This window comes from Dipodomys spectabilis, unplaced genomic scaffold (genome assembly GCF_019054845.1).
Source record: "Dipodomys spectabilis isolate Male_0828 unplaced genomic scaffold, ASM1905484v1 ptg000607l, whole genome shotgun sequence".
Classification (NCBI taxonomy): Eukaryota; Metazoa; Chordata; class Mammalia; order Rodentia; family Heteromyidae; genus Dipodomys; species Dipodomys spectabilis.
This window is the reverse complement of record NW_024871284.1, coordinates 81,774-153,862: the sequence shown is the minus strand read 5'-3', so window position 1 is coordinate 153,862 and position 72,089 is coordinate 81,774.

The following is a 72,089-nucleotide window of genomic DNA, read 5'->3' as shown; positions in this document are numbered from 1 at the left end:
TAGATATTTTTCATCGATAGTCATCAAGTAATGGTTCTATATTTCTCTTTCTTTGATGAGTCCATGCCTGGTTTTGGGATGAGGTTTATTATGGTTTCATAGAGTTTGGTACTGAACTTTCACTTTCAATTTCATTGAAAGGTTGGAGTATTCATGTGAGTTCTATTTTGAAGGCCTTGTAAATTCATCTGGTTCAGTGCTTTCCTTGGGTGGGAGGACTGTTATTGCTTTATCTCTTTCAATGCTTGTTATGAGTTTATTACGTTGGTTTAAGTCAACTTGTTGAGTTGGAGCACGTCCATATTAGGTAAAATTTGTTCATTTTTTCCAGATTCTCAAACTTATTAGCATAAAGTTATAAGAAGTATTTCCTTATAATGTCCTTAATCTTGCTTATTTCTGTGTTGATGTTTCCATTTTCATCTCTGAAATTGTTTATATGGATGTGTTCTCTTCTGTTTTTTATGAGATTTGCTAAGGGTCTGTGAATTTTGTTAATTTTGGTTATCTCACTCCATTTGGTACCTTTAGGTCCAATTTGTTCATGCTTTGATAGAAGTTCTAGTTGCAACATGACATTATTTACTTGATCTGTCTCTATTTTTTTGATGTACGCACTGAGAGGAAGATTTTGCCCCTCAACCCTTCTTTTGCTGTGTCCCACAGGTTTTTTTGTGATTTGTATTCATTTTCATTGAATTTTACAAACTTTTATTTTCTTCTATTTTTTTGGGGGGGGGTCCGGTCGTGGAGCCTGAACTCTGGACCAGAGCGCTGTCCCTCAGCTCTTTAGCTTAAGGCTAGTGCTCTACCACTTGAGCCACAGCACCACTTCCGGCTTTTTTGTTTTTGCTTATGTGGTGCTGAGGAATTGAACCCAGGGCCTTACATATGCAAGGCAAGCGCTCTACCACTGAGCCACTTTCCCAGCCCTTATTTTCTTCTTTAATTTCTCCTGTTACACAGGGGTTGCTGAGAAGTGCATGTTCAATTTCCATATATTTGATTAATTTCTATGGTGGGCTTTGTTATTGAGAACTGTCTTGATTCCACTATGGTCAGATAGCTTACAGTGGCCTATGTCCATCTAGGTTTACTTGCTTAAATTCTTTTTTTCTTTTTTTGTTTTTTTGTGAACATACTGTACAGAGGGGTTACAATTACATGGGCAAGATAATGAGTACATTTCTTATCAAGCATTGCAGCCTCCACTGTTTACCCTTCACATCCCTTACCAGCCTCCTCTCGTCCCCCAGGAAATTCTCCCCCCCAACCCCCGCTCCCTGCACCGAAGTTGTAAAGTTCGTTTTCGACATGACAACTTGTATTTCTCATTGCTTGCAACGGGTCCACTTATATCCTTAAGCGACTTGTTTTTCCCCATCTCCTCCACAAATTATACCGACATCAAATATAGTGAAATAAAGTGAATACTGTGGAGGAGGGACATACAAACCAACAAAGAAATAATCATAAATGCGTTAGAAACAAATGCATGAAAAAAACATTTAAATACATATCTAAGGGTTCATTTTCCTAACATCATATTATCTTACCTTTTCTGCTTGACTCATACATATACTAGATATTGCAAATAAGGGAAACCATGGGACCTATGTTTCTTTGGGCTTGGCTTACTTCACTTAATATAATTTTTTCCAAGCCTTTCCATTTCCTAACAAATGGGGAAATATCATTCTTTCTGATGGAGGCACAGAATTCCATGGTGTTTATATACCACATTTTCCTGATCCATTCATCTACTGAGGGGCATCTGGGTTGGTTCCATATCTTAGCTATGGTAAATAATGCTGCAATAAACATAGTTGTGCTGGTGGCTTTAGTGTGGTCTTGTTTGTGATCATTTGGGTAAATGCCCAAAAGTGGGATTGCTGGGTCATAGGACAGCTCTATGTGAAGTCTTTTGAGGAACCTCCATACTTCTTTCTAAAGTGGTTGAACAAGTTTACACTCCCACCAACAATGAAATAAGGTTCCCTTCTGTCCACATCCCCTCCATCATCTGTTGTTGTTACAGTTCTTGATTTTTGCCATTCTAACTGTAATGATGTGGTATCTCAATGTTATTTAGATTTGCATTTCTTTTATGCTAGGAAGGTTGAGTATTTCTTCATGGGTCTATTGGCCATCCTTCTTTCTTCTTCAGAGAAGTTTCTCTTTAAGTCTTTAGCCCACTTATTTATTGGGCAGTTGTTTCTTTGAGGATTTCTTGTTGGGAGATTTAGTTTTTTGAGTTCCAAATATATTTTAGTTATGAGACCCTTGTCTGTTGTATCGCTAGTGAAGTTCTTCTCCCAATCCGTAGGTTTTCTATTGATCTTGCTAGCTATGTCCTTTGCCATGCAGAAGCTCTGCAATTTCATGCAATCCCATTTGTCCAACCTTTCTTTGATTTGATGTGTTTCTGGGTCTCTATTCAGAAAATTTCGGCCGGAGCCAAGGAGACCTAGGGTTTTTCCTATTCCATCCTGTAATGTTTTCTACTTGCTTAAATTCTTTCTATGAATTATGATATGGTCTATTTTGGAGAAAGTTCCATGGGCTGCTTGATTGTTGTAGGATGCATAACACGATTGATACCAATGAATTCTGCTAGAGATATGGCATCATTGAATTCAGAGGGTTCTTTGTCAATTCTCTAGTTGGTAGATCTGTCCTTTGGTGTATTAACATCTCCTAGGTTTAGTTTATTCTGTAAGTCTGAGAGTATTTACCAAATATATTTGGGTGCATCAAGTTTTGGGGAGTATAAATCGATAACAATACTATCCTCTTCTTGAATTTTTCCCTGTATTAATATATAGTATTCTTCTTTGTATTTTTTTAATGTTAATTCTCAGAGTATTGCATCTATTTTTGGATGCACCTTCCATTTGAAAATTCTGTATCACTTTTAATAATTCATTTCTTTATTCTTCAAATTTCTGATCTTTGTCTTGCTTTAATTCTTGAATCATTGTATCTACAATATCTTGGATGTAGTATTTGTCTTCCATTTCTGTGTTGATTTCACTGGGGCTCTTTTCTGTGTGGCTGTTGGTATTTGGGTTTGGCTTTGTATCTTGGCTATTGATAAATTTTATAATTTTTTGCTTTGATTTTTGCATGAGGTTTCAGGGATTATTGTAGAACATTTGCAAACTTTGACTGCTTTGGTCAATACCTGGCTGAGTTGGCTTGGTTCTTGGTTGGTTCCTGGACCAACCTGGTTGTCTTTACCAGGTCTCAGTTCTGATGGGAGATAGGCCAACCTCCAAGTTCTAATCTGATGCACATAGGACTCTCACCTGTCTTCTGGAGATCACAGGCAGTTCCCATCTTCAACCAAGGACTAAGCAGCCTAGACTGCTCCTGCTCCCTGCTATAGGTGCTCTTGGCTCCAGTTGCTGGAGTCTGCTAGGAATTCCTGACTATACTCATGTGATGGTACCCTGCGCTGTCCAATCCACAGCCCACGATATATAGGTTTGGCTCTGGTGAGATTTGTGCTTCTGGTTCTACCTCCCTGGATACATAGATCTTTTACCATCATGGACATGGTTCCCAAGGGCTGTGTTTCCCTACTTTCCACCCTTTTTGAGGCATGTATTCAACTTCTCACTTCACTCAGGACAGGTGGGATATGGGGCTCAAGAACTCATTCCCAAAGCCTGGCCCTGGCTCCTGTCCTAAGACTATGACAGGCTATTTGGTTTCAGATGGGACCTGTGGTGCTGGATGTCCTCCTTGGTGTATGCAGTTTGGATTTCTTCTGCTGACTCTTGTTGCCCATGGGTGCTCTTCCTAGCTCGAGCCTTTAATCTCCTTCCCTAGGGCACACTTGGTCAAGCCTGGTGGGCTGGTTTTACTACACAGGCTAATGGGGAGCTAGCATGTTTCTCAAGTTTAATAGTGCCTGTAGTCCAGGTGGTAGGGGGAGGGATCCAGGTCAGACTTTGGGGGTTACCTCCAGCACTGGTCTCCCTTGGGAGAAAGGCTGTGTCTGTGGAGTGCTCACTTATCCTAGAGCAGGTAGGGAGCTCTTTAGTAGTGCTGTGGCACATCTGTTTCTGTGTGCTCTTGGAAACTGATTGCTACCATATTCTGAATTCCATTGAGATAATTGTGAACTGGGCCGCATGGTAGTGGTGGATCAGGGTCTTATTTTCACACCATCTGTGCCTGTTTATGCTGTTCATGTCAGGGCCATAGGCTTGTTTTGCGATGGCATGGGGCATTCTAGTCCTGGGGGTGTTGGGCTTTGGTGGGAAGGTGAGAAGGTCATCTGCTGGCAAGGAACGGGGTAGGGCCTTCATGAAGGTTCTGAACTCCAAGGTTTCTTTCTCTGCACTGTCTGGGTTAGCACTGGCATCTTGGGTGTCTTCTGCACTGGAATTCTGTGGATAGACCTCTGTATTTCTTGGGTTTCCTCCCAAAGCTGTGGGGACCGATGGTTTTGGTGGGATGGTGCAGGACTGCTCCACTCATGAGGTGTGTAGGAATGGTTTTGTGTAGGTTCCAAGCTCCAAGATTGCTCTGATTACAATCATCAGGCAACTCCGGACTGCACCATGCTAGAGCATGGCATGGAGTTGTGCCACCAGCAAGGGGTGGGGGAAGGGTCTTCATGCAGGTTCTGAGATCCAGTGATTCTATCTGTTTGTAATCTTGGGGTTAGAACTGAACCCGTGGGAGTCCTCTGTACTGGCATTCTTTGGACAGACCCCTGTTTTGGGGGTTTTCCCCCCCATGTCTGTCATGCTGGTTGGCCATAGTGGGATGATGCGGAGTTGCTCTGCCGATGAGGGGTGTGGGAAGGATCTTTGTTCAGGTTCCAAACTCCAAGGATTCTCTGTTTAAAATCACCAGGTCCAGTACTTTGGGAGTCCACTGCGCTGGCATTCTGCAGATGATCCACAGTGGCTTTGGGCTCACTGGCAGCACTGGGCTGGGATGGCCACAGTTTGTCATGGATTGCACCACCCTCAATGGGTGGCGGAAGGTCTTCATGCTTTTCTCTTCTGAAATATAACTCTTTTGTTTTTTATACCTTCTATTTTCTCTGAGTGTTAAACATTTTGCTGCGGTTGGTTTTTTGTGTAAACAGTTGGAACTTGAACTCTCTGGTTGGAGAGAGATGTGGTGATTCATGACTGTTCTGTTGCCATCTTGGCCCTCCTTCCATAATAATATTTTGTTGCCACAATTAGTTGGTGATGCAAAATTGGTGATGAGGTCACAGTAGATTTGTGAGGATTCAATGGGTTGATGATGTCACAAAGACGTGCCAAATCTCAATTATCATTAACTCAGAATAAATAGGATGTCTCTAAACACAAATGTGATGACATTCTAAAAGGTTTGTGAGGTTGCAATATGACACAATGGTCATGATGTCTGGAAGTGTGATTTCAAAGGAGTCATGATGTCACAGTTGATTTCTGATAAAATATGCCATACCTGAAATATTATGAGCTTGAAAAGAGATTACGATCTCACAAAAGGCCTAAGATATCATGATTAAAGCATGTCACAATGTTATGAGGACAGTTTTATGATGTTACACTGTGGTAGTGATATCACCATGGCAATGTGAAGTCCCAAATGGATTGTGATATCACAATGGTTATGAGGTCACAATGGGGTTCTGATAACACATATGCCACATTTGAAATAGAATGAAATCACACAATAGACATTCTCAGTGTATCTATGATATCACAATGACTATGTGATGTCATAATATTATGGTGCCATTGCTGTTTTATGATACTACAATGAGCTGATGGTCTCATGACAATGAGATGCCACAGTTGACATGATGTCACAAAGGGCTTGTGATATTACAATGGCATGTGTGGTTCAGTTGTCATTAGTTCACAATGAGGATATGGATAGGGATTGTGATGTCACAAAGCCACAAAGGTCATGTGTTTTTCAAAAGGTGCTAAGAGGTCATATGTTTGAGATGACACGTGATCATGATGTCACAACAGAAATCTGATGTCACAATGAGTTTGTGATCTTGCAGTGGTGTTGATGTTACAAATTTTTGGGATATCACTATGAGTTGTTATATCACAATGATATCTCCAATTTCAATTGCTACTACTTAACAATGAGGATATGAATTAACAGAGGGAGCTTGAAGTCCCAAGTCAATGAACTTCTTAAAATGATATGAAGCCACAGCATGCTGTGAAAATACGAGACAAGGGTATCACAATGGAAATGTTTAAGTAACAACATCATGTGATAATAATGTTTTAATATCACAACTAGTTTGTGATGCCATAATGATGAAGAAGTCATAATAGATTTGTGATATCACAATAAGTTGGTGGTGTCACAAGGGCATGCTGAAACATAAAAATCGTTAACTCACAATGAGTATATGAGTTCACAAAGAGACTGTAATGTCTACAGAGATAAGTGTTGTAACAAATGTAATAAAGTCCTAGCTGTTTTGTGATACAATATCACAATATGAAATCTGGCAGTGGGATGTCATAGAGGTCATAATATCACAGTTCATTTATGATATCATATGACATATCTGAAATGTTAAGAGGTCCAGAACAGATTATGAGCTCACAAAAGTCCTAAGATATCAAATGGCAGCATGTCACTAATGTTTTAAGGACAAGACAGCATTATGTCACAGTTGGTTTTTGATATCAGAATAGTAATGTGATATCACAAGGGGTTTGTGATGTCACAACAAGTTTGTAATATAGAAATTAAATGTTCACTTTCAATTTTACTAGTTCACAATGAGGATGTGAGTTCTCAGCAGAAGCTCCATGTTTCAAAGTTCATGAATATTCTAAATTATTTTGAGGTCATAATAGGTTTGTGAAAACACAATGTTACAGAGATATCGCAATGTCATTATGATTTTAAAATATCACATCATAGTAAGGTATTTAAGTTACAATTAGGTGGTGATGACATATTGATGATAAGGTCAAAATAAATTTCTGAGGTCAAATTAGGTTGGGTTTGTCACAATGGAATTACTGATATCAAAGCTCATTAATTCACAATATGTATATTAATTTACAGAGACCGAGATGTTTCCTTGGACATGTGTTGTCACAAATGCAATGAATTCCTAACAATGTGGTGATGTCACAATGTGACACAAGGTTCATATGACTGGCAGTGTGATGTCACAACGGTCATGATATCAGAGTGGATTTCTGCTATCACATGTCATATCTGAAATATTATGAGGTCAAAACAGATTATGAGTCACAAATAGACTTAGACATCACTTTGGCAGCATATAAGAACAATACAGACTTGTGATGTCACAGTGAGTTAGTGATATTGCAATGGCCATGTGATTTCACATAGTGATTGTAAGGTCACAATGGTTATGAGTCACATGGATTTCTGATGCCAACCCACATGCCAAATTTGATATAAAATGAAACCAATGCATAGGCATTTATAATGTGTGTATGATATCACAAAGACAATGTAAAAACCTAATGCTTTGATGTCGTACTTTGCTGATGTCCGATGAATGGATGATGTCACAAAGTCAATTTGATGTCACATGTGATGATGCCACAAAGTGTTTGTGATATTACAGTGGCATGTCTGGTCTCAATTGTCTTAGGTCACAATGAAGATAATGGTGCACAAAGAGACTGTGATGTCACGAAGGCCATGTGTTTTTTCAAAGGTGCTAAAAGATCTTAATAGGTTTGGGAATGACAATGTGATAGTGTTATAACAGCAATGTCATGGCACAGAATCACATCATAATCTTGTTTTGATGCCACAATTAATTGGTGATGCCATAATGGAGATGAGGTTACAATAGTTTTGTGATGTCAAAATGGGTTTTAATGTCACAATGGCATTCTAGATCTCAATTTTCATTTACTCACAATGACTATATGAATTCACAAAAGGACTCTGATATCTCCAAACTCATGTGGTGTCACAACTGTGATGATCTCCTAACAGGTTTGTGAAGTCACAATGTGACACATGTCATGATGTCTGGCAGTTTGATGACACAATTTTCATTATGTCAGTGTATTTCTGATATGACATATCATACCTGAAATATTATGAGGTCCAATACTGATGAGTTCACAAAGGACCTAAGATATCACAATGGCTACATGTCACAAAAGTTATGAGGACAGGTTTGTGATGTCGTGGGTTAGTAATGTCACCATGGCAATGTGATGTCACAAAGGGATTGTGACATCACAATGGTAATGAGGTCAAAATGGGCTTCTGGCATCAACACAAATGCCACAATGGCATTTGACATCAACTCCCATGACATATTTGATAGAATGAAATCACAGAATAGGCATGCACAATGTGTCTATATAGTTACAGTGTCAATGAGATGTCACAATCTTATGATGCAAATATAGTTTTGTGATGTCACAAATGAGTTGATGGTATCATGATGACAATGTGCTGTCATACTGCTGATGATGTCAAAAAGTGTGTGATGTTACAATGGCATGTCTGATCTCAATTGTCATGAAGTCACAATGAGAATATGGGAAACAAAGGGATTGTGATGTCAGAAAGGACATTTGTTTTTTGAAAGAAGCTAAAAGTTCATAATAGTTTGCTAATGTCTTAATGTGATCATGATATCGTAACTGCAATGTGATAACAATGGGTTTATGATAACACACAATAATGATGTATCTTTGGTTTTGTGATATCACAAAAATTTTGTAATATCACAATCATGTGTACAATTGCAATGGCTTCTAGTTCAAAATGAGGATAGGAGTTCAGAGAAGGAGTGTAAATCCCAAAGGCCATGACTTTTCTAAAATGTTTTTTTTTAATTTAATTTAATTTTATTTGTGAACATACTGTACAGAGGGGTTACAATTACATGAGCAGGATAATGCGTACATTTCTTACCAAGCATTGCAGCCTTCTCCTTTGGTTTACCCTTCACATCCCTTCCCAGCGTCCCCCCTCCCCGCCATTCTAAAATGTTTTAATGTGTAATAGGTTTGTGAAAAACCAGTGGGACAATGATATCACAGTGTCATCATAATGATATGATATCAGATTGCAATGACATCATAAACCTGTTAGCACTTCATAAAATTTGTGAAAACACATGCTTTTGCAGACATCTCAATCCCTTTGTTAACTGATATATTAATTTTGAGTTAATGAAAATTGCTATCCACTATGCCAATGTATTGTAACAAAACTGAATTAATGGGAGCTCAAGAGCATTGTGACATCACAAATGCATTCTGAGATAACAATGCAGTTGTGGCATCATAATAACATTGTGATATCTCAAACCAACTTTGTCCTTTGTCTCATTATTTCAAACATCATTTTATATGAGCATATGCACACACATATTGAGCCTTTTTGATACTCATTCACAGTTAACAAAAAGGGAAATAAAGTATTTTACTAAGAAAGAAATGTGAATCTAGGTAATCAGAGCTTAGAATCTGATATTTTATGTCATTATTATATGTCATTATTATATGTCATTATTATATAACAATTGTGTTAAAAGAAGGTGAAAGCAGCCATATTTTGAGGGGACATGTGGGGTTGAGATAGATGGAGATTGGCAAAAAGGGTAACAATCATCTAGATGACATATCAAATTGATGCCATTACATAAAAGTAAGACATTAAAAACAAAATTTTGAGATAAAACAGTGACACACTTAGAACAGCAAAATAAATAGTATTAACACTGTTTGAAAGAGTTTCAAATGTGTTTATTATGGGGAGTCCATTGGGGTGGTCATGTATTATCTAATAATTTGTGTGTACCTCAGGTTTAAAGTTTTTTATACCCCCAAAATACCTTTTTTGTATGCTTCAGATATACTGCCCACAGGGTAGATGAAAGTTAATTGATGATTAAATTACTTGATTGTCATTAATACTTAGAAAAATCACTACCATCATGAAGACTATGTCCATGGGTTTTACTAACAGAGTAAAGTGGGTGTGGAATTACGATTACTAGAATAAATAGATTTCATCAACCACATGGAATTTTAAATAATTTGCAAAATCTGCTGCCTGAATATACTTAGAATTTAAATAAGTCAATCTCACCACCAACAATGGTGAAAAGGGGGAAGAAACTAAGTAGATGGTGACTCGCTCTCCTAATTTCTTGGCCCACACAAAAGATTAAAATATAAAGATAAATATTTGAAAATCCTTTCAGCAAAAGCACTTACACTTTTTTGTTTATCTGCTCCTTAGAATTTGCCAAAAGTCTACCACATTTATACCACAAGGCAGCATGTACACTTGAAGAGGTTGATTCAAATTTTATTCCCATTTCTTATGTAAAGAACCCATCTGTTATGATGAATTTTTACATGTGCTTCCATCAAGTTGCACCCTATTAACTTCCAGGCCTATTGCATAACATAGTTAAGACAGCTAAGAACAAAAAGCCAGGTGACCTAATCATTTGTAAAGGATGGATTTTAGAAACAAGCTTGCCCCCTCACAGTATACATAGTTCAAACAGTGAATTTATTTGATAAATAACAGCTTGCAGATTTCCTCATTGTGATTTGCTATATATGTATATGCATATGTATATATACATATATAAAAGTGTAGATGTTACCACATATGACTACATAATTATATAGGTAAATGTGTAATAATTTATATAATGTATATGTGCATAATATTCTTATTGCTACAGATTTCTGATTAAAAATAAGAGTAATGAAATAATCATTTTAGTAAATTTGGCTTGATGCTAGCAAAATATTATTCTCAAATTGTAAAGCTGGTATTTATTTTATAGCTACAAAAAATAAGAATCTGTTATGTAGCAAATATTACATTTTAGTAGGAATTAGAGAGTGTCATATTCTGCACTTAAATTTTATTCTAAACCCTCTAAACTTAAATTCTCTTATTCTGGAAATTGTTTGAAGAGTATCATTCAGCTTCATCTTTAACCCATGTTTTTTCAAGGAAAATTAAAATACATATCTTGGCCAAATATACCAACAAAAAGTATGATTCTGCTTTATAGTATGTAGTTTCTGGATCTGTTAAGGACTGGAGTGGGTTATATTTCATATTTTCTCATGACTCAATCTTGGTTCTCTTATGTAAAGTGTTGCTTTTCTTCTATGACATGGAAGAGAAACATGAGTATCAAGCCCAAATTTCTCAAGTTGACACCAAGAATGATTTTTATGGGTCCTACAGGCAAATGATTTATTCACTTCTACCAGTAAGGTAAGATTTTGTAATTTAAACCATATAGCAAAATGTCACCTTTCTCAGATTAAACAAATGACAGGAACTTGCATATGCATTCTGAGCACAGTATGAATTACATATATGAGACCATGTGATCACATTTTCCTACAGAGGAGTGGTCAGACTGCTTATATATTCATTACTGGGGCACAAATGTGAATTCTAAACCAAAAATGACCCAGTGAACTGTTTAATTCATCCTTCCAATTTCTAAATGTCATTAAGATGTATTGACATTTCACATTTTCATAAAGGTGCAGGATAATTAAGTAGAAAGCTGTCAGTCCTAAATTTTACTTGTATTATTTTCATTTTCTCTATTTATTCAATTACACACAAACAAACATTCACACATGTGCACGTGTACATGAGTGTGCGCACACACACACACACACACACACACACGCACACACACACACAAGACCCTCATCTAAATTATTCACATCCATTTATTCCTTAGTAGTACAACCATTACATATTGACAGAGAAGCAGAACGGAAGCATTTCTATTAGTTAGATTAATAAATTAAAACCAGGTAGGTTAAGGAATGCTGTAAAAAGGTATATAGTTGTCTATATCAAGGGAAAAATGTCATATTTTGGGTGTATAATATTCTAGAAGCTTTGAAATACATAACAAAAGTGATTATATTATTGACAAGTAAAAATCTATACTTTTATTCATTAAGTATAGCTCTCTGTTTAACAAGTTCTAGATTAAATAGTTTTCATTTACTGGCACTTATTTCTGTATTTTAATTGATTATTTTACTGTGTTGAATATTAATTGAGTGGATTTTATCTCAACTTCTTATGAATTATAGAATAGAACCTAAGAAATTATAAATTCATATCAGTTTTTTAAAATTCATTTAATCACTCATGCATTCAGTAACAATTACTTATTAAATTCAAATCACGTCTACGTGTCAGTCCTAGTCCATCAACAGAAAACAAATTTTGACCTTAAAGAGTGTAGATGGGATATTTTGTCTGACATCATTTAAAAATATGTAGCATATATAAACCTCAAATTTTGTTTAAAGTTGTGTGGGTTTGAAAAACATATCAAAGGTCACTAGAATATATAGAAATTATTTTGCTACCCGAATCACAAGGTTTTCTCTTTGTTATAACTATCATAATATTGTCAATGCCTCCGAAATCTACAACTCTGATCTCATCTCCATTTCTTGCGTTTTCCCTTTTCTAAAACCCCTATGAAAATAGCTATTTTTAAATTCAATATGTTTGTTTTATGTATAAAATTATTCATACATATATGTGATTGTGGTTTCATACATAGGTTAATGGATTTGTAATTTCCTTTGTGTAATGACTGTCCACAATCATCTGTTGCTCAGTCAGTAACATTCCATAGTATAAGAGTTTTCATCCTGAACATTGGCTGAAGGAATATTTATATTTTTATATTTTAGCAAACATTAGGATTGTTCTAAACAGTCACAAATATATTTAAAAAAATTTTCTTATATCATTGTTTAAATTAGATTTCATAAGAATTTTTAAAATTGTTATTGTAAAGATAGTGTACAGAGGGTTTACAGTTACAGGAGTAAGGTAATGAGTACATGTGTTTTTGAGCATCGTTCCCACCTCTTTTGTTGTCCTGGACAGGGAACTTTAACTTTTATTTAATAATTTTTTATTGTGAAAGTACTGTACAGAGGGTTAAAATTACATGGGCAAGATAATAAGTACACTTCTTATCAAGCATTGTAGCCTCCTCCTTTGTTTCCCCTTCCCATCCCGTCCTCCCCCCATACCCCTCACCCAACCCTCCTCTCTCCCCCACTCCAAAGTTGTAAAGTTCGTTTTCGACATAATGACTTGTAGGTCTCATTGTTGCAATGGGTCCACCTACATCCCTATTTAAACGATTTGTTTTTTTCCCTTCCCCTCCACAAATTATACCAACATCAAATATAGTAAAAGCAGGGGCTATACCGTGGGGGAGGGACATAGAAATCAACAAAGAAATAATCTTATAAATGTGTTAGAAACTAGCATGAAATTAAAAAAAAAACATTTGAATACATTCTTAGGGTCCATTTCCCTAACATCAACTTATTTGACCTTTTCAGCTTGACTCAGACATATACTAGTTATTGCAAATAAGGGAAACAATGGGACCAATGTCTCTTTGGGCCTGATGCTATACAACATATTGCATTCTTACTAATAATAGGAGAGAACAGATAGTTTTCATATTTTAGACAACAATGAGAATCATTTCTCCCTAATATTTTAATGAGTTAATAATAAAACTTCTCATTTTAATTTGAATTCATACAATAAATAAAGAAAAATAATGAGGCTCATTTCATATATTCATATAACTGTTTGATGAATATACTAATCTTTGTCTATTATTATTATATTTTTAGATTGTTTAATGACCTATTTTTAACTTCCATAGTCATCACTGAGAATGTAGGTATAATTATTGAATAGCTCTCCTTCTTCTGTCCTTGCACTTGATCATTCACTAGAACCACATAGAGTACATCCCAAACTTCTTGGTACTAGGTCTCACCAAAGCATTACTCAATCAGAATCCCAAAAAGGTAGGGCACAGAAACTTTAGTATTTTTCTAAACAGAAATGAACATAAGGAGCACAGTTAAAAATCACAGCAATTATTAGTCTTTCTAAAATATTAATCTTTAAACATAATTACAATATTAAATTTTAGAGAATTTCAGAAGTTGAAAGGCATGTATAACAATAGACCTGGGAGTCAATCACTTGTGGCTCATGACTGTAATCCTAGCTATTCAGGAAGATGTCATCTGAAAGATTGAAGTTCAAAGCCAGCATGGCCTAGATAACTTCTGAGTCACTTATCTACAAGTAACAAACAATAATGCCTGAAGTAAATGTATGGTTCAAGTGAAAGAGCAATGCCTTTGAATAGATAAAGCTCAAGGATGCTGCCCAGATCCTGAGTTTAAACCCAGCGTTGGAACAAAACAAAAATAAAAGAACTAATATTTTGTGATTTTATGTGTTTCAGAATTTACTGATTACTTCTAATTATCAGCGTTATTTGGAATATGTCATTTTCAAAGCCCTCAATCCATAACTTTTTTCCAACATATTTGTACATTAAGACAGTGCATATATTTTCATCAATGCCATGCCCCTCTCACAGAATTCTTCTTATAAAATTCTAACCCAAATTATTCTAAATTTCTGTTGTTTTCTGGAGATGGTCTGTTTTTTTCTCTTACCTGCTTTCAAATCTAGTTTGTAAGATTTGAGTTGAGATAGGAAGATGAAATAAGTTTACATCTTGAAGTAAAGATATTGTCTTTATACCTTACCCAAACTGACTATGCACTGACCCATTTATTTATTTTTGCATATGTTCAGATTACTTGATAAATTTAATATATACTCTAGCGTGTTTTATTTTGGGTGGTAATTTTTAGTATTAGTTTCTGTTTGTTTGTTTTTTACTGGTTAATTAGAATTTGGAAAACCTTTCTGCTTGAGCTCGCTTGAAGTCAAAAATCCTCTAGTGTCAGCTTCCTGAACAGCTCAGACTGCAGGCAAAAGAAATTAGCATCAAGTTAAAAAGTAAATTTCTTAAAAGGAAATCTGCTAGAAGGTAGTGATTGACAGGGCCATGAGCTGCCGCACTTTAAAGGCATCTCACATAAGATTATACTTGTCATATAAGCCATGATGGTAATCATTATCATGGGATAATTTAAAAAAATAGCCAAAATTTACTTCCCATGTAAACATTACACGATCACTGCTGAACATATTGATTCTTAAGATTTAAGTAAATGTGTACACTAGGATGTTGGAAGGCATATAGTTAGTAAATATTTTCATCATTTGCTCATTATATAAAATTTTAAATGATAAATGACCCTTGAATATTAACTCAGTTTATACTGAGAAAATGAGTAGCTCATCTGACAGCTAAGCAGCTATAAAAGAATATTTTAGAAAGGAACATAAACTTCCCCAAAGAAAGACAATTTAAATGCCAAATTACTGAGGTTACACTTCATATGGTATATTAAAGCCAGGGTCCAACTAATAAAGACCATAGTAAATTTGTGCTGGGGATGGATTAGATATTAGAACGTTATCTGTGCAATATTCTTATTAGAAATGATGTGCCTGGGACTCATGGCCTATAAAAAATATCTCTCTTCCTGGATAAAAGCAGCCCTTGAAATGGACGTTATCTGGAGATAGGGACTTTTTTCTAAATATTTAGTACCAAGCAGTGTTACTTAATATTTTAGGTTTTCCCAGCCACTGGTTCTTAGATATTTAAAATCCAAATGCTGCTCAGTACAATTCACACCAATTTTATCCCAGTCGATGTGGCTATTTTGTTCCTGTATGCCTGAAGACAGTTTTAAGGTTGTCATATATTTTCAAGCTCTTTCTTGTCATTGCTTATATCACTACATATTTTTACTCCACACATAACACACGTTATATGCATGCTTTTTACTGGTCTATATTTGTCCATTTGTCTGTTAACTGTACTCATTTTAGTGTAATTTTCCCATCTTGAGTCTATGTAAAGATGTACAAGTGTATGTGATAGATACAGATATTCACCATTCAGGTAGTGGAATAATTTGAAATCTCATGTTATTACCAAGCTGGATATATCTGGCCAAGAAGATAGGAAAAAAACCTGCTGGGTTTTTCATACTTAGGATTTATTTAATGTACTGACTTTGAAAAGCAAAAAACAACAACAACAAAAAAGACGTGAATTTTTCATCCTCTTTTCCCTAACTTTTATATGCTTTTCACATCCATTAATCGGCACTTGTTTGGGGTTAAGCCCCAATATTCACACAATAAATCATAAAAACTAATATTCCTGATTATGTTCTCAACTGCGATTAGAAATTAGTTGATATGAGGTTATACTAGAGTTAGGTAGTCCTTAAACCTGATAATTAGTCTTTCTAAAAACAACAGCATCAATAAAAGGGCACTCAAAGAAGTGTACATATAATTATGTCCTATAAAGATTGAATTTATTCTGATTTAAGTCACGGGCCTAAATTGCGTGAGTAGATGATAACTGATTCTTTCTATCATCTTTAGAGACAACATGGCTCTGTCAGTCTTGTGATCTAAAAAGTATAGGCTTCAGAGCTATGACACAATACAGTTCTGTTGTTTCAGATATATATTCTATCTTAATCATACCTGCTTATAATATTGATGTTGGGACTTAAGACATCCAGCTTATAGCCTACTCTTTTGGAATTTCTTTTTTTTAAATTTTTTTTATTGTGAAAATACTGTACAGAGGGGTTACAATTACATAGGCAAGATAGTGAGTACATTTCTTATCAAGTATTGTAGCCTCCTCCTATGTTTACCTTTCCCATCCCTTCCCATCCTCCCTCCCTCCCACCTAATCCTCCCCCAACAAGTTGTAAAGTTCGTTTTCAACATGACAACTTGTACTTCTCATTGTTGAAACAGGTCCACCTGTATCCTTATTTAAACAACTTGTTTTTCCCCTTCCCCGCCACAAATTATACTGACATCAAATACAGTGAAAGTAGGGATTATACTGTGGGGGAGGGACATACAAAGCAACAAAGAAATAATCTTTTAATTGCGTTAGAAACTAATGTATGAAAGAAAAAAAAAACATTTAAAATACAACGAATAAATCATCTATCCAAAACTTAAAAAAAATCCATACTTAGAAGCCAACTACTAAAATTCCCTTCTTCCTAGTTATGAAACCATTGCTAGCTCACCCGTTTTTGTTAGATATTCTATCCCATATCACCTATCAGTAATATTCTTATTAACTGTGTAGTATATCATGAGTTTCCTATTCCTTTATCCACAACCTTCAAGATTTTTTCATATTTAAATCTTGAGAGAGTTATTTATGCTTCCTGCTTTATTTTCTTTAGCATGTATTGCAAAGCAGTGTGTGTCTTTTTAGCCTATATAAATTATTTTCCTATATTTGTTCCAGTGCTCCCTTCTATAATTCTACCTTAAATATATGATATTTAAATTCTACTCTCATAGGAAAGGGAAACAGAAACAGCTGGACAAAGAACGACCTAATGCAACAATGATACCCACTAGACACTATGACACTATCTTGGAATGAACTTTACAATTTGGCAGAGATGGGAGTGGGGAGGGGTGAGAAGGAAAAATAAATAGAGGGGGGTGACAGTATAAAAGAAATGTACTTATTACCTTTCTAATGTAACTGTAAGCCTCCTGTTCATCACCTTACATTCTTTTTATGAAATCCTACTTTCAATTTTTCTACTAATTTCAGTTGTTATATTTATGAACAATATAATTCCCAAATCTAGGTCTCCCTTATTCCTTTTATGTGTATAACTTCTCAAATAATTCACGGTATAATTCTTCGAATCTTTTCCTTATCATTTCCCATGACTTTACTTACTTCCTGTTTTGATCAAAGAAAAGATTGTGTAGAATATTGGCCTTAATCCAAGCAACTAAGTGTCTAAAATATTAATTAATATGAGCCCTGTTGATTTAGTATAACACAAGAGAATTATTGTTGTTCCCTTCTCCTAAGAACTGGAAAAGTAGGTCTATTTGCACACATCAGGTTCACTGATAAGAAATATTCCTTTGGGAGACACAGAATAGCTTCTCACTATTAAGGAATGTAAGACAGGTACCAGTTGGTCACACCTCAAGTTCTAGCTACTTTTGATGGTGAATATTGAGCACCATGTTTTAAATCCAGTTTGAACAGACAAATGAGAGATACAGAAAAAGGAAGAAGGAAAGAAAGAAAAAAAAAAGAATGGAAAAAGAAAGAAAGACTGAGTCAAATAGATAAAGATGGGGAAAGGGGAGAGAGGGAGGGAGGAAGGAAAGGAAGGCAGGAGGTGGAAAAGAAGGAAGGAAGAAAGGAAGGAATGAAGGAAAGAAGGAAGGAAAGATGGAAGAAAGGAAGGAAGGTAAATGTGTTTCAAGTGGAAGAATGACAACTCTGAGCAATAAAAAGCTAAACAAACATGAGTCCCAGGGTTCCAAACTCAGTATAGTCACCTAAAACATCCACAACAAAAAAGAATGTAAAAAATGCATAAAATTAATGAAAGATATAACATTGAACTATGATAAGTATCCATGTTGGAACAGTGTGCTGTACAATAATTCTCCTTTGTGTTAAATCCATGTCATCAAGTTTAGGTGTTGCTAGAACCTGAAAGTTACTACATTTGTGGGCTGCTTTCACATGAGTTTCAGACACATATTTTCAAACACATTTATAATTTGATCCACATATGCTACATGTTCCTCAAATGTAATTTCTCTAAAGCCAGATTCACTTTGTTCCAAAAACCTAATATTTTATCAGTTTGTGATTTGTGTTTTTTTTTTACTTCACTCTTTGTGGTGTGTCTGGGCCCCTGGTCTGATAGCTGGAATTCTACCCATTGAACTATACCTCCAACCTGAAATTTTGTTAGTTAAGTTGAAAAAAAATTTCACCGAATTGTTTTGTTCCCACTAGATTTGAACCAAGAACCTCCTACTCTCTGCCTCCTGAAGAGGTAGGTTTCCAGGCAAATTGCTTGCTATGTTTGCTGACTTGAAATTTCAGTCTATAATGTTTCAGATACAGACAGAAATATGGAGCCAGCTTTCTTAGGTTGCCACTAATTCCTGTGACTCGTACATGTAGTGTGTCAGATCTGCACTCAGAGTATTTTTGCTACCTTGCCAATTAATTTCCACAAGTTTCATCACATATATGCACTGCTGTCAAAATTCTACTTCTAAAAAAACTATTAGTTAATATTTCTATAAAGCTATTTTTATCAGACAACTTCACTCTGCTGCCTTATGGAATAAACTTCTATTCATTGATTAACTGATGGTTTGATGAATTGTTCTAGGGCTTAAATGTTGGTCCTCGGCACTGTATTTGAACTTTTCTGCTCAAGACTAGTGCTCTACCAATTGAGTTATAGCACCACGTCTGGCTCTTACTGTGATTTATTGCAAATAAGACTATCACAAATTTTCGATGCCTGGCTGGATTCCACCTGCAATCTTTAGATCTCAGCCTCCTGAATAGCTAAAAATGCAGGTTGGAGCCCTGGAACCTGGTTGTAAAAAACTATTAGTACTATAATATCAATGTTTTTATGTATCTATTTTCTTGCTTATGGTACATACAAAGTCACATTTTCTCTAGCTATGATTGTCTACCAAAAATTTCCTATATGCATACTTTATCTGAGGGAGAAACTTTCCAAGGCATTTTTTAGCACAGGTACACAAATTCTACTCTGTTCTTCAGACTTTTCGTTACTGTGAGAAATACTTATGAGAAACAGTTTTAAAAGAGAAAAAAATTATTTTGGCTTATAGCTTCAGAGTTACTGTTGTACTGTCAGTAAGTGCATGTATCTCCAGGATCTATGTGCAGTGAGGCAGGAAAACATGGCAGAAGGCTTGGGAGTTCAGAACTACACACGCATAGAACAGAAAGGAAGTAGAAAGAGGAGAAGAAAGAGAAAGAGGGAAATGGTGAGGGAGAAGGAAAGGAAGAGCAAGAGAGGCAGAAGTAAAGAGAGAGAAGAAGCTCCCTTAGAAAAAAATGCCGTGACATGTTTTCTTCACTTCTTTTCTTCATCTCCCAAATGTTCGATCAAATTATGAATCAATTTGTGAATTAGTATACTCATTAGGCCGGAACTTCATGATACAATTACTTTTCAATGACTGAATTCATTAGTAGGGATAGAGCCTTTGCTTCTTAATTAAAAGAAGAATCTTAGAAGGTTTTGTTTTCTGTTCATACACATAATAAAACACAATGCTGTAAGTGATTAGCAATAGTGAGTTACAGCAACCAGATTAAAGAAATACTGTAATACAAGTTGCATAAATTTGGTCTCTCTTTAAATTTATTATTGTTTACCAATTGTTCTATTATTTTATGAGTATATACATACACATTTATAAATATGTAATATTTATTGTTCAAATGTATAGTGTGCAAAATATATATCTGCATATGTGTGTGTATGTGTGTGAATTGCATAATTTCAAGGTTAAATGTTTGAATTTGTGGTCTTGTACTCTCTGTAACTTCAGACACATTAATTTAGATTAACTTTACAAAGGTTAACACTATTTGCTTGGGCTGTCAGGAATTATCATTCTCCCACATATACTTCTCACATAACTGAGATTAAAAGCTAGAAAAACATGTTTCGTAAAGAATCTTGTTAAGATTAAGCTTAAGCCTGAAAATAGGTCCTCATGATTTGCACATTCTGAATAGCAGGATTCAAAGTTGGTGTGAATGGGTTAATATACAAAAGTGTCTTTGAAGTAATGCAGTGAGGATGACAGACTTTTTTTTTTTTTGGTTTAACACATTAATGCATTGCTTTCAATCAGCTATGATTATGTCTTCCCTAAATTTGATGTATGTTTTATTTTAAATAACCACCTTTCCACTATACTTATAGTTTAATACTATGTAAAACTCTTGCAAGAAAGTTATTTTTCTTTCTCCAAATAAACGCATACAGAAGTCTCCTTCTTGTCATGGAATTTAGCAACTGTAGAATGTGCTTATTTTACATTTTTTCTATGTCAAGATGTTTCACCTTTTCATTTATAGCAATTACATTTTGTTTGATTACATTACCAGCATCATACTCAGTTTTGGATCATGATTAAGTATAGTAACAGTGATATGAACAAAGACATTGCAGATTACTGCACTGGAAAGATTGGTACTATGTGACTAACAGGTTGTTGTATATCTAGCATTAAAATTCTGGGCAAAAGAATGGTTCAGAGCTAGGGCAGGATGGAAAGACATGGGACAAAGTCTTGTTTTAGTTGGAATACTACAGATTTCTAACATTTTTTTTTATTTTGAGGATTTTCACTGTAGTTATTTTGGAATGTAGTTAACTGTAAGTAATAGAAACTGCAAAAATTAAGGTCCTGAATAAAGTACAAATTTTGGACCCTTTTACTAGTATTGTAGCCTCTAGATATGACACCATTTTACATATTTTACTGCTCATATTTGAAAGTACTAAGATTTTTTTATTAATACTCAGCTTAGATTGCACATGTATTATAAATAGATGCTTTGCATTTTTACTGTTTAGGTGATTGATTTTGCGTTTTTCCATTATCGTAATCAATTTTTAGCTCAAGTCCTATATCTTCAGTATTCACATAGAAAAGTTTGAATAAGATTTTCAGTCAGAAATCTGACATAAGTAGATACATAATGTTAATCATAATAATCACAATGGCTACCTATCAAGATGGGAGGGAATATATCATATGACAGAGCTGGAAAGAAAGCAGTAGTGGCAAAGGGTAGCTTTTAATTTTTTAAATAAATTTCTTACACAAATTTCTGTGTAAAATTCATCACAGTTTTGAAACAATGGGAACAATAACTTCTTTGTGTAACTAGTAACAATATTGGTGAAATAATGATAGATAATAACTGGCAGCCAACATCTAACATCTCTTCAACTCATTTACCATTTATTTAAACTGGGCAAAATGTCATGCCTTCATACTCTTAAGTGATGTAATTTAGGGCAGCCTTAAACCAAGAAAAATTTTAAAAAAATAGTTATCAACATGGGGACCTTCTTGTGAAAGTTATTTCATCTTTCTTTACTTTTTTTCCTTATATTTATTTTTAATTTTTTATTGTGAAAATACTGCACAGAAGGGTTACAATTACATGGGCAAGATAATGAGTACATTTCTTATCAAGCATTGTAGCCTCCTTCTTTGTTTCCCCTTCCCATCCCTTCCCACCCTCCCCCCTACTCCCACCCAATTCTACCCGCTACAAGCCCCCCCCCCACACACACACACACCAAAGTTGTAAAGTTCATTTTTCGACATAACGGCTTGTACATCTCATTGTTGCAATGGGTCCACCTGTATCGCTATTTAAACGATTTGTTTTTCCCCTTTATTGTAGCACTATATACTATAGCTAAGATATGAAACTAACCCAGATGCCCCTCAGTAGATGAATGGATCAAGAAAATGTGGTATATATACACAATGGAATTCTTTGCCTCCATCAGAAAGAATGACTTTGCCCCATTTGTTTGTAAATGGAAAGGTTTGGAAAAAATTATATTAAGTGTAGTAAGCCAGGTCCATAAAAACATAGGTCCTATGGTTTCCCTTATTTGCTATATCTAGTATATGTCTGAGTCAAGCAGAAAAGTTCAGATAAGGTGATGTTAGGGAAATGAACACTAAGATATGTGTTAAAAGGTTTTGTTTTTTTTTTCTTTTATGCAATTGTTTCTAACACATTTATAAGATTATTTCTTTGTTGCTTTATATGTCCCTCCCTCACAGTATAACCCCGCTTTCACTGTATTTGGTGTCTTTCTATTTTTTAATACACTTTTTTTTATTGTAAAAATACTGTGTAGAGTGCTTATCGTTACATGAGCATGCGAATGAATACATTTGTTATCAAGCATTGTTGCCTCCTCCTTTGTTTTTCCCCTACAATCCCTTCCTCCGATATTAATAACTACACTCACCACCCCTCGACTAAATTGTAAATTTTGTTTTTCTAAAGAGTGTCTTCTACGTCTCATTGTTACAAAGGGTCAGTCTGTATCCCTATATAAGCATTTTTCCCCTCCCAGAATTAGAGAAGTCACTGATATCAAATACAGTGAGAACAGGCGTTATACAGTGGGAGGGTGCGAGGGGGGCGCGGCGAGGGCGGTCTCTGGGACATACAAAGAAACAAAAAAACCTCGTTACATTATAAGTACGTGGGATATGGGAAATAATAACAAGAAAGAAAAAGCAAAAAACTTGTGTTCCTATCTTGGGGTTCATTTCCTTAACATTATCTCATATGGTCTTATATACATAGCTGTTGACCTTTTCTGGTTGTTCCAGACATATAGCAGTTTTTACAAATAAAGGCAACCATGAGACCCAGATTTTTTGGGTCTGGCTTACTTCAATTAATATAATTTTTCACAAGTCTTGATATTTCCTAACAAATGGGGCGATGTCATTCTTTCCGATGGAGGCATACATACATTAATACATATATGTCTATATAAATACATATATATGTATATATATACATATACATATATGTGTGTATATATATATATGTATATATATATACACACATATGTATGTATATCACATTTTCTTGATCCATTCATCTTCTGAGGGGCATCTGAGTTGGTTCCTTATCTTAGCTATGGTAAATCATGCTACAATAACCCTAATTGTTCTTGTCGCTCTTGTATGGTCTTTTTTGTGATCATTAGGGTAAATGCCCAAAAATGGGATTGCTGGGGTCATAGAGAGCTCTATGTGGAGTCTTTTAAGGAAGCTCCATACTGCTTTCCAATTTTTTTGAACAAGTTACACTCCCACCAACAATGCAGCAAGATTCCCTTCTTGGGAAACATTCCCATTCAGCATCTGTTGTTATTAGAGTTCTTGATTATAGCCCGTCTAGCTTGGGTGAGGCGGGATATCAATATTGTTTTTATTTGCATTTTTTATCTTCCTTAAGAAGGAGATACTTAAGGGTTTTGTTTCTACACATTCCCTTAGTACAACTCAAAGACATTTTGCATTCAAGTGACTACCTCCTTTCTCAATTTTTCCATATAAACTGCTTTTAACTTTTATAATACAATGTACAGACCCTACTTTTGCCAATTTAAGTTTCACATGATTGGTGTTTCTTTCGGGAGCACCATCATAGCCTTCTCTTGCTAACAGAAACTTCCTGTTTTAAGAACAACAAATCTACAGACTTGTAAGTGCCTAAGATTTTTTAATGTTTTTCACTGCTCAGAAACTTTTCATATGACCAGTCGCTAAGGGAAGATTAAGTATTTCATGGCTATTTTAATAAAAGTCATATTAGCTATTGACATTTTGAAAATTAAATTTTATATGAAATTCAGAGGCAGAATCTATAAAATAACAATAGTAAAAAAAACATTTTTTCTTTCCTTTTTTGAATATTTGTTTCCTAATACTGCATGTGTTTATGTTGTTAGCTGAGTATTTTGGTGGCACAATTTTTAATATTCTATTCCAGAGTAGAGTGGTATCCACTCGAATATAAGGCATGAGGCAATAGTTTAACTGTCATTTTCTAGAAAAATAATACAATTATCATATTTCTCACACTACTATCCTAAAGTAAAATTTATGACATATTTTATGCACTGAACATCTTTTAATTACAAACTTAATAAGAATTAAAATTGCATTTGGTGCTTTCTTGAGTTATTTATTGAACTTTCATAAAAACAATTATACATATCCAATTGCCATGGTTATTCACTCAATATGTCTGTTTGATCTTACTAATTCAAATATATTTAATTCACAAAGTAATAAATTCAGTTATATTTTCCTCATATAAAGAAAACATGATTCCCATGTGCAATTATGCCTGTATTGTACCTTCTGCAATACGAATGTATGCAAATAAGTTAAAATAGGCTTAATTTTTCACTTGAAAACTGTTTGTTAATTCGATATTAATGATAAGCTATCCAAGGACTATATGAAATGATAACAAAAAAATAATCGATATTGTTGATAGGCTTCAGACTTTTTCACATATATATATATATATATATATATGTACATATATATATATACATATATATAAACACACACATAGAAACACACACATATATATGTATAGAGAGAGAGAAAGACAGAGAGAGAGAGCTTTATTTAAAACCACAATAAATATGAAAGTAACTGTTGAATATTTTTAAAAATTTAATTTCTACTAAGTACGGGGAAAGCTTATAAAAGTGTCTAATGTATTCAGCTTTAGAGGCCTCATATGGGGTTACACTTACATGAGGAAGATAATACTTTATGCATTGAGCATTGTTAACTCCTCCTTTGTTTTCCCCCTGTCATCCCTCTGTCCCATGTCCACAAACTACCCACTGCCCTCCCTACCCCCTCCCTCTTGCCGCCACCAAAGTTGTAACCTTAGTATTCAATATAGTGTTTGGTAAATCTCATTGTTCAAATGGGTCAAACTCTATCATTATTTAAGCATTATTTTCCCTTCCTCTCCCTGAATTAGAGAAATGTATTTACAAGATGTAAGTCACCAACATCAAATACAGTGAAATTAGGGGGTATACCTTGGGGGAGGAACATATAAAGAAATAGTCATATGGTACGTTATAAATACGTTAGAAACAATAACAAGAAAGGAAAAAAAAAAAGATATTTGTGTCCCTATCTTAGGATTCATTTTGCTTACTAGCTTTTTTTTTTTTTTTTTTTTTTTTTTGTCAGTCGTTGGGCTTGAACTCTGGGCTTGTGCTCTGTCCCTCAGCTCTTCAGCTCAAAGCAAGCGCTCTACCACTTGAGCTACAGCGCCACTACCTACCATCATCTTATATGGTCATATGTTCTTCATTATAGCCATTCTAACTGGGATGAGATGGAATTTCAATGTTTTTTGTTCTTCTGTGTATTTGTGGTTGGTCATGGGGCTTGAACTCTGGGCTTGGGCGCTTTCCTTGTGCTCTTCAGCATAAGGCAAGTGCTCTATCTCTTGAGCCACAGTGCTACTTCCGGTATTCTAATGGTTTTTTGGAGATAAGAGTCTCACAGACTTTCCTGCCCAGGCTGGCTTTGAGCCACGAGATCCTCAGATCTCAGCCTCCCGTGTAGATAGGATTTTAAGGGTGAGCCACCAGTGTCCAGCTTCAATGTTTGTTTTGATTTGTATTTCTATTATGGCTAAAGAGGTTAAGCATTTCTTCATGTGTCTACTGGCCATTCTTCCTTACTCTTCAGAGTAGTTTCTCTTTAAGTCTTTGAACCACTTGTTTATCAGGCAGTTGTTTATTTGTCGATTTGTTGTTGGCGGATTTAATTTTTTAATTTCCAAGTACACTTTAGATATGAGACCCTTGTTCGTTGTATGGCTAGTGAAGTTCTTCTCCCAAACCCTGGGCTTTCTATTGATCTTGCTAGCTATGTTCTTTGCCACGCAGAAGCTCTGCAGCTTCATCCAATCCCATTTGTACAAACCTTCTTTGGTTTATTGTGTTTCGGGGTCTCTATTAAGAAAATTTCAGTCTGTGTCATGGGGACCTAGCATTTCTCCTATTTATTCTTGTAATGTTTTCAGGATATCTCCTTTGACTCCAAGGTTTTTGATTTTTGGCATTGATTCTGGTGCAGGGTGATATATAAGGATCTAACTTTAGTTTTCTACAAGTAATTAACAAATTTTGCCAACACCATTTAATGAAGAGGCTGTCATTCTTCCATTCTATTTTTTAACTCCTTTATCTAAGATTAAGTGGCTATAGGCCTGTGGGTTCATTTCTGGGCTTTCAATTCTATTCCATTGGTCCTTAGGTCAGTTGTAGTGCAAGTACCAAACTCTTTTTATCACTATAGGTTTGCAATAGAGTTTGAAATTTGGTATTGATATTCCTCCAGCATTATTCTTTCTTTTAAGGATTGTTTTTGCTATTTGGGGTCTTTTATTGTTCTGTATGCATTTTTGGATATCTTCATTTTCATTGAAGAATGAGGTTGGCATATTCATAGGTATCACATCGAATTTGTAGATATCCTTTGGAAGTATTTTTATGTTCACAATGTTGATCCTTCTAATCCAGGGGCATGGGAGGTTTTTCCATTTCCTAAGATGCTTCTAATCCAGGAGTATGGGATGTTTTTCCACTTCCTAAATTCTGCATAGATTTCCTTTTTCAGGTAATTTATGTTTTCATTGAAGAGCTCCTTCACTTATTTAGTTAACTCTAAGGTATTTTATTTTTTGTGGGGCTATTAAAAATGTAGGCTTTTCTTTGGTGATTTCAACTGCACTCTTCTCATTGTTTGTATACAGAAAAGCCATTGATTTTTAAGGGATAATTTTATACCTTGCTCCTTTACCAAAGGTTCAGATCAGCTTAAGTAACTTGGGAGTGGAGTCTGTGGGAATCTTAAAATACAAGTTCATATCATCTGCAAAAAGGGAGAGTTTTACTTCATCTTTCCCTATTTGGATGCCCTTTATATTTATTTTTTTTAATTTTAATTTTTATTTTTTGTGAACATACTCTACAGAGGGGTTACACGTACATGGGCAAGCTAAAGAGTACATTTCTAATCAAGCATTGCAGCCTCCTCATTTGTTTATCCTACACATCCCTTCCTAGCCTCCCCCTATCCCCCTACACAATCACCCCTCCCCCCACATCAAAGTGGAAAGTTCGTTTTTGACATGACAACTTGTACTTCTCATTGTTGCATCGGGTCCACCTGTATCCTTAAACGGTTTGTTTATCCCGCTCTCCTGCACAAATTATACTGACATCAAATATAGTGAAAGCAGGGGTTATACTGTGGGGGAGGGACATACAAAGCAACAAAGAAATAATCTTATAATTGCATTAGAAACAAGTGCATGAAAGAAAAAAAAAAACCTTTTAAAATACATATCTTAGTGTCCATTTTCCTAACATCACATTATCTGACCTTTCCTGCTTGACTCATACACATACTAGATATTGCAAATGAGGGAAACCATTGGACCTTTGTTTATTTGGGATTGGCTTACTTCACTTAATATAATTTTTTCCAAGCCATTCCATTTCCTAACAAATGGGTTACTGTCATTCTTTCTGATGCAGGCATAGAATTGCATTGTGTATATATACCACATTTCCTTGATCCATTCATCTACTGAGGGGCATCTGGGTTGGTTCCATATCTTACTATGGAACATAGTTGTGCTAGTTGCCCTTTATATTTACATCTTGCCTTTTCGCTGTAGCTAAGCAATCTCATAGTAAATTGAAGAGAAGTGGAGGTAGGTGACAACGTTGTCTTGTTCTTGAGTTTAGGGGAAATGGCTTTAGATTATCACCATTAAGTAAAATGCTGGCTATCAATTTGTCATATACAGACATTATTATATTAAGGAATGAGCCATGAATTCCTAATATTTCCAGACCCTTCATCATTAAGGGGTTTTTTATTTTGTCAAATGCTTTATCTGCATATATTGAGATAATCAAGTAGTTCTTATCCATGGTCTTTTTGATGTGATGAATTATATTAATTGATTTGCATAGATGGAACTAGCTTTGCATCACTAAAATAAATCATGTTTGATAGTGGTGTATGAAGTTGATTGGCCAAGATTTCATTGAGAAGTTTTGCATTGATGTTTGTCAAAGAAATGGCTGTATAATTCTCTTTATTTGATGAGTCCCTACCGGGTTTTGCAATGAGGGTTATGATGGCTTCATAGAAAGAGTAAGGTAGAGAACTTTCTCTTTTAATTTCATTGAATAGTTAGAGAAGTATTGGTGTGTGTTCTGCTTTGAAGGCCTTGTAGCATTCCACTGTAAATACATCCACCCCTGGACTTTTCTTAGATGGAATATCTCTTGGTTGCTGTTTTGATTTTGATGCTTGATATGGGTCTGTTAAGTTGGTTTAACTCAACTTGGTTTAGTTCTGGCATGTTGATATTTCCAAGGAAATCATGCATTTATTCCAGATTCTCAAACTTATTAGAATGAAGGTTTGAAAAGTATTCCATTATTTTCTGAATCAATGTTATTTCTGTGGTGACGTTTCCATTCTCCTCTATGAGGATATTTGACTGTTTTCTCTTCTTTTTCTGATTAGATTTGCTAAGGTCTGTCAATTTTCTTAATTTTATCAAACAAACAAATCTGTTTTGTGATTTTTTTCTTTTTTGCGGGAGTTCTAATTCATTCAATTTTGATTCAAATTTTATTGATTCCATCTATTGGTTTTTGGTTTAGCCTGCTTCTCTTTTAAAAGGAGCTTCAGAGGTCTCATGAACTTGGTAACAGCTCTCTCCAATTGATGTAGGACCTCAGAGCTATAAACTTGCCTCTGAGTACTACATTTGCTGTGTCCCAGAGTAGCTGTTAATTTGTGTGTTCATTTTTGTTGAGTATCATGAACATTTTAATTTCCTTTCTAATTTCTTCCTTGACCCACTGGTGGTTCAACAGTGTATTTTCAGCGTCCAAGTTTTACAAGATTTTCTTTGGTGGCTTTTGCTGCTGAGTTCTAATTTCTTTCCTGTGCACTGGGAGAATGCACCGCAAAAGTTCAATGATTCTGAATTTGACAAGTTTGCTTTATGACCTCCAATGTGCTCTATTTTGAAAAAAGTTCCATGTGCTTCTTAGACAAACATATTCTGATGCTGCTGAATGAAATATTCTGTAGATGTCTGTTAAATCTTGTTGACCTATGCAAATGTTTAGATATGAATTTTCTCTGTTGAGTTTTTGCACGATTGATATATCTAGTAGAGATGGTGGTGGTAAATTCCCCAACAATTAACGTCTTTGGATATGTGTGATATTTGAGGGAAAATAGGACTTCTTAGACAAATGTGGGTGCTTCGTTGTTTTATGAATAGTTATTTAGGAATGTAAGATCGTCCTGAAAGAGAGATCCCATAATTAGTATGTAGCAACTTTCTTTATCTCTTCTTACTAATTTTAATTTGAAATCTATTTCATCTGATATGAGGATTACAACTGTGTATGTTTATGGGGGCTGTTTGTTTGGTAGATTTTATGACAGCCTTTCAATTTCAGATTACTTTTGTTTTTTATTGGCAAAGTGTCACTCTTGAAGACAGCAGTTAAAAGATTCTTGCTTCTTAATTCAACTAGACAGTGTATGTCACTATATTGGTGTTAATTCCATTAATATTGAGAGTTAGGACTGAGAGATTTTTGGATGTTCCTGTCATGTTATCCACATCCTTGGTAGTGGTGACAAATGGGTTCTTCCTATGGTTCTTGGATTCTCAATAGGGTGGTGGTTTCTTGGCCTTTATTATGCTCCTGTTGGTTTTATACATGTAGGGCCTCTTTAAATAGCATTAGCAGGGCTAGAGTGGTTGAGATACATTGTTTCAATTTTTCATTGCTATAGAAGATTTTTAGTTGACATTCTGTTATGTAGGAAAGTTTAGGTTGGTACAGTAATCATGGTTGATAGTTATTTGTCTTTAGGGCATGGCATACATCATTCCAGGCTCTTCTTGCTTTGATTGTCTCTGCTGAGAAATCTTAGGTCACATTAACTGTTTTCCCTTTCTAAGTGATTGATCTTTTCTGTATGACCAGTCTTTTGGTGGAGTCTGTGTGGCTTGTAGTGTTTGGTTTACTTGTGTCTTGATTGGTTTTTAAACTAAGTGTGTTTGAGCAGGAAGACAACGCTGCTTTATCCAGGACTTCTTGATCCTCCTCCCAGGCTAGTTCAGTGGGATGGAGATCTGTATTGAGTAAGGCAAAAGAGGGAGATGGCTGTTTCATCTAGCTTGGTGCTGTTGTGATGGAGCTAGATGAGTAAGACAAAAGAGGGAGATGGCTGTTTCATCTATCTTGGTGGTGTTGTGATGGAGCTAGATTGTGGGTAGGGTTGAAGCTTATCAGCAATCAGGAGCTTTTCATTTAGGGGCTAGTTCCTGAGACTTGCAGAGCCCACCTTGGAGATCTTCTCAGGATTCATGTTTACTGAGTTTGAATTGATTGCTTTTACCCCTCCTGCTGCTGAGACAAGGCTGCAGTGGGGAGGGAAAGCCTCTGGCTCTGTTTACATAGTGAAGAAACTCACCCTTCTGGGGACAGAGCTTTCTCTGACTAGGAAGGGCAACTTCCCCCTGGGTGGAAGTGAGCATGTCAGGTGAGGTTCCTGTGACCTGTTTAAGTGCCCCTATTTTTTTCTTCCAAGGCCTGAGTTGGAGATCACTGCTCGGAGCAGGTCTTTGTCAGTATCAAATATGGTTGGGGAGGAGCTACCTTCCGACCACTGCTCTTAGAATATGAGGATGTCTTAGGGTTACTCACTGCAGTCTCTTGGTTTGTGAGCCATCCAGGGTCTGAGGTCAGCAGGGTGAATATTTCTGCTCCTTGTCAGTTCTTGGTGACAGTGAATAGTATCTGCATACATTGCATTTGGTACGTTTGTCCTGTGCTCTCTTTGTTGATATGGTAGCTCAGCTCTGGCTCCAGCCACCATCACCACAGCTGCTGATAGGTGCAAGTGCTCAGCTTTGTCTCCTTAAACAAGCTGCCTGAATTTTCCCTCTCAGGCCAAACTCTCTGCACTTTGATGGCATACTTGGTATGACTGTCTAGCCTAGACTGCTCATTGGCACACTAAAACTACTTTCTGTCGGAGAGCTTGTTTAGCCTCCAGCTTCTCTGTGATCTTCCTCCATTTTTCCTTATTTTTTTCCTTTTTTCTTCATTCTTGTTGAGAGTACCTAAGTTAGAAATACTCAGAACGAAGGGCCCAATGATATGTTGAATACAAAATTCCTGGGAGGTAAAAAATAAAAGGGTGCTGTAGTCTGATTCTCTTCCATGTTGCTCTTTCTCTGAAAAGCCCAGCTTTTGGAGCTTATCCATCATAGGGACATTACCCTTTGCCACATTCTCCAGGTAGTGCTGGGAGATGAGCTACAGAGACAGAACACCATGAACTTAGTGCTGTTTTGATGACCGATTTAGAATAAAATGAGGACAGAGGCACATCTGTAGACATATAGCAGGTAGAGAAGCACTGAAGAGATAATGGAATGTAACATGATAATAAGTTTTTCTGGTAGAGAAAAAGTTTGGATTCTGAGGTGGAAGCCCTGAGGTGACAACAAGCTTGGAAGAGTGAAAAGATCTTAATTCTATTTTGTTTGTGTGTGTGTCCAATCTTGGGGCCTGAACTCTGGGGCGGGGCACTGTCCCTCAGCTCTTCAGTTTAAGGCTAGCGCTCTACCACCTGAGCCATAGCACCACTTCTGGCTTTTTTATTTTCTGCTAATGTGGTGCTGAGAAATCAAACTCAGGGCCTCTTGCATGCAAGGCAAGCACTCTACCACTGAGCCACCTTCCCAGCCCAAAAGACTTAAATTCTTAAATTCTATTTCAAAATTCCCAATCTGGAAAAAATAGTAGAATACCTCAACTTCTGCTGCTAAGAGATAGAAAGGGAAATACAGGAGACATGGACATATACTGTAGTGCAGAGATCAGATTCGTCCCATATTCTCCCGAAGATATGACTTCAAAGAAGTTACTTAACTTTTTTGGTCTCAGCCTTAAAATGAAAAGAGTAGTGTAGAAGTTTCAGTGATTTTTTTTCTTAATCAACGTCTCACTTTCTCTTAGTGAGACTTTGGTGATGAAAAGAATATTTATTAGGCAGTAGCCATTGCCTTGTAAGAGAAACCTGATTGTGTTTATGAACATCTATAAAAGCCTCTTAGACATTTTATGTGAGTTATTTTTTCTCTCTCTCCTTTTTTATTGTTCTGTGTAACTTACAGTGGATGCTACCTAGTGAGGCCACAGACACTACAGAGGCCCTCGTTCTTTTAACTGATATTCATATTCTGATAATTTATTCATCCTGCGCAGTTTTATTCATGAATATAGTAAAATACATTTATCTACTTACAGATTCCCATTTTATATTCTTGAATATTTTCATGTACAGGTGTAAATACCCTGTTTTTTTCCAAATATTGGTCATTTTCATATTCCTGAGCTGGTGAACAAATGGATTGTTGAGTTTTAAACATGCCGAGCTTGTTGACATATGCTAAAAAGTGTAGAGTTTTGTCCACAGCATAATTGGAAACACAAATTTTAAATATTTCTGTACTAACTACTACTAAATATGGGAATGCAAGGTTTAGCATTTATTAAGTACATGCTGAAAATGGATATGAGATTGACCTATATAAAATCACTTATAACTGGGTCACACACTTCTCAAGACCACACTATGACATTTTTTACATTTCATTTGCAATAATTAATAACTAGATTTTGCATTTTACACTTATTACTGACATCACTTAATGAAAAGCCTACAGTCTGATGAAAAAAATGTAATAAAAGGTAATAAATGTTCAATTGCTATAGAAAGGCTGTTGGTTAGGGAAACTTTTCTCACTATGTTCAAACCTGATTTGACTAAAAATTTGTGAACAAATCATAGCACTTCAGAACACACAAAAGGAAGATCATACAGATTTTTAGTGTGCAAACTTTACAAGAAACACACCATTCAACCAGTAATAATATCAAATAATTCTATTGTATTTCATGGGTTTTTATTTTGAGATACTGAGATCCATTCAATTAATTGTTAATATGAAGATAATGAAATATGTACAGTATGTCTTTCCCTCCCAAGCATATATTAACAGGATAAAATGGATTGAGATTGAATTAGAGTATATCTTTACTTCTTCTTGCCTTTAGCAGATGCAGCCTGGTGCTGAGTTATGGTCTTACTGTTTGCTTTCAGACATTCACTTACTAATCTAGATACTTGATTAATACTGTAATTTTAGTTTTCATTTTGAAAATTTTCATTTTTTTTGGTTCTTGTTATAATTCTTCAAAAAATAAAAAGTTTCTAAAATAATATTTGCCTGTCAAAAGAAATGCACTTATCTTTAAAGAGAAGCCATGAATTCATTTAGAGAAATTGTGTTCTCTCATAATTCTTTATGACATTTTTTAGTTCCCTTTCCTCATTAGAGTTTATTATGCCTTTACTGTTTAGGAATGTATTCTCCTTGATTGACATGAAAGAAAATAGGACAAAATTTCATGGACTCAAGGGAAAGGCAATTTTAAAACCAATTACAGCTGCTGCGGGTAGCGTATTCCTATAATCTTAGCTATTCTGAAGGATTGGAATTCAAAGGAGTCTTCTGCAAGTAACCAGGAAAAGGTCAGCCAAGATCTGGCTCAAGTAGTAGAGCTGTATAGTTGAGAAAAAACTAAGTAAAATAACATTAGACCCTGAGTTCAAATGCTGGTACTGGCACAAATAAGCAAATAAATAAATGAATAAATAAATAATGTAGAATATGACTGAAATATTTTATTGAAAATGTTTACTGAGAATATTATAATGCTTATGATGCACATGTAACAATTCAATTAGTTGAATTCCGTGTGAAAATAATATAAAATTTGTTCTGAATAATAAATTTACTTAATAGATTGTACATTTGAGCAACTCCTGTTTGTTAAAATATAAAACACATTTTTAACACAAATGGAACACAAGTATTTAGCTTAGTATTCAAAACACTTGGGACTTGTATTCCTTTATTACTCCCCTTTCTTTTTAAAATGGACTCAGTTATATTTTAGGTGATTGATATCTGAGATATATATGATAGATGCAATGATATTTTTTAGGTTTATAGCTAAACATATGTTTTCCCACTGAGATTATTGAGTCACAAGCAACATTCACTACCATTGGCAACACTCAATGTATAAGCAATTAGAGAATCACTTCTACTTTGATATCTCTGTTATGAAATTAATTTTTCATTTATATTTTTTCCTGGACATTTATTTTTGTAGCTGAATTTTCATGGTGTTAGTGAAGACTGCATGTCTGAGGACCAGTTGCCATTTGTTTCAGGTCACAGACACCTGTCATTGACAAAGTCATTATATAAAAGTTCATTGCAATGCACTTCAAGACTGAACACTATCTAATGTAATTCCTTATTGGGAAGCCAGAATTGCTTTTATGTAACCAAGAAAACTTTTCATTGGAATAAACATAAACAAAAGATGGAAAGAAAGGTAATTATGTAGAATAGGTAAAATATGTATGAAAATAAATCCTCTGTTAAATAAATCATTGCAAAGGATTTGTTTCCAGCCTCCTAGGACAGTCATCAAACCTCAGAGAGATTAAGCATAGATAAATAGTGTGTGTTATTTTATACATGTATACCCAGGTGTTTTTTTATGTGTATAACTCATGCATTATTTGTCCCTTAGATATAGAAAGAAATTATCATTTTTGAATTTGACAATCCTAGAAACTTGAATTCAGGGCCTGTGAGAGCCTTATGTTCTCAAGTCCATTGTTTTCCTATTTGAGCCACATCTCAAAATTTGGCTTTTTTCGGTTAATTTGAAATAGAGTCTTGGGACTTTCTAGTTAGGTTGGATTTACACTGTAATCCTTAGATCTCAGCCTCTGAGCATCTAGGATTACAAGTATGAACCACTGCATTAATCGCATTTTTGATAGCTTTCTTGTTAGGTTGGTGCTCTATCACATCAGCTACACCTCTAGACCTGTATTTTCTGATTAATATTTTTGAAATGGAATATCATGTATTTTTCTACTAGAACAGGCTTTAAACAGTAAACCTTGGATCTCAGTCTCCTGAATATCAAGAATTATAGGTATGAGCACTAATACATTCTTATGTAAAATAAAACACTGAATCCTACCGATTATTGTTACTGGAATGTTCCAGATGTTGTAGCTTACCTTAGGTGGATAAGAAGGAAACAATACATATGAATATATGAAGAAATGGTCAGTGATTTTAAGAATAAGAATAAGAATAATTTCAAGAACTGTCCTTTTTATTTCAAGTATCTGCAAAAGGCTCTTTTTTGTTTGTTTCATATTTTCATTTGGCTAGCTTTGTAATTTAAAACAATATCTTGCCCTTTTAAAAGGGCTAATGACCAAAAGAAATGTTGAACATTAAGAACTATGTGGAAGGATATGCCCATTAAATATTTTAGAGTTCAGTAAAGCTCCCTGAAATATGGGAGAGACAACTCAAAACAATGTTGAGGACATATAAAAGCCAAGAGATTGTATTTTACATATATTATATAGATTTTTTAAGTTATAGATTTCTCCAAACCTCTCAACATAGATTTTAAATTAGAAATAGGATATTCAGCACATCATCCACACATGAAGATTGTGTGTCTAAATTAAAATGCATCTACAACATTATAATGCACCTCAATTTTCAAAAAGATTGATTATTTTTATCATGAAAATAAATGTAGAAATGTTGTTAGGAGATGTATCTTCAAGATGTATGCTAAGAAGAATTCTTTACTTTTGCATTCTTTTATGCTGATGTCAATACCTTACTCCTGCATAATAGGAGATCTTAGCTAACCTCAGAAAATAAACAACTTTGGCCTTAACTTTCAGTTATTTCTGCAGTACATTATAGCCAGGTCTACTTGTAATAAGCCTTTCATGGCAATAATCAACATCCACTGGTATTTGCAAAGCTGCAGTAATGATGATTAAAATTAAACCTCAGAATTTAAATATCATTTAGGTTAACGTGCTGTAAAAATATAGGTAATAATAATAACGAACTCTTATATATTTGTGTTCATTGGTGACAGCTGAGCTAATTAGGACTGAAAGTTGAACAATTATTAGTAGTAGTAGTAGTAGTAGTACATATTAAAGCAAAAATGCTGTACAGTGCGGCCCCAAGTACACGAACAAGGCAATGAGTAAACTCCTTACTGAGTATTGTGCCTCCTCCCTAGTCTCCTCCCATCCCATCACTTCCACCTCCATAAATAAATTACTGCTTTTCTAAATGTTCTGAGAAGAATGTCCCAGAATAAATAGAAGCACAATAAAAATACTAGTCCCAATAAAAATTGGCCAATGTGTCTTCAATAATCCTGGTAAGACTTCTCTAAGCTATATGTACTGAATTCAGAAAAGCTTTTACAACCTCTGCCTATTAAAAGTTGGTGCCTATTTCAAACTATTGAAATGCGGTTCCTAAACAAATGATTAATTTTTTTACTTGTCAAGGTGATATCTGAATTGCTTTATAAAAATTCATGCAGAGGTAGAAGAACTTAGTTTCTTTTTCCTTATTGTAACATATAAAGACAGAGATTCTCCTTTGCAATTTTTATCCTCCTTTTCATTGTTCTATCAAATGATATATTAAGAATTTTTTAGATTTCTCTATAGATTGGGATGATTCAAGGGGATAGTAGATACAAATTGATATGATTATATCAAGAAATTCTAAAGCTTGATATTTGCAAAGGTTCTCCAAAAATGGAGAAGCCAATTTGGGAAATATTGGTTAATGATGATATGATTTTTGTCTCTATCGGATCTTAAAATGACTTGAAATTCTTTCCTTGAATTCTCTCTGATGTTCACTTATTTATGATAACAAGATTTACCTGTAATGGCATTCCTTAGAGAAGCCTTCTAAAAACTGATGGAAAAAAAAAAAAAACACTTCTGACACATCAATCGACTAAAAGACATTCAATATAAAGTTCATGTACTTATAATATCTACATTGTTATTAAGTAATGCATACATTAAAAGTGAGCAATATTTCAACAATTCTGGAAAACATACCTTAACTCTATATAATTTACAAAACCACAGCCTGTGTTACTTTTGCCTATAAAAAAATTCAAGCCGGGCTGGGTAGGTAGTTCAGTGGTATTTCTCTTGCCTTGCATGCCTGAGGCCCTCAGTTCGATTCCTCTGAACCACATAACCAAAAAGAAAAAAGCCGGAAGTGGTGCTGTGGCTCAAGTGGTAGAGCTCTAGGCTTGAGCTGAAAAGCTGAGGGACAGCGCCCAGGCCCAGAATTCAGGACCCACGACCGGATTCCTCCCCCCCAAAAAAAATTCAAGTTCACTTTTTAAACATTATGCTTAGATTTCCTAAGGTATGATAGAAATGACTAAATGGTTATCAACCCTATTATATAATCACATGATAAATGGAAACTTTAAGGTTGACATATGTTATCAATTAGAGATTAACATTTTCTTAGGACAGCAAGATTTATCTAAATAAATTCAGACAAAAATTAAGGTTTAATTTTCTATGTGAACACTATAAATAATAACAAACCAAGAAGTGAGAACATGTATATTTCCAATTAATTTGTCAACATGTCCATTAAAAATTATTGTCTGACCAAGGCTTCTACACTGGTATTACATAAGACTTAAGCAGGAGCTGCCAAATGAAAGGCCACCCAAGAATCACTGTGTCTAGAAAAACAAAAAGAAAATTTAAAATCCTGCTTCATTTTATATTCAGCTACAGATCTATTTTGAGCAGCTCTACATTTCCACAAGTAACAAATAACTTACAGATTCACAGTTGTTCACAACAGATATTTTTTTTACTCATAATTGGCCTTTTTAGTCTTTCAAAGATTCCCCATATTAATTTCCAAAGGAAAATAAATATCTTTCTAGACTACTATTTTATTATTCATTTATGCAGAAAAGAAAGAATTTAAGACCAAAGGCCTTGCCATATAGTATTGTGTAAATAATTATGGCCATTTCATTCTGGAAATGCGAATAAACTCCCTAGTACATCAAGAATGTACCCTAAAATTTTAAAGAATGTTAAATATTTTTCAATCATCAATAGCATAATTGACATCATGTTAAAATTTTAATATATATTTTTGTAGTACTGTACAGAATGTTTACAGTTACATGAGTAGTGTAATATGTACATTTCCTCTGGGACATTGTTACCTCCTCTTTTGTTTTTCCCCTTTCATCTTTTCCCTCCCCACATCCCCAATTTCTCCTCCCTCCCCCCGACATTATAAAGGTCGTTTTCAACATAGTGTCCTATACATATCATCGTCACAGTGGGTTAACCTGTATCCCCATTTAAGCATTCTGCTATATCCCTTCCCCTCCCCAAATTAGAGAAGTATATATAAAAGATGCAAGGCACTGGCATGAGAACAGGGGTCATACCATTGGGGAAGCACATAAAAAATAAAAAATAAAATCACACAGTGCATAATAACTACATTAAAAACAATAGCAAGAAAGAAACTGCTTGTGCTCCTGTCTTGGGATACATTTCCTTAGCATTATTTCATATAGTCATATGCAATGACCTTTGACTCTATTCTTGTCCTAGACATTTACTAGTCATTTCAAAAAAGGGAAAGCATGGGTCTTAAGTTTCTTTGGGCCTGGCTTACATCAATCCTTATATTTTTTCCCAAGTCTTTTCATTTCATAACAAATAGAGCAATGTCATTCTTTCTGATGGAGACATGAATTCCATTATATATAGATCTATATCTATCTATCTGTGATGTATATATATATATATATATATATATATATATATACATTTATATATGTATATATATCTCACATTTTCTTGATCCATTCATATACTTAGGGGCTTCAGAGTTTGTTACATATCTTAACTATGGTGTATAATGCTATGATAAACATAGTTGTGGTGATAAGCCTTAGTGTTTCTTTCTTTGTAATCATTGGGGTAAATGCCCAAAAGTGGGATTGTTAGGTGATAAAGAAAGCTCTATGTGGAATCTTTTGAGGAACTTCCATACTGTTTTCCAGAGTCATTGAACATGTTCACACTCTCACCAACAATGCAGTAGGGTTCCCTTGTGGCCACATTCCCTCCAGCATCTGTTGTTATCAGATTTGTTGATTATACCCATTCCAATTTTGGGGAGGTAGTCTCCCAACCAAGACTTGATTTGTGTTTCTTTTATGGCTAGAGAAAATGAACATTTCTTAAACAGTCTATTGCCCATTCTTTTTTTTTTCTCTTCATAGAAGTCTTTCTTTAAATTTAAGTCTTAGCCTACTTATTAATCAGGCAGTTGTTACGATGAGGATTTGTTGTTGGAGGATTTAGATTTTTGAGTTTTACAGATATTTTAGATTTGAGGCCCTTGTCTGTTTTATGGCTAGTGAAGCTCTTTTTCCCGTCCTTGGACTTTCTATTGATCTTGCGAGCTATGTCCTTTGCCTTGCAGAATCTATGCAGTTTCATGCAATCCCATTTATTCAACCTCTCTTTAATTTCTGTTTTTGGGTCTCTATTAAAAAATGTCAGCCTGTGCCAAGAAGCACTAGAGTTTCTCCTAATTCTTCTTGTAATGTTTTGAATGAGTCTGCTGTGATTGCAAGGTCTTTGATCGATTTGGAGTTGATTCTGGAGCAGGGTGATATATAGGGATCTACCTTTTGATTTCTACAAGTGTTTAATCGATTTTGCCTGCACCTTTATTAAAAAGGCTGTTTTTCTTCCATTATAATATTTTAGCTCTCTTATTAAAGATTAGGTTGTTAGAGGTCTGTATGTTTATTTCTATGTCTTCAGTTTTATTCCATTAGTCCTAAGGTCTGTCCTTGTGCCAGTATCAAGCTGTTTTGATTACTATGTCTTAGTAGTAGTGTTTGAAATTTGGAATCGATATTCCTCCAGTGCTGGTCTTTCCAATAAGGAGATATTATTTTTTGCTTTTCGGGTTCTTTCATTGTTCCACATGAATTTTTGGATTGATTCTTCTTTTGCATTGAAGGATGAGGTTGGATTTTTGATAGGTATCGCATTGTTTATAGATAGCCTTTGGCAGTATTGTCATTTTCCTAATGATAATTCTTCCAATCCAGGGACATGAGAATTTTTGACACTTCCTCAGTTCTGCATTAATTTTCTTTTTCAAGTTTTTAAAGTTTTTTATGATAGAGGACTTTCACCTCTTTTGTTAACTATGGTTTATTTTTTGTGGTTCTTTTACAAAAGGAGTTGTTTTCTTAATTTCAGCCACATTCTTCTGGTTATTGGTATACACTAAAGCCATTGATTTCGGAGAGTTAAGTGTATACCCATCTTCTTTGCCAAAATTTCAAATCAGCTTAAGTAACTTGGGAGTGGAGTCCATGGAGTTCTCAAAATAGAAAATCATGTCATCTGCAAAGTGGGAGAGTTTTATTTAATCTTTCCAAATTTGGATCCTCTTTAAGTTTACATCTTTTCTCATTTCCCTAGGTAGGCATTCAAATACTAGGTTGAAGAGAAGTGGAGTTAGTGGACATCCTTCTCTTGTTCCTGAATTTACAGGAAATGGCTTTAAATTTTCGCCTTTAGTATAATGTTGGCTGTAGGTTTGTCATATACAGTTTTTATTATATTGAGGAATGGTCTATGAATTCCTCGTTTTTCCAGAACTTTCATCAAAAAGGGGTGTTGGATCTTCTCAAATGCTATTTCTGCATCTATTGAGACAAACATATGGTTCTTATCCTTGCTCTTGTTGATGTGATGAATTTAAAAAAATGATGTTTTTGTGTATATGGGACCAGCTTTGCATGCCTGAAATGAATCCTGTTTGTTAATGGTGTATAATTTTTAATGAGTTGCAGAAGTCGATTGGCCAAGATTTCATTGAGAAGTTTTGCATCAATGTTAATCAAAGAAATAGGTCTGTAGTTCTCTTTCTTGATGAGTCTCCTCATGATGGAATGAGGATTATGCTGGCTTAAAGAAAGAGGGTGATCATGAATTTTTGCTTTCAATTTCATGGAAGAGTTAGAGGAATATTGGTGTGAGTTCTGCTTTGAAGACCTTGTATAATTCAGCTATAAATCCGTCCAGTACTGCGCTTTTCCTGGGTGGGGTGCCTTTTATTGCTGCTTCTATTTTGAATCTTGATATGTGTCTGTTAAGTTTGTTTAAATCAACTTTTTTTAGTTTGGGAATGGCAATATAAAAATTCATCCATGTATTTCAGATTCTCAAACTTGTTAGCAAAAGTTTGAGAAGTATCCCCTTATTATATTCTGAGCCTTGGCTGTTTCTGTAGTTCTGTTTCCATTGTCATCTCTGAGTTTTTATTTGGCTGTGTTCTCTTTTTTTCTAGTAAGATTTGCTAAAGGTCTGTCTATTTTATTATTTTTTTCGAAGAAGCAACTCTTTGTTTTGTTAATTCGTTCTATAGTTTTTTTGGACTCTAATTCCTTTAATTTTGATTTAGTTTTAATTATTTGCTTATCTCTACTGGATTGGGGTTTAAGTTGTTGCTTTTTTCAAGGACCTTTAGGTACCTCTTTAAATTGTTAGTTTCAGATCTCTCCAATTTGTTAATGTAGGAACTGAGAGCTATAAATTTGCACCTCAGTACTGCCTTTGCTCTGTCCCAGAAGAGCTGATAGATTTTTAGTTCATTCTTGTTAAATGTCATGAATATTTTAATTTCCTTTCTATCTCTTCGATGACCTGCTGGTGACTTAACTGTGTGTTGTTCAGCCTCATGTGTTGCAAGATTTTCTTTGCTCTGTTTTGGTGTTGAATTCTAATTGTATTCCTTGTAGTAAGAGACATACAGGTCATTTGACAAATTGACTTTGTGGTTTATAATGTGGTATATTTTGGAGAATCTTCCATGTGCTGCTGAGTAGAAGGTTTAATCTGATACTGCTGGGTGTAATATTTGGGAAATGTTTAGTCTTGTTAATATTGCGAATGTTAAGATCACAGTTTTCTCTGTTGAGAGTTTGTCAGGTGGATCTATCTAGTGGGGTGGTGGTTTGTTAAATTCACCAATAATTATTGGTTTTGGATCTATGTGTGATTTGAGCGAAAGTAGTGTTTCTTGGATAAATTTGGGTGCCCCGTTATTTGGTGAGTACGTTATTTGCTGAGAATTGAATATCCTCCTGAAGAAGAGATCCCTTATTTTCAGTACATAGTGGTCTTCTTTATCTCTTCTCATTGATTTAATTTGAAATCTATTTTCTCTCATATTAGGCTTGCAAATCCCGCATTTTTATGTGGACCTTTTACTTCATAGATTTTATTCCAGACTTTCACTTTCAGAATATGTTCATTTTTGTCCTCAAGTTATGTCTCTTGAAGGCAGCAGACAGAAGCATCATTCTTTTTGATCCAACTGGACAATCGGTTGCTTAATTAATATTAAGTGTTGGAATGAGAGGAGTTTGTGTGTCCATACTTTTTCCTTTTTATGGCGGGGGGGGGGGGGAGCTGCACCTTGGCTATTCTCTTTGTGATTATATAGTTCTCTTTTTGTGGTCTACTTCATTTCCTATGTTCTGTTCTTGTTGGTTTTCTATAAGTAGAATATCTTTGCGAATTTTTTAAAGAGCTGGTTTGGTAGCGATATATTGCTTCAAATTTCCTTGTTGTGGAAGGTTTTTATTTTTTCTTCTACTATTAATGAGAGCTTAGTAGGGTAGATTATTCATGGTTGGTAGTTATTTGACTTCAGCGTGTGGCATACCTCTTTCTAGTCCATCCTTGCTTTTATGGTGTGTGCTGAGAAGTCTGAGGTAATTCTGTTTTGGTCCCTTTATATGTAATTGTTCTCTTCTCCCTAGAAGCTTTAAGAATTCTTTTCTCTGTGGCTATTGATCTGGTATGTATTATAATGTGGTGGTGAGAAGACCTGTTCTGGTCTGGTCTGTTGGGGTTAAAAAAAGCTTCTAATCTCTGGATGGGTCTGCTCTTTTTTTCTATTTTGGAAGTTGTCTGCTAGGATTCTGCTGAATATATTTCCTAATCCATTGGATTACCTCTCCAGGCCCTTTTGTGCATCTATTAATCTCAAATTAGGCTTTCTGAATGTATCCTGAATTTCTTGTTTTGTTATGAATATTTGTGTGCTCTTTTGCTAGTGAGTTTAAACAGTGTTTTTTTTTTTTTTGGTTTGTTTGTTTTTCTTTGGTCATGGGGCTTGAACTGGGGCTGTCCCTCAGCTCTTCAGCTCAAAGCTAGTGCTCTACCACTTGAGTCACCAAACCACTTCTGTCTTTTACTGTTTAAGTGCTGCTGTGGAATCAAACCCAGGGACTCACATATGCAAAGTGCTGCTGAGGAACCAAATCCAGGGACTCCCGCAAGCAAAACAAACACTTTACCACTGAGTCATTTTCCCAGGCCCTCTAAACAATTTTCTGCCTCCAATATTTTCTTCTGCCTCTAAACTGTCTTCTGCCTGTGATATTCTTCTCCATCCTGCTTTCAAGGCTTTTTATTTTGCTGTTTAAATCCTTTCCTTCTTGCTAGTCTTTCTTAATGGTGGACAGCTCTTTACTAAGGTTTTCTGGAATAGATGGCTTACCTCCTGGAGTTGTTTTTCAGAATTCTTTTTCCACACATTTATCTGGGTTTCTAAATTTTCATTAAGTTTTTCTCACTCTGCTGGAGTTCCTTTATTCTTTTATTTGTGGAAGCCATGAATTCATCTATTAGCTGATGGTTTGCCTAATTATGTTCTCTTATAATCCTATGCATGATGTCCAAATTTTCATTCAGCCGATTTACCAGTATATTTTCATTTTCCTATCCCAGTTTCAATTTTACTCTTTTTCCTATTAGAGATCATTAATTTCACATAATTGCAAACAGTTTCTGTTTAGGTTCATTCTTTTGTTTTAGTGTTTAAATAGCTGTTCTAAGGAATTGCCATTCAAAAATTATTACATAAATATAATTAATCTTAATCACTCTTTAATCCCCCATCTCTCTCAACCTCTCTCTATCCCTCATTATTATAGGTTAGTAGAATATGTGGGGCTATACAAATGGAAAGACATAGACCTCAGATGCATAGTGAAGTCCAATTCCTACAGCTGAAAAATTAATTACTTTTATTGCAGCTATGAGATAAAATCTTACGTTTTAAATACAAGAAAGGAAAAAGTGAGTGAGAGTTTTATAATCATGAATGAATTCCATGTGGCTAATTAAACATCATAGGTCAGAAAACCAGGCAATTTTTATACCAAAAAAATTAGTCATTTGTCTGCATAGCCTAGTCTAAAATTACACTGGCTAATTCCATAATCTTTAGGTAACCAATAACCTCACATACTTCAGTACAACCACCTATTTCAGAGGCTGGACATGTCTTCACAAACAGCTTAGATGGAACACAGAGATATGAAACCAGGAGGAATCCAAAAAATAGCTGAGATTGGAAAATGTTTATTTTACTTTGTCAACGTGTATCTGTGTGCACTTTTAACTATTTTGTTTAAGGTAATCCTATATTTAGCATGGTACACTCTTAAAGGTATGAATGCTAAATGATCAATAGAAAGCTACTCATTACCTTACCCTTCTGTACAATTATAAAAAATATGGGTTCTCAAAAAAGAAATGAAAAAGCCACAAAAGTATTAATGGATTCTTATTATATTTCTCTTCATTACTATTTTCTTGTTTAACCTAAAATCACGAAAGTAACAAGGAACACTGAAGCAGATGGTGATACCGACATATCAGGGCCACAATCAAAATTAACCGAAAATAGTTCAGGGCTGACCCAGATAACTTCTGTGGGCATGAAGACACATGCTAATATCCATACCTGCTCTAAATATAAAAAAAAAAAATCTGAGAGCATTTACATTGAACCTAGTTTTCTAAGGGCAGTCTTTTAGCTTCACTTTCGCTATTGATAGATAAATAGCTAGCTGAATAGCTGGATAGACAGATATAAAACTAATGTGGTAGGTTTTCTTTAAATAAAATTTCTTCTTTGAGATTATGTAAATAAGAATATGCATTTTAGTTTTCAGGATTATTGACCTTCTATAATTAATATGTGCATTTTCATATTACACTATTACCAAGGGAAAAATTTTTAAAATGTGAAGAGTCTGTGTAAGAGTAAGCAGGAAGAGACAATCCTCATATTGGCTCTCATTTAAATGTCTACTTTTAAGTAAATTTTATTTCTATCATATCTTATAAAATTTGATATGAATTTGAATTTGAATTCTCTCATTTAAAACACTTCAGTCCTCCAGGTTGAGTTTAGTGATGCATGCCTATATACCCAGCTATGTGGAAGGTGGAAGAAGGAGAATATTGGACTAAGCCACCTCTCCCACAACTAAGAGACACTCGTTGGAAAACAAAATTAATAGCCACAAAGACTGGAAATTTCTTTCAAGTGGTAGGGTGCTTAGCATTGAGTTGAAATTCGAGTGCAACTAGAAAATATTACATTTTTATTATCCCGATTGCTTTTTAAAGAAAATTTCTCAAACAGTTATAAATGTTGTCATAAAGCAATGTATTTAGTATTGTATAAATTTTCCCTTATTAACTATTATTTTTACTAATTATTCATTTATATTTTAGCTATGATTAATTTTAAATATTTAATAAACAAAAAATTGAATTCTTTTTGCTTGCTCAATTGTTTAATAGGTATATAGAACAACTCAATTTGTTATTTATTGTAGTATTATAATGATGGATTTGTGACAATAAATATTTTTCATATAATAGATCATGTGTCAAGCCTCTCTCTTTTCTCTCTCTCTCTCTCTCTCTCTCTCTCTTGCTTGCTTGCTGGCTCTCTGTCTTTTGTCATTAGTCAAGGATAGCACTCTACTAATAGACCACAGCATCACTTCCGGCTTTTTTTTTGTTTATGTATTGCTGAGTAATCGAAACCAGATCCTCAGGCATGCAAGGCAAGCACTTCACCACTGAAACACCTTCCAAGCCCCACCTGTGTCTCTTAAAATACATTATTTCTAAATTCTCATCAACTTTGAAATGAGATCTAATTGTTGCTTCATCCAAATTTCCGAATTAAAAAAAAAAAAACATAACACATAGACTACTATCTCAAATTATTTGGAATATTAGTTACCTAGTACATGCTGAGCTTTGTAAGAAAATGTAAATCGGCAATTCAAGCACTGAGTTTTATCTCTATTACAGTGTTAATCAATTACATTATCGTAAGGATTGCCCATATACCAGTAAAAATCCCATGTACTCTCCTCTGAATTCTTCTCACAAAAGGAGGCAACATTTGCAGAGGTTTATTTTTCTGTCCTCTTGTAGAAATAGATCTGGTAAATATTAAGTGTACATTTATTTTCAGGAATTGCATGTATGCTATCTTGTACATCCCCAACTTTCAGTAAGAAACATTGAAGCAACTTGGGTTAATTTATAGTTTCAATGTTAGAGTTAATAATTGCCAGTGAGTATTTAATTCTAAGTGATTTATACTATGTGAAGGCCTTTTTTACTCTCTGAAACACCTGTATGAAGTATGGGAAGGACTTTTGTCCAAATTTTAATCATCCTCATTCTTGTACATATATGAGAGCTGCACCACAGCTATGGTTAACATAGCCTGAACACAGTGTATAGAAATGGACTCTCAGCCAGGCACTGGTGGTTCACATCCATAATCATAATTACTCAGAAGGCTAAGATGTGAGGATCATGGTTTATAACCAGCCTAGGCAGGAAAGTCCATGATACTCTTTTTTTTTTGTAATTAATCACTGAAAAAGTTGGAAGTAGCACTGTGTGCTAACCTTGAGAAATAGATCAGAGACTGTGCCTTTTCCTAGAGTTCAAGCCACAGGACTACAAAAAAGAAAAGAAAAAAAAAGAAAAGGAAAGGAATGGGCTCTCAATAGCAAGAAATAATACTTTCTCTAAGTTATCTCTCTGTGTCTCAAGTTTTTACATAATAAGAACATAAACTTCTATCAAATGTTACAGTCTCATATATTGATGTATAAACAAATGCTGGATTTGTAAAACTAATGATATTTTGAATCTTTCTTTATCGTTAATTATCTTAGTACTCATAAATTTCTTAAATTCCCTTGAGGAAGTACAAACATGCCCCTTACAATGTTTTATTACATGAAGGACTACATCTTTAAGCCTGACCTCTATCATGTCTCACTCATCATCACAGCATCATACATTACACATCATACATTAAACAAGATTCAGAAGCTTATGATTATGATAGTATTAATTAAAAATGGTGATGCCAGTTTTGTACGCTATAGCACATGTGATTATGAACCATGACTACTTGATGATAATAAAAAATTATATTAGTTCTTTGTGTGTATATTGTACTCAATGTTTCATCATCATGAGTACACCTCTACTATTTAGTGAAACATATTCATAAAATGCATAAATTCCTTCAATGAGCTTGTGCATATCTCAAATTGGGAGGCTGTATAAGAGGCTCAAGTCCAACTTGGCAACATGAGACCCCATCCAAAATAATAATAACAAAATTCTTTAGCCCATTTATGAATCAGGTTATTGTTTCTTTGCAGGTTTACTTTTGGCAGGTTATGTTTTTAAGCTATAAGTAGATTTTGGATGTTGGGCCTTTGTCTGATGTGTAGCTGGTAAAACAATCTTCTACTATTGTCTGGGCTTTCTATTTAGCTTGACACCTGTCACTATATTTGCAGTGACACACTTTAACCTTTCTAATCTTTATGAAAATATCAGTGTGTTAATCTACATTTTTTTCACGACAAAATTTACTCAAGATAAGAGATCATCATAGTAGAGTGGGGACACTACAAGCTACAAATTATGAGAGCAAATTGAAATGTTCTATGAATTGTTTTGAAAAACTTCATTCACCACAGTAAATGTGACCTTCCTGATAATCACCTAATTGACATCAAGCATGTGAAAGGAACAATGTACAAGAAATCAAGGACTGAATGTAATACAAATTTTCTAAAATTAATTCTCTATTCAATCAGATTTTAAAACATAACATGTAGCAACTTTTCTATTGTCTTTTTAGGTACAGACAGCAATATAGAGATATAGGATTCATATGTAAAAATCATCTTATTATAGATAAAATACAGAGTAAAATCAACGAACTCATCTAAGACAAATCCAACATGCTGGTGTGTCATTTAGTTTGATGACTGTGGAAGTGGGAAGCTCTTAATATATAAATTTACATGGTCTGTGCAGAATATTTGCTCTTCACTTCAGATAGGAGAGCTTTCAAAAACCGGTTGCTTGGTTAGACTTTATTAATATCCTAATCATTCATTGCTTTTGAATACAAATTGAAATATTTTTTCTTTCTCCTATTTATATATTTATTGGTCATTTATGGGGCTTAAATTCTAGGCCTGGTCCTGTCCCTTAATTCTTCAGTCCCAGGAGAGTGCTTTACCACTTGGACCACAGCACTACTTCCAGTTTTGGGGTTGTTAATTAGAGATAACGTTTTCATGGAATTTCCTTCCAGGCCTGGCTTTGAATCATGATCCTCAGATCTTTTGAGTAGCTAGGATTATAGCCATGAACCCCTGCTGCCCAACAAATATTCTCATTACTATGTTTCTGTTTATATGAGTTCAAATAATATCAAACAAACATAACACTATATACATGCACACTGATCTCATGTACTCATGCACATATCACATGTATGTATTTATTGTAGCATTTCACAATAAAAGGAAGCATTGCTGTTTACACTGGTTTCAAGTAAAAAAGAAATTTTCATGCTTTAGTAAGTATATTAATATTTCAAACCTTAAAAATTCCAGTCTGGTCATATAATCCTGCCTTCCAGATTTCACATAGGTCATAACATTTACAGAAAACAAAGAGAAAACTTTGTTTAGACAGCTGCCACTAAACTATAAGTGTTCTTCTATATTTGTACTATGGATAAGAGTAATCAATCTGAATAAGCAAAGAAGGGAAAATACCATGACATCAAATCCTTTTTTAAGTCAATCTTACTTTATAAAACACCTCTATGTTAAGATAAAAATAATGTCTAAAGACAATGTTGAACATCACTCTATTAACTGAATCACTATTCCTAATTTTGCCACCTGGCCAAGAACCTACTAAATAAGTAAGTGCCATGTAGTGAGGTTCTTCTATAATCATCAATGTATGGGGGAAATATGGTGGGATTAGCAATAATAATGATTCTTACTTCGAGGTAATGACATTTCCATGAACTATCTACCAAAATAAGTTTCTACCAGTGAAATACAAAATATCTCATTCAAATTTTAGCTTAAGTATATTGATTATTTTTAGCATTGCGTGAGTCTTTACAAAATCTAAAAATTGTCTGGCAAGAAAATATTTAAGTAACAGGGAAGATGGTGGAGGAGAAGCTGGAGGCAAAACAAGTTCTCCCATAGAAAGCAGTTTTAGAGTTCCAGTGAACATTCCTAAGCCAGAGAATTATACCAAATGTGCCATCACAGGACAGAGAGTTAGGCCAGAGAGGGAAAATCCAGGCAAGGAGACACATCTGAGCTCTTGCCAGCCACTGCTGCTGCTGCTGCAACGGTGGCGGTGGTGGTGGCTGCAGACACCATACCTGAAACAGAGAGAGTCCAGGATGAAAGAGCCAGAAGTGGCAGGCGAGCAGATTCTACTCAACACCAGCAAGAACCGACAAGGAGCAGACATCTTCATCCTGCAGTTCACAGACCAGAGATGACCCAGGAACCAAGACTCAGCATGAGTAGAAGCCTGAGTAGAAGCCTGATGTCCTCACTCCTTCTCAGGGAGCAGAGGAGGGAAGGCCACCCCTACCCCCCAGTACCAGAGATCTCCATCTTGGATACTGACAGAGCTCGGCGGAGGTGCTAGCTCCAACTCAGGCCTTGGAATTAAACTAGGGTCCTATAGCAGGTCACAAGAACATAACAGCATGACCTGCCAGATTCAGCTCCACCCAGGGAAAAGTCACCCAGTTCAGGCGCCAGCTGTAGGAGTGGCTTTCTTCATCGGGTAATCAGAGCCAGAGGTTGCCCCTCCCTTTAGCAGCCTCCATATCAGTAAACAGAAACCCTGAGAGTGGCTCCAGGTTGGGCTCTGTGAGTTTCTCACAAACTAGCCCCCGGAGAAAAGCTAGTTTGCTGAAAGGCCTCAAGTCTACCCAGAACCTAGCCTCATCACAGCATCTCCAAACTTGAGGAAAAAGCCATCTCCCTCATTTGTGGTACTCAAAGCACACCCCCTCCCATTGAACCAACTTGGGAGGAGGATCGAAAAATCCTGGGTAAAGCAGAGCACTTTGCTGCCTGTCCAAACAAACTGACTTAAGAAACCAACCAAGCCACAGGACCACAAGCAGACCAGAGACTCCAACCAGAGGCTGATTAGAGACACAAGGGAGATAGAGGATTTTTTCCAACCCTCCCAAAAAAATCAAAGAGCTTTTTTTTCCCTCTTCTTCTTTTTTTTATACCTTTTCCAAAAAGAATTTTTTTCTTTTCTAAAACTTTTTCTAATTTTTAATTTTTATCTTTTTTGAAAAAAATTGTTTTCTAGGAACTTTTTCCCCCTTATAATCTTTATTTTAGGGATATGTGCGTGTGTGCGTTTTTCTATCTTTCTTTTTTTTTTTTCTTCTTTAAAAATTTTTTTTTCTTTTGTTTTTGCTTAGCTCAACTGAACTTCTGATCACTTTTTTCTTTCTTCCTTATCCTTTTCTGTTGAACTAATTTGTATCTGCAGACTATTGACTGTGCAAATTCAGACTTTGGTTGATGCTTGCCTTAAGTTAATGTTCTAGCACAAAACTGGTGTTACTTTCATCCAAAATGGGCAGAGTAAGCCGGAAAACCACAAGAAAAATGGCAAGTCCATTCCCACTCATGATAAGGGACAGAACAGATAATGAATAATCCAGAGGAGAGTTCTAAATAGCTCTACAAACACTGCTGGCAAACATGATAAATGAAAGAATTGGAAACATAAAAAGAACTCTGTATGAGTGTGAGAGGGAGAGAGATGAGGCAAACAAAAGATAAATGCAGGAAAATATTGAAAACCTATAAAGGACTCTGTATGAGTGTGAGAAGGAGAGAGAGGAGACAATCCGAAAGTTTATACAGGAATATCATGAGCGTGAGGAAGCTACTCAAAAACTGATACATGATTTGTGTGAGCAGCTTGAGAATACTCAAAGAGAAAGGCAGGAATGGCGTGAACAGGCTGTGAACACTCAAAGAGAACAACAAGAATGGCATGAATGGGGGAAGATAAGCAAAGAGTAATACAGGAATTGAGAGAGCAGGAAGAGAATACACAAAGATCAATAAAGGGATTCATGGAATCCATTAACAAAGAGCTGAAGGAAGTCAGGGAGTCAACAAATGGAATGCTGAATGGAATCCAACAGAAGGAATGGGAGTCCAAGGAAACCATAACCAATCAAATACGTGATTTGAGAATAAACACTGAACCCCAAGTTAAGGAAATAAAGAAGTTCATACAAGATCTAAACCAAAGCTTCAACAAAGAATTTGAAGCCATCAAAGCTGACCAATTAGAAAGAAAATAGATGGAAAACAAAGTAGAAAGTCTTGACAGCAGGTTAGGCCATGCAAAAGATCGAATCTCAGGGATTGAAGAAAGCCTAGATATTACAGAGAAAGAACATATAACCATCCAAGACAAGTCCAAGAAATATGATAGATCTATCCAACACTTGGAAGACACCATCAGAAGGCCTAATCTAAGGATAATGTGTATAGAGGAGCACCTAGAAAGAGAAGTTAATGGTCTAGGAAATTTAACAGGATCCTAGCAGAGAACTTCCCAAACATGCAAAAAGATAGGCCTATTCCGATACAAGAAACTTTTAGAACTCCAAATACAACAGACCAGAATAGGAGATCCCACCGTCACAAAATAATCCACACAGGATCAACTCAGAAACAAGGAAAAGTTCCTTAAAGCTGTGAAAGAGAAAAGGTTAATCACCTATAAAGGGAAACCAATTAGAATCACCTCAGATTTCTCAGCAGAGACAATCAAAGCAAGAAGAGCCTGGAATGATGTATGCCATGCCCTAAAAACAAACAACTATCAACCAAGAATACTGTACCCAGCTAAACTCTCCTTCAAACTGAAGGCCAAATAAAAACATTCCTTAGCTAAGAAAAATGGAAACAATACATATCCACCAAACCAGCCCTACAAAAGATTCTTAAAGATGACCTACACATAGAAACTGCACCCAAATTGAGAATCCAAGAACCACATGAAGAAACCAGAGTTCCCAACCCCCAAGAAGGTGGATAACATGGCAGGACCCCCAAATACCTCTCAGTTCTATCTCTTAACATTAACGGACTTAACTCTCCAATTAATGACATAGACTGTCTAGTTGGATTAAAAAACAAGATCCTTCTTTCTGCTGCCTTCAGGAGTCACATCTTGCCCGTAAAAACAAACACATTTTCAATGTTAAAGGCTGCAGCAAAATCTACAAGGCAAACGGCCCCCATAAATAGGCAAGAGTTGCAATCCTAATATCAGAAAAATAGACTTCAAATTAAAATTCGTGAAAAGAGATAAAGAAGGTTGCCACATATTAATTAAGGGATCTCTCCTTCAGGAGGATATTACAATTCTAAATATCTATTCGCCAAACAATGGAGCACCCAAATTTATCCAAAAAACATGACTTTCCCTCAAATCCCACATAGATCCAAAGACATTAATTGTTGGGGATTTTAACACAACACTCTCCCCACTAGATAGATCAACTCGGTAAAAACTCAACAGAGAGACCGCAGATCTAAATAGATGCATAGATCAACTAGATTTAACAGACATCTACTGAATATTTCACCCAGCAGCATCAGAATACACGTTTTTCTCAGCAGCTCATGGAACATTTTCTAAAATAGAGCACATTTTAGGCCACAAAGCAAACTTGTCCAAATTCAGAAACATTGAAGTTATAACTTGCATTCTCTCTGACCACAAGGGAATAAAATTAGAACTCAAGACCAAAAGCCACCAATGAAACTCCAGTAACACATGGAGGCTGAACAACACACTACTGAATCCCTAGTGGGTCATGGAAGAGATTAGAAAGGAAATTCAAATGTCCATGCTATTCAACAAAAATGAGTACACAAATTACCAGCTCCTCTGGGACACAGCAAAGACTATACTGAGAGGCAAGTTTATAGCTCTGAGCTCCTACATCAACAAATTGGACAGCTCGGGAACTAACAATTTAATGAGACATCTGAACCTCCTTGAATAAGACCAGCAAGATAAACCCCAATCCGGTAGATAGAAAGAAATAATAAAATTTAAATCAGAATTAAATGAATTAGAATCCAAAAAAACTATAGAAAGAATCAACAAAACAAAGAGTTGGTTCTTCGAAAAATTTAACAAATTGACAGACCCTTAGCAAATATTATCAGAAAAAGAAGAGAACACACCCAAATAAACTTAGAGATGAGAATGGAACCATCACCAGAGAATCAACCAAGATTCAGAACATTAAAGGGAATACTTCTCAAAACTTTATGCTAATAAGATTGAGAACATGGCAGAAATGGACATTTTACTAGCAAATATTGACATGCCAAAACAAAAGTAAAGATTAGTTAAACCAGCTTAACAGGCCCATATCAAGCACTGAAATAGAAACAGCAACAAAAGACCTCCCAGCTAAGAAAAGTCCAGAACCAGATGGTTTACAGCGGAATTCTACAAGGCCTTCAAAGCAGAGCTAACACCAATACTCCTCCAACTCTTCAATGAAATTGAAAGAGAAAGTTCACTACAGAACACATTCTATAAGCCATCACAACGCTCATCCAAAAACCAGGCAGGGACTCATCAAAGAAAGAGAACTATAGACTCATTTCTTTGAGGAACATTGATGCAAAACTTCTCAACAAAATATTGGCCAATCAACTTGAACAATTCATCCAAAAAATCATACACCACGATCAAACAGGATTCATTTCAGGGATGCAAAGCTGGTTCAATATACTCAAAACAATTAATATTATTCATCAAATCAACAGGAGCAAGGATAAGAACCACATGGTTATCTCAATAAATGCAGAAAAAGCATTCGACAAGATTCAACACCCCTTTATGATGAAGTTTTTGGAAAAATTAGGAATCCATGGAACATTCCTCAATACAAGAAAGGCTGTATATGACAAATCTACACGCAGCAATATACTTATTGGTGAAAAACTAAAGTCATTTCCTCTTAACTCAGGAACAAGAGAAGGATGTCCACTCTCTCCACTTCTCTTCAATCTAGTTTTAGAATGCCTAGCTACAGCAATAAAACAAGATGCAAACATAAAGGGGATCCAAATAGGGAAAGTGAAGTAAGCCAAGCCCAAAGAATCATAGGTCCCATGGTTTCCCTTATTTGCAATATCTATTATATGTATGAGTCAAGCGCAAAAGGTCAGATAATGTGATGTTAGGAAAATGAACCCTTAGATATGTATTTAAATGTTTTTTTTCTATCATGCATTTGTTTTTAACATATTTATAAGATTTTTTCTTTGTAGCTTTGTATCTCCCTCCCCCACAGTCTAACCATTGCTTTCACTATATTTGATGTTGGTATAATTTGTGAAGGAGATGGGGAAAAACAAGTCGTTTTAGGATACAGGTGGACCCGATGCAACTATGAGAAATATAAGTTGTCATATCAAAAACGAACTTTACAACTTTGGTGCCGGGGCAGGGACGGGGGTCGGATTGGGTCGGAGGTCACGGGGAGGGATGTGAAGGGTAAACAAAGGAGTCTGCAATGCTTGATAAGAAATGTACTCATTATCTTGTCCATGTAATTGTAAACCCTCTGTACAATATGTTCACAAAAAAATAAAAATTAATATTAAAAAAGAAGAGGAAATAAATTTAAAGTTAATTTACTTACAAAAACAAAAAAAAGAAAATATTTAAGTAAAGTTTCAAGGTACTTTCTCCCATAAGAAAAGCAATGTTTGCATTAAAACTATGACAATGAAAAGTATTAATAGGAAATTTTTAGGGACTAGGAAAGTAGCTCAGTGGTAGAGTGCTTGTCTTGAATGCATGATTCCTCAGCACCACATAAGCAGAAAAAGCTGGAAGTGTCACTGTGGTTCAAGTGGTAAAGCACTTGCCTTGAGCTGAAGAGCTGAGGGACAATGCCCATGCACAAAGTTCAGGCCCATGACTGGACTACAAAAAAAAAAAAAAGTAAATGTCAAAAACCTCATGGCTGGGGAAGGCCAAAGGAAGAAAACATAAGATTAGCAGATGGAAATATATATGGTTTTTAAGACCATACATGAAGATGGATATGAATATTTGAACAGAGTCTAGGGTGGAAAAGGGGCTTTTAAGATCATGGTTTATATACAGATCTAAAATCAAGATGTTTCTTCCCTATACACTGCTAATGGGAGTTGGTGAGATCAGCATATATACATGGTCATGGTAGAATTTATAAGATGATACAATGTTCTTGGGAGAAAAAAAAAAAAAGACAAAACTTACCGAACTTTTAAATATACATTGCTGGAACTAAATCAGAAATTTTAAAGTATAAAATTATTAAATTGATACAAATATCCTATTTGTGAAGCAAACCTTTTCCCATGAGAATAATAAAGCCATGCCTGATAGAATAATATGTACCTTCATATTTTGAAAACCATATAGAACACAAAAGATGAACTTTCTGTACTTAGGTATACAGAGCAGTATTCAAACATATTCTGAGTAAGAAAAATTCAATATGACACCCCCTTTGTACAATCTACATGTTAATATACTCAAGGAAATGAAAGGATTTGTACAAGATTAACATTATTAGGTTACGTGTATTCTTAATTTGTAATAGGGAAATTAATAATGATTGATTTCTAAAAACAACACTGAGAAGAAAACAATTGATTATCAAGGGAATGGAAATGAAAAATGAAAAAAATTGAGGTTTGCCCAAATTCAACCTGAGAATTTAACCTAATGTCTTGTTTCACACTTAGAAATGAGTTTTTCGGGTAGAGATATAGATTATATACCCTGAATAATGTTATTGCTAGCACAGAAGTTTATATTTTTGACATAAACATGCTTGATGCTGGTTATTTCAAACAACTTAACAGACCCATATCAAGCACCGAAACAGAAACAGCAATAAGAGACTTCCCACCTAAACAAAGGCCAGGATGGGAAGAATTTACATCTGAATTCTATAAGGCCTTCAAAGCAGTACTCAAACCAATACTCCCCCAACCCTTAAATGAAAGTAAAAGTGAAAGTTAATACCACACTCTTTCTATGAAACCACCATAACCCTCATTCCAAAACCAGGCAGGGACTCATCAAAGAAAAAGAACTCTACATCTTTCTTTGATAAACATTGATGCAAAATTTCTCAACAAATTTTGCAATCAAATTCAATAACTCATCAACAGAATCATACAACATGATCAAACAGGATTCATTACAGGGATGAAAAGCTAGTCCAATCTGCAAAAATCTATTAATATAATTCAACACATCAATAAGAGTAATGATAAGAACCATATCATTGTCTCAATAGATATAGAAGAAGCATTCAATGAAATCCAACATCCCTTTAGGATGAACGGTCTGGAAAAATTAGGAATTCATGGAACATTCTTCAATATAATGAAGGCTGCCTATGACAAACCTATGGGAAAAAAAGCAAAAGAAAAAAGTAAAAACAAAGTAACAAAACAACAACAACAAAAATGAAAAACAGGAAAAAATCTACAGCCTGTATTATACTTAATTTTGAAAAGCTAAAGCCATTTCTTCTAAACTCAGGAATGAGACAAGCATGTCCACTGTCTCTACTTCTCTTCAATTTTGTATTAAAATACCTAGCAAGAGCAACAAGACAAGATACAAATAAAAATAGATTCCAAATAGGGAAAGATGAAGTAAAACACTCTCTCTTTGCAGATGACAAGATCTTGTATTTAAAGAATGCCATGGACTCCACTCCCAAGTTACTTAAGCTGATCTGAAATTTTGGCAAAGGAGCAAGATATAAAGTTAACCCTGAAAAATCAATTACTTTTCTCTATGCCCACAATGCAAAGAGCATGGCTGAAATCAGGAAAGCAATTACTTTTGCAATAGCCCCACCCCTCCAAAAAAATACCTAGGAGTTCAGTGAACTAAAGAAATGGAAGATCTCTATAATGAAAACTTTAAAAACCTGAAAAAGGTAATTAAAGCAGAACAATATATGTAGAAAAATCTCCCATGCTCCTGGATGGGGAGGATTAACATTGTGAAATGGCAATACTGCCAAAGGCTATGTACAAATTCAATGTAATACATATCATTATCCCAACCTCATTTTCAATGAAATCTACCAAAAAAATGCAAAAATTCATATGGAACTATAAAAGACTCCGAATAGCAAAAACAATCCTTAGCAGAAAGAACAGTGGTGGAGGACTATCAACACCAAATTTCAATCTCTACAAAGCCATAGTAAACAAAACAGCTTAGTACTTAGAAGATCAAGATCATACATGAGGGCCAATGGAATAGAACTGAATACCCAGCAATGAACCCATGGACTTATTGCCATCTAATCTTTCATAAGGGAGCTAAAAAAGTAGAATGGAAGACAGACGACCTCTTCTGTAGATGGTGCTGGCAAAATTAAATGTAGATCCTTATATATCACCCTACAACAGAATCAATTCCAAATGGGCCAAAGACCTGGAAGACAAAGCAGATACCCTGAAAAGGTAGGAAGGAACAGGAGAGTCTCTAGAACTCTTTGGTAGAGCCTGAATTTTTTTTAAAAACCCCAAAAGCACAAAAAGTCAAAGAAGGGTTGGATGAATGAGAGTGCATAAAACTTCAGAGCTTCTGCATCACAAAGGACATAGCTAGCAATGTCAATAAAAAGCCAATGGAATGTGAAAAGATCTACACTAGCCATGCAACAGACAAGGGCTCATATCTAAAATATACCAAGAACTAAAAAATTAAATCCCCACAACAAATCCTCAAAGAAACAACCACAAAAAGAATAAGTGGGCTAAGGAGAGACTCTCTGAAGAGGAAATAAAATGGCAAAAAGACACACAAAGAAATGTTCAAATTCTCTAGCCATAAAAGAAAAGCAACAATGAGATGTCCAAGAAATTATGTCGAAAAACGAATTTTACAACTTTGGCTGGGGCATGGGGGGGAGAGTGTAGCGGGGACGAGGGGGGAGATGGGAAGGGGTGGTAAGAGGAAACAGGGAGGCAACAACGCTTGATAAGAAATGTACTCATTACATTGCCCATGTAATTGTAACCACTCTGTATGGTATTTTCACAATAAAAAAAGTGCAAATCAAACAAAATTGAGATTCCATCTCACCACAGTTTGAATGGCTATACACGAGATATCTAATAATAACAGATGTGGGAGGAGATGTGGCCAAAGGGAACCGTGCTTAATTGTTGGTGGGAGTGTACCTTTGTTTACCCATTTTTGAAAGCAGTATGGAGGTTCCCCAAAAGACTACACATAGAGATACCCTATGATCCAGCAATCCCACGTTTGGTTTTTTACCCAAAGGATCACAAACAACGCTTTACTGAAGCTATCAGCACAACTATGTTTATCACAGAACTATTCACCACAGCTAAGTTACGGAACCAATCCAGATGCCCCTTGATAGATGAATGGATCATATATGTGATATATATATATATATATATATATATATATTACTATATATGATACTAATGACATATATATATATAAACTATATACTATATGTGATCATATATCTCATCTATATGTATGTATTTAAATACATGCCTATGCACATATATTCAAATATATAATTACATATAATTACACAATACATATATAATGTAATTCTGTGCCTCCATCAGATGAATGGCATCACCCAATTTGTTAGAAAATGGAAAGACTTGGAAAAAATTTTATTAAGTGAAATAAGTCATGCTCAAATGTCCCATAGGTCCCATGGTTTTCTTTATTTACAATAACTAGCGTATGTCAGCAACAAGCTGAAATGGTCAAAAGCTATGTACATATGACTATAGAAAATGATGCAAAGAGAAATTAACCCCAAGATAGATCCATTAGAAGTTTAATCTTTCGTACTATTGTTTCTAATTTTCTTATAATGTACTATGTGATTTTCTCTGCTTGTTTGTTTGTTCTTCCTCCATGATATAATCCTTTTTTTCAGTCTACTTGATTCATATGCCCTGCATTTTGCCCTGTATCTACAATTTTCTCATTTGAGAAGAGGAAGAGAAATAACAAAATGCAGAAGTAAGGTTACAGGATGACCCATTTTAACAATGAAATGTACAAGACACTATGTTTAAAATGAACTTTACAACTTCATGGGTGGGGAGTTGAGGAAGTGGGGAGGGAATCGATGGTAGGAAAAAAAAGAAAGGAGAATGTAACAATGCTTGATAGGAAAAGTACTCATTTCCTTACTCATGTAACTGTAACCTCTCTGTACATTATATTTACAATAAAAATATATTTAATTTGCAAAACTGCTTAGTGTAACTGAGTTTACCAGAAATGCAATGATAAAATGGTTTGCTAATAATAGAACACAGTCAGTAAGTGTGATTTACCTGGTTTTAATTGAGAAAAACTGCAGATGTGAAAATCCTTGTTTGTTCTCTTAAGTGCTTACATATTGGACTTACTCAAGAGATGAGTAATTAAATTCTATATAAGAATTATATTCTTTCATTCAAAAGCTTTTGCAGAATCCTGACACAAGTGGGTCATACCTTTAATCCCAGTTATCAGAAGGCTAAGATCTGATTATCACCATTCAAACCACACTGATCAGACTGACCCAGAAAACAGGTTTTTCACTTAACCTGAAATAAATAAATAAAGCTGAAGAAATTGGAGGTGTTGTGGCTCAAGTAATAATGTACCAGCCTTGATATCAAGAGCTGAAGAAGAACACAAAGTCGGAATGCAAGCCCCAGTATTGAAAAAAAATAAAGTAGTAATAGTAGTCAAAGCATATTTTGGTGACAATTAACATTTAAGAGCAAAGATACCAAATTGATCCTTATTATAAGTCCAAATAAAAGAAGAGGCGAGTTGAAAACTCAACTTTTTTCTGCTATAACTTTCAAGTGGGATTCAAGGCGAAGCTTCCTCAAAATAAAAACTTCCTGCCTCCTATTTCCATGATCCTTGATTACAGAAATTTTAATATTAGATCAACTTTCATAGGATCAAAAAGAAAAACAAAATAATCACTTTCCTGCATGCATTTCATAGAATTTCCCTCAGACATGTAATGCATTTCAACCAATAAATACTTTCTTCACACAATACCTCTGAAAGAATCCTCCCTTCATGGTTAATGAAAGGTGTCAGTTTCTTCAAAGTGTACAATATTTTATTTTCCCCATGTCTACCAGTCTCCTAAGCTCCATTCTGTTTTCTTGGTGCTTTTTGAGCTCCATAAATAGTGTGGATGATTTTTCAGCCTACACCCAAGTAAAGATGATTCTATCAATACATTTGCTTATGAGAATTTAAGGAAGAAAAAAGGTAGAGTTCCAGAGTGGTACTGTTAAATTATTTTCTTTATAAACATATAATCAATTATACGAGTGGCCATCTGCTTTGTCTCCATGAATTTAATGAATACAGGAAAGGCATTAAATTTAGATTTTATAGAAAGCTTAAATCCAATTACCCAGATAATAGCTTAGGTTTGTCAAAAGTAAGGGAAAAAGTGTAATAATCAACAAGGTAAAGACAAACAAAAATAAACAGGACTACATGTTTCTTGGATAATAAATTGTAAAACTTATGTGGGCTCCAGTGGCATTATTTCAAAATAAATCTCTATTTATTTGAGCATATATGGTATAGAAAGTAGTAAAAAATCAATATCGTTGTAGCAATTGTTTTCTTAAAAAATTGTCTATTTAACTTTGTTCAGCATATCTGGAGTAAGCAATCTTTCTTGCAATCCTTAGAAATAACAGAACTACAATAGAACCATTCAAATTGCCATTGTTATAACACTACTTGATTCTAATATTTAAATAGGAGAACCTTATAAGCTACTTTTTTTCATTATATTTTCTTTTGTTATAAAGGTGTGTGCAGATGGTTTACAGTTACATAAATAAGGTAATAATTACAATCTTGTCAAACATTGTTCGCACTATTCCTACTACTATCCCTCTTCACTCCACTTTACTCCCTCCCAAACATGTTCATTTCCAAAACAGTGTTTTGTGATTACCGTTGTGGAATTGGGTGACAAGGTCAAAAATAATCTACTTTATTAAGATGGAAAAATAATTATATATATATATATATATATATATATATATATATATATATCCTGCAAAACTAAGAATTGTGATGTAAGGAGTGGTTTGGGTGGAAAGGCTTAGAATGGTAAAAGGGGTGACATTGATCAAGACACACTGTGTTCCTAAACTCCTTTGTTGAATGGCATCTCCTTTGTACAGCAACTTTCAGATACTAGAAACAAAAATAAATAAAAAATAAAAGCAATATCTATTATGTTTACCTCAGTGCTAAAGATTGCATGTTTCCACATGAACAAAGCATATACAATACAGTTATTATAGTCTTAATAAATTATATATACATAATTATGGCTAGATATATGCATACGATATACAAATACCCAGAAAGCAAAATAATTAAAGGCAAATTATTCATTTTATTTGTTGATTAGTATGTACAATATTCATAATTTTCACAACTACTCTGGAATTTTCATGAGAAGACTCTTTTTTTAATAAAGCAATACACAGTTACCATTGGTGACTCATCCTGTCATTGAAAGACGGACTTCATTTTTCAGATGGCATGAAATCAAGATACTTGTTAGTTAATAAATCAGAATTTGTGAGACTATTATTGAAGCAATAGCTCTTATAAATATGAGATAAAACCGTACATAACCATTACATTTATTGGACTATACTTCTCTATGTGCATAGAAGATGGTGTGACTTAGGGAAATAACATTTAAACTGAAATAATTGAGTAATGGACAAAAGTGTAATGAAAAACCAATAGGCCATGTGCAGGCTAAGAGTTGAAAAAAGTGATACTCTCCATTTACAGAACCTTTTTTTGTTTGTTTGTTTTTTTCTTTGTTGTGTTTTATTTTTGATAAAGAAAAATGTCTTCCAACATAGGGCAAAATAATAAATATCAAGTTATTATCACATAAAAATAATTCTAAATCAAAATATATTTTTTCAATTTCTACTTAAGCACAAAAGTTTAAAACTATTTGCAGTACTATTTTTAAAAATACAAAATGAAATTTAAAAAAGTAGATATTTTACAGAAGAGAGAGCATTGGATTTAAATCTGCAGAATAAGCTGAGAATATTAAAAAATTAGGTTCTACTCAGGAAGACTGAGTTTCTTTCAGTCCTCATTTTACATTAGTTACCTAAGTATATATACTATATCCCACAAAAATACTCCCAAATTCATTGCCCTGATTATCTTTGAATTTTTCCATTTATTTCCATTTTTAATTTTTTTTTTTTAAATTTAAAAACCTGAATGAAAGCTGGGCTCCATTGGCTCATGCCTGTAATTTAGGCAACTCAGGAATCTGAGATCTGAGGATTGTGGTTCAAAGCCAGACGGGGCAGGAAAGTCCATAAGACTTATCTCCAATAAACCAATAGAAAACTGGAAGTGGTGCTGTGGCTCAAGTTGTAGAGTGGTCACCTTGAGGTGAAGAGACCAGGGCAGTGCTCAAGCCCAGAGTCTAAGTCCCATGATCCACCAAAAAATAAAATAAAAATAAAAAAGCCTGAATGGGAATAACCATTTCACTTATGTAACAAGACATCATCATACAGCAGGACAATAAAACTAACAGAGGGTATCAGTGACCTGAAAAACTCAGTTCAGAGGTAAGGGAATATAAATTCTCTTATGTCTAAAATGATGAGAGACCAAAGGAGGATGTCAAATATTTCTTCTGAATGATCACATCCATGTTGATGTTGAGAGATATTGAATGCTGCTGAGGAAAGAAAAATGTGCACAAAAACTCTTTATGTTTAAACAGGGATTGTTTTCCTAAATTAACTTATCTGCTATTCACTTCATCTCCTCCCCACTGTCTGAATTTTACTATCTATGCGACTTTGTGAAAGCAGTGTTAGCTTCATGTTCCACATGTTAATTGTGGAAATAAGTATTGCTTAGAATTTGTTTGCTTTTTTGTTTCTTTCTTTTTCTGGTCAGTCATAGGGCTTGAACTATGGGCTTGGGATCTGTCCCTGCTCAAGGCGAGTGCTCTACTGCTTGAGCCACAGTGTCACTCTGGTTATCTAGTGGGTTTTTTTTGAAGAGTCTCACGGACTTTCTTGCCTGGCCTGGCTTTGAACCGTGAGCCTCAGATCTCAGCCTAATGAGTAACTAGGATTACAGGCGAGAGAAACCAGTGCCCAACTTATTGTTTAGAAACTTTCATCAGCATTGCTATGTAGAAAACATTGATTTGCCGCTTATGTATTTTTTGGAAGGCTGCTTCACTTCTTGCAACACTACTGACAATTTTTCATTTTGTAAATAAGCTTAGTTATGTGAAATTTCATAGTAATACACAACACATTAGCTGTGGTATTCATGAGTATGAATGCACTATGTAAGCACAAGGTCATTGGAGATGAAGAACTTTTGAAAATACTGTTAGAACACTTAGATTGTGTGAATAATTCCATGAGTAAATTTTATAGAATGAAATGTCCATAAACTGTCAATTAATAAATAATACTTGGTTTGCTTTAGCTCAAAAGATGAGTCACATGTTGTGTCTTTACTACATCTATATATGTTATAAACACGAGAACATGTTTATATTTAAGTGCCATTCTAAAGGATAGAATTGGTTTCTGGAGACATTCTGATAGAGAGTTCAATTCTTATCTAATTATGATACAAAATATTTTCATGTGTATCGTATTATCCACAAGAAAATGAGACGTTGCTTTAATAATTTCATTTAGCATTCCTTCTCTGCCTGTGGGTAAAGACAAACTATTAGAAAATTATTCACAAGTAGGAAATAACACCTTTCTTGCTCTGCTAAGAAGTGATTCAATCTTTCTCATATCTACATGTCTGCCTTGTTTTTATTTATCATGAGAATGACTTAAAATAGTTGTTTGGAATCTGTTTACTTTGTAAACCATGAATAATATATTAGAAGGAACTTGGTAAAGAAAGCCTTGAAATAAATTGTGATCATTTTATCTTTAAAGTCACCAAGTATTTAGTGCTAGGTATATAGTTGAATTAAGTCATAGTTGTAAGTGTTGAGTGTCTAAACACTTATGAAAGGAATCCATTTATTTTCTTGTGTGCTTGAAGGCATTTTATCTTTTCTTAGGAAATGAAAAGAAAAGGGCAATTTAAACAGAAAATGAAAATCCTGCTGATCCATCCAGAACAGAATTACAGAACTAATTTCAAAACCTTTCTGAGGTTTTATATTCAATATCAAAAACCAAATTCTTGAAGATAAATGAGGGTTTGAGATACATTTGGTTAAGAGTAAAGTGTTTTGCTCCTCTTTGCAAAAGGAGATATCATTCTAAAGCATATGTTGTGTCTCACACCGCCTCTTTTCAGCTTTATGAGATAATAGGATTTTAATGAGATCCATTTAGGTGTGCTGCCCGTGAAAAGATTAAATGCAAAAAACTCAAAGGCTTTACAACAAAATGAAAACCTGTAGACTAGTAGCCTTATATCTTCCAGCTTGGGAAAACATATATCAGTTGATCCTTCTCTTATTTTGAAATTCAGAAAAAAGCCATAATAAGAGGATTACTATACCATAGATATTTTAAACACTTGGTATCAAATATTTGATTTATCTAACTTTTTTATTACATAAGTGATAAATAGCCTTAATGTTATCTTATGTTTCCTTGAGAGTAGCAATACAAATCGTATGAAACAATGAATGTCACCCTTTGTAAAATTAGTACTCAGATATTGATCCCATGTAAAATATTCTACGTCTTAAGAGAAGACATACAAAGAGACATTAATTGTTCTTCTGGTAGTAAGTACACCATTCCATGAAGAACAAGCCCAGCATAGAAAATAAGTGTAAAATAAAGTATCTTGGTTAATATATTAATTTGCCAATACCTATTTGTGGAGAAATTGTTCAGATTAATGCTTTGGGATATATACACTTCAAAGTATCTCATAATTAGAACTCAAAGGCATAATCTGAACTGCTCCTTCAGAGTGAGTTTGAAAGGAAACAAATAGTGGTTAGAACTTGAGGTATGAAAGGAATTACACAAATGAAAAAAGGACTCATATCCAAAAAGTGCAAACGCATTGAATGTATACAGTAAAAATCTAGTTGGCTTAGAGGAAAATATTAAAAAAAACTTATAATTCGAAGAAATACTCTAAATTTGAAAAAGATACTTTAGATTTGAGAAAAATGATTTAAAGTATAGCAGTAGTAAAGATGGATATTATTTCCATTTTTTGAGAAAAGAATTTCTTCAGATGAGTAGAGTAGCAAATGACACTTGGTTTTATATTTTATTGAAGAAATGTGATCATTAGTTGACCCTTCAAGTCTCATTCTGAATTCTCTACTCTTTCTAGTGGGTATGACAAAGCATTATACCTTCTATAAAGTATTTTATCCATTTAATAGTCAACAAAGAATACTACATGAGATCAATGTTTCACAAGCAAAGGAAAGAACTTGAGCCAGCAGAGTTGGGAAATATTATGGAAATTCATGGGGAAACATTCAATTCATCCTTAAAGCCGGAGATAATGAGTTATATGTGTTTAATTGTAATTAGGTTTGGGAATATCAACAGTTATAAAATCCAATTTCCTCGAGGCCAATATATGAATAATTATTCCTCTGCATTCAAGATTGTAAATTAATAAACTTGTGCCAGACACTTATATAGTGTTTTGCCAACTTGGCAAATTTCTATTTTGAGGGCTTCCCTCCAAGCAGGAATTCTTAATAAACAGATTGGATAGTAGAGTGTGGAAAGGAATTTGTTAAGGCTCTTCCTATAGACAAAATCTATATAGAAGCTATCCCTTTTCTATAAAATAAAAAGTAGCTTCCTATCATTAGTGGCATATGCTTATACTTCTAAATATGGAGGTGGTTAAGAGGTAAGAACCATGGTTCAAACCTAGCCTGAGCAATAAAAGCTGTAAGACTCTAATGTCCAATTATACACCAAATTGCTGAAGTGGAGATGTCACTAAATTCGATAGCTAGTCTTTATGAAAAAGAAAGAAAGAAAAACAGAAATGACCCTGAGTTGAAGCTCCAGGCCCTAAGTTCTGATACAGAAATAATTTAATTACACACAGAAACACACACACACACACACACACACACACACACACACGTTTCTTTATCTCAATGATGTCCTTAAGCAATCTCCAATGGCCACAAATCCCATAGTAAAAATGATTGGCATTGTTTTAATGTCTAGGTTCTCGTCATATGCTCAAAAAACAAAATGATGAAGAAGGCAATCCAAAAATGAGGTGAGCTGCTGCTCACAAACTATCACTTTTCAAACTCTAAAAGTTGCTGCATGGTCTTTGCTGATATCTGCTTATTCACATCCACGATGAAGTATGCTAATCAGAAAAATATTTCATGACCTGATACCATTCTTTTCAAAAAAGACGGTGGATAATTCTCCTTCTACCATATCATGAAAGCTGAGGAAATAGACATAATTAATGTGACTTGAGGGATGACAAAGTATTTGGGCCACAGTGTACCTAGTGTTAACAGTCACTATATTGAATGTATGTGGGGTGGAGTTGGGGACAGGGTGTGTTTGCTGGTCCTGAGACTGGAACTGAGGCCTGATCACAAACTGTGAGCTTTGCCTCCTCGAAGTTTGTTCTCTACCATGGGAGCCCAAGTTCCACTTCCTACTTTTTGGTGTTATTGTAAAAATACCATACAGAGGGGTTACAATTACATTGGCAAAATAATGAGTACATTTCTTATCAAGCATTGTTGTCTCCTCCTTTGTTTCCTTTTCCCATCCCTTCTCTCGACCTTCACCCTCACCCCTATCCCCTGGCCTAAGTTGTGAAGTTCATTTTTTGACATAACGAATTGTACACCCCATTGTTGCAATGGGTCCACTTGTATCCCTATTTAAATGAAATGTTTTTTTCCTTCCCCTCCATAAATTATACCAATATCAAATACAGTGAAAGCAGGGGTTATAATGTGGGAGAGGGACACACAAACCAACAAAGAAATCATCTTATAAATATATTAGAAACAATCACAAGAAAGAAAAAAAAAAACATTTTAATACGTATCTTGTAGTTCATTTCACCTAAAGTCAACGTACCTGCTTACCTTTTCTGCTTGTCTCAGACATATACTAGTTATTGTAAATAAATGAAACCATGGGACCTATGTTTCTTTGGCCTGTCTAACTTCACTTAATATAATTTTTTCCAAGTGTCTCCATTTCCAAACATTCCCATGGAGTAATATTTTATAAAAATTTGGCCTTTTCATATTTCCATTGAATAATATACTTCTGGTATATTCTATAAAATGTTTGACAAAAAAGCTCAGGAGAGAAACATTCAATTTCTCAGTATATCCATACTATTAGATGATGATATTGTAATGATTTGATTCATTTTAGTGTAGCACAGATCTCCTTTTATAAGTTTGCATTGGTTTTTCATGTTTACAGTTATCTTTCTCCTGTTTATAAAGGTAAAAAATGTGAGACAATGTTTTTAATGAAATTCTCATGTCTCTCCAACATACACCACCATGATTTCTGTGTGTGGAAAGATATTTAACTGTGGTTAAATATTTTCAGTTTCTCTGACTGGCAACAATGTGATGTGATTCATGTGTGAAGGATTTTTAAGTTGAATTATTCTTAGGACCAGTTAGGAGAAAAAGTGTTAATTCAGTTCATTAGGTGTTTAATTGGTAAGCAGAAATGTGAATCTGTTTTGACTCTGTAATTCTGATATTTGGCACTGTCAAGAAAAAGGTAATTGTGTGATATCATGATGCTGAAAACCAGCGCACGAAATATGCACCCTTTTCTGTATTTTATTTGAATGATAGGAATTTCTAGAAATGTTTTTGCAACATTTTAATCATTTAACTTCTATAGTTGAGACATTACAAAATGCATATATTTTATTTTCATAGTATATGAAAGGAAAGCCTCCACACATACTTGAGTATGCCTTCTGATTTTCAGATCGAGAAATCACTTGGCATGTTTGTCTGTTGCCTGTTATGTTTGTGCATATGCTGATACTTTTCAAGAGAAACATTAATGAGTGACAAAAATATCAGAATATCAACTTATTGGATTATGTAGCTTCCTTCTTACTTTCCTTCCTGCCTTCCTGACTGACTTTCCTCCCTCTCCTGCACCCTTCCTGTTTATTTTTGGCTACTTGTGGCTCATTTTATGTCTTATCTCAAGTGCTCGAGCACGTGATTGGTGGTTTGTCACATATTTTCATTCAAAACTGCTTCTATCCTCATGTCGTCCTTTCATTGTCTTCTTTTCACTCATTTTTAATATGATACCTGTTTATTTTTGTTACCTTATCAAAGGCCGTGTCTCAAAATTTTATCACAATCTGAACTCTTAGGCCTTAGGACACCAACATAGAAGTTCAGAGTGGACAGTGAGTCTATAACCTAGAGTTCCAGAGCAACCCTCCCTGGGCTTGCATTACGTTACATGTGGACGAAGTTCCCATCTGGTTTCAACCTTCAATTTTCAATCTTCAATTTTAGTTAAGTTTTTTTTTTTCCAATAGTTTTTCATGTTGCAGCTCAGTAGCTTCCTAATTCCCATAGTCCATGGTCTTTAGAATGAAGTAGTACCTAATGGGGGGCCTTTGGGTTTCCTCTTCCTTCTTGACTCAGTCCCCACTAGAACCAATGTTCTGACTGCTGATTTGTTTTAAAGCAACACTGTGCCTTTGAATGTGCTGTTTCTTTATCCTACAACCAACGTTACTCTCCACCATCCTGTCATCCACTTCCCTACTTGGTTCCCTTTTTCTGCATTCCCATCCCATTCCCCCCACCTGCTATTCTGGATCAGCACTCAGTAAGCATTCTACGTAGCATTGTTTAAGGAAACATTACACACGCAAAAACACAGACACACAGGCAAAAACACACATATACAATCCTTCCATGTATAGTCAAATGTCCGTGTGAGGGAGGGAAGGGGAACAGAATCATCTCACTTAGATAGCACCTAGATTGATATAGGTTCCACTGTCTTTCCAAACATTGGCCAGTACTCCTAAGTTCTCTGGATCTTACCTTTCATTGAAGATAGTCGTTGTTCATTCTGGTACTGACTTAAAGTTCTGAAAATCTGTGGTTTACAGTGAAGACATCACATTTGTTTAGTGGCTATTTCAGGTGAACAGCACCATTATGCATTTTTCAACAGCTCAACAAATTCAGATTTTGGTTTGATTTGACCTCTGTGTCCTTTATTTCCATTCGGATCAGTTTAGAATGCATCACATGACTTCTCTCTTTTCATGTCTAAGGCCATGTCTTAGTACCTTGTCCATAAATAGACAATTCAGGGTTATTTCTCTATTAAAGTCCTTAACTTATTCACAGTTGAGAGAATTATTTTTATGCCAAATTAGAAACCATATTTATATTTTCCTGTCATGCATAGACATTTTTGTCTGCCTTTGTACTAAACAATTAGAATATGTTTTAATGAATAATGGACTTTAGACTGATGTTGTGACTCATATAGTACAACAACTGCTTGGCAAACACAAGAACCTCAGATCAGACGTCAAAACCATCAGTAATTGAACTCATCCAATATTATAAGGGCTTGGATTTCACTAGGAACCAGATGATCTAAATTCTATAACTTTTTTTTCATACATGGGGCCTGAACTCTGGGCCTGAGTGTTGTCCCTCAGCTCTTCAGCTCAAATCTAGTGCTACCACTTGAGCCAAAGTGCCCCTTCCCTCTTTTTCTGCCTATATGATGCTGAAGAATCAAACCCAGGGCCTCATACATGCAGGGCTAACATTATACCACTGAGACAACTTCCCAGCCTTCTATAACTTTTATTACTACATACATATCTTTAAATTGAGAACAAACTATGTTCATGGAAAGAGAAATAAAAGGAATACTGAGGATAATAATGTATAATACAACTCACCTGAATATTTGGAAATCATACCCTACTCCAAAAACTGAATTAAATTGTGAACTGTAGCATTTACTTACTGAAATTTGTGTATGATTTGTACGTATCACTTTGTATTCATTTTACCAAGACTGAAATTCTCTCTCTCTTTTCCTTTTTTTTAGATTTTGGGATTTTAGAATTAAAACAGGGTATCTTTCTCTTGATGCATGGCATAAGAATCTGCAATGACTCACAACTAAAAACCTTCAGAGTACAATACCACTTGTCAGAGTGAAAGATGAAAGATTCTGCATGACTGCATTACAAGTAATATAGATCAAGTTCTATTACCTGTAAAATATAGAAATATTGAAAAATAAATGGAGATTGTACAAGGTATCAACTATAACTCTGCTCTTAATATTATACCTCCTAAGAAAGAGGAGAAACATGAAACAAATCGGTATGGAAATGCTACTTATTAACAGCCTGGGAGTTGGTTCCTTGAACACTGAGTTAAATTGTTTCCACAGTTATACTCATCATTTTCTTCTCAGGGAAATATTTTAAGATTTTTGTTTCCAGTACATTTCATAGAAATAATGACAGATATTCACCAAAGTTTATTCCGTATGTGTCATTTACTGAGTATAGTAAAATCTAAGTTTCTATTGTTGCATATGGATTTCATTTCAAAATTGGCCATAATTTTCACTTACACTGAAGATCAAATATATTCAGTTACAGTTACTTCATTTTCGTTTGTCTGACTTTTGGCATTTCATTAGAAATAGCAAGTTATTATTACTTTTTTCACCAGGGACTAACAAATAGCAACAATTCTGACACTAAAAAATTGTGTATTTGTCCAAAAACTAGAAATATAATCCTTGATATTGTAGAGTTCCTTTTATTCTAGTTGTTTTATGGAGATACTAATTGTGTGTAAGAGGGTTGACTATTCATATGTATGTTCCTTTGATGTCTTGTCCATTCCCTTATATTGATGCTTAATTTTACAATAACTTGGCTTGAATCATCTTTCTCTTTTATATCTATTTCCTTTTTGATATTATACAAGCACTCTCTTACACACACACTCAAACACACACACACACACACACACACACAGAAACACATATGTTCATCCTGAATTGCAGCCACTACGT